The sequence below is a fragment of the Populus nigra genome, chromosome 4 (genome assembly GCF_951802175.1).
Source record: "Populus nigra chromosome 4, ddPopNigr1.1, whole genome shotgun sequence".
Lineage (NCBI taxonomy): Eukaryota > Viridiplantae > Streptophyta > Magnoliopsida > Malpighiales > Salicaceae > Populus > Populus nigra.
Genome location: NC_084855.1, coordinates 12,362,186 through 12,434,274, shown reverse-complemented (window position 1 = coordinate 12,434,274; position 72,089 = coordinate 12,362,186). Strand labels below are relative to the sequence as shown.

Here is a 72,089-nt window from a genome sequence, read left to right as displayed (position 1 = left end):
ATTGATAAAATACAAGAATCCTCATAAAATTTTTGAAATTATTCTTTAGGGTAACTTTGAAATTTTTAGGGTCTTCATATATCATATGCAATTCTTTCTTTCATGAACTAGTTTTTATACACACACAATTTTAAATTGTCTAAAAGTAAAGATATCTTGACATGCGAAGTGGTACCAAATATGATGTTCAAGTTTGATAAATGTTGAGGAAGGTTTGAGGATATAAATTCTTTTTTGTTTGTAGAAATTATTTTAGATCCTTATTACAAGTTACAATATGTAAAGTTTTGTTTAAGTCAAATATACAAGTCTGATGCCATGGTAAAAAGATTGATGAAAAAGATGAATGATACACTTGTGATAGTTTTTTACTACTATTTCAACCAAGATATTAATTTTATGGAAAAACTTCTATTAGAAATAATCATTCTCAAGATTTGAATGGTTGAAGAAAATATATATTAAATATTAGCCTTCCAATTCAAAAAATATTTAATAGAGAAGGATAACGAGAAGAATAAATTTAAATTGAAGAAATATTTGGTGAATAGATGTGAAGATCCAAGTAATGTTTCTTTCCATATTTTAACTTGATGGAAAGCTAACAACTCTAAATACTCAATACTTTCTATGGTTGCAAGAGATATTCTAACTATTCTTATGTCTAAATTTGCCTATAAATCATCATTTAGCTTGGAGGGTCATGAGAAGGTTTTGAATTTTTATTATTAAATAATTGTTATAAACTTAATTTTATACATACGTGGTAGCTTTTTGGCTACTTGAATTAGTTATTGGAGGTGCTGTTTATTGTTGTTTTTGAATAGTTGATATTCTCATAAAAAATTATGGAGTTGTAACAATTGAATTCAAGTTTTTGTTCAGAATTTATTATGTTTTGTTGTAAATAAGTGTTTTTGTTGTTTAAAACTCAATTAGTTGTTAAATGTTTTCTTTTTTTTTTTGGCAATTGAATCTTCTATTTTAGCTAATGAACTCTATTAATATATTAAATATAAATTATTTGTTACAACTTCTAACAGATTTTAATCTAATTTATCGAGCTCAAATTTTAGTTCGAATTAAACTCAACCAACAAAAATTTGCAATATAAACCTTATCCATGAATATTTATAGTATCTAAAAAAAAATTAATCTAACCTGATATATCCTACCTGAACCGTTCAAATCAAACAAAAATTGAATTAGTAACAAAAAAGAAGATTTGACTCATCTCTATTATAAATTGAAAGTGGCAAATTCCTCCTCCGCTGTAAATAAAATTCACATGATAAAATAGAAGCCTTGTTGAGGCTCTATAAATATTTTCCAGGAAAAGCTGCTTTGAAGCCATCAAATGAAAGCACATTATAAGTAATTCTAAACTGTAAGCTCAAAGAGAAACAATTTGAGTACAAATTACAAAGTTTATCAGAACAACGGCTTTCTTCCATTTAACATCCCCAACAAATGATCAAGAACCTGCCCCCCTCCATCTCGCAGACCAGAATGCATGTATTCGTTGGTTATCCATAGCCTAATTCCAGCTACCTGAGAAGCTGTCTCCATTGCCAACTTGAAATTAACATACATATCTTCATAATAAACAGCAGCTGCAACAGGTACCTGCCAGCATTTAAGAAATTAGTAGCCCCCCAAGGAATAAAACTGAAGCTAATTTCCGTTAAAAAAAAAGAGAGGCTAAAAGCAGGAGCTGGAGCTTCAAGATTTCATTCTCATTTTGAGCTCAATAAAACTTGTATGTATTCCAGGCCAACAATAAATCATAATTATATGGAAGATTAACCAGAACATAAAGGCAGGGCACCTTGTTATTATTCAGCACAGCAATGTCATATAGAGGAGGCCAATCTTTCTTCTCAGCCAATAAATGAGCAGCATCTTTAAATTTGCTCAAGGCATGAAATTCTTCGAACATCCATGGGAACACCATCTGCAGAAGCAATCCTTAAAATAATGCAAGCAAAACAACAAAAGATGCTGGATCTAATTAATATCAGTAAACAGGGATATTCCTGTATGTTTTATATAAGGATCAACTTTTAGAACTTATTTCATAGGACAAACAAACATTTGATAGTAAATCGCTACGGAAATTAGGTGCATTTTCAAAAGACAATGTCCCCAAAGTTTTTAATTGCTGAACAACATCCATGAGCCTGGTTGAGAACTCATTGAGTTAGCAGATGAGGACATGTACGAAGAGAGCTCTCAGGAAAAAAATTAATGTAACAGAGGTCAACCAATCCAGTTTTTCAGCCTTGCATGCACTGTCATGACATGAAACTAAAAAAGAACATGATACAAAGCCACATCCATACTAGGTTTGAACTAACATCAATAGGCTTCCTTAAAGGACAACTGCAAGCAAAGCTTTCAATTGGTGAAAGTGAAATCTGTAATCAAGCTTTGCGATGAAACAAAACCTGCAGTTCTGAGGACTTTTGGGGGCACAACCTTGACAATTGAAATGAGGCAATAAAGAATAACATGGAGCATGAAGGAAACAAACTAAAAAGTCTCTCCCACAATGAAGAAGTAGTATTGACTGACATGAATAAGATGCATGCAAATGCAAATATATGTTTCTAAGGGAGAACATCAAAACAAAAGAAACAAGCATGGCCTCTTACGAATATGTAAAAGAGGTTATCATTAAAAAAATGATGAATATGTAAAAGAGCTATTCTATTTATTGTACCCCAAAAGACCATGCACTTAATATGCTAAACAGGATCAATAAGTCATTGTAAATACTGTGGAAGTTTGTTATCTTTAAATCTCAATGTCATAGCTTCTTCCCACCTCTCCTGTGAAAAATACAGGGCGACCTTCTTTGACAGCCCTGATTGCATCAAATATACCATCATCCTCAATCCGTATCCTGTGAGCAGACCACAGCGATGAATCACCCTTGAACCAAAATAAAAGAGAATTTAGAAACTTGATAGAAAATTTTAAATATCAAACTATGCATAGGCGCATCTGTGCACTTTTGAAAGAGAGAATCTACCCAGCAAAGAACCATTAACTATTTGTGCTTTTGACATTGCATGACTGTTCCATCACTGCGACTCTTCTACTATCATCATGCAAAAGTACAGTAAAATTTCCCTACAATGAAAAGTAACTGCAAGAAGAGGATTGAGTAAATCTACCTGACAATATATGGACTCATGCAGGAGAGCGTAGAGTGGGTTTGTATCAAAATCTAGCCAATTCTCAAACTGCAAATAGAAATAACTTGGATCGATTTTTAAATTTTTTTTAAAAAAGTCCTGGACTAGTGATCAACAGAAGTTCAGTAATTTTCTCACGGCTTTCAAGAAGCAATAGCTGATTTGCTTGCGAGATCCTGGAACTATTACAGGATCCCATGCCCTTTCAAACCTGCAGGTTGTGGAGAAAATGAAGGCAAGAGGAGATATGATAAACAAAGGAAGAAGAAAAGGAGAAAGGAAACCTGAAGAATATAAAGTTGCGAGTGCTTGTGGGATTAGATAGTGTTTGCCTGTCCTTCTCAAAAGAAAAAAAAAAAAAAAAAGAAGGTATTTGCCATGCCTTACATGTAGTGCAAACGCTCAAAACCAGAACTGGATCCTAAACCAGAGAGACCAAGAATTTGCAGTCCTCTTGGGGTTAAGAATCCTCCTGATGGAAGAGGCACCTGTACAAATAGGAAAAGAGAAACAAGGGGGGATCACTGCACGATCGACATTTTTTTTTCTTTCCATAAAAAAAAGTTACAAAATTATATCTGCTAGATCATCACCCCGCCTCCTTCAGATTCTGCCAAATGTTTCACAACTTCACGAACAATTTCAACATCCTGAGGAAACCTCTTGTAGTACTTTTCATTCTGGTGAATAACCTGAGGATAGCATGCTCTATAGACAGCATCTGCAGTGGATCCATTTCCTACAGGAGGGATTCCTCCAGTTAGAAGGACCTGTTTTAGCCCTTGTGGTGCAAAGCTCAAATAGGTTACTGAACAAAAGCCACCATAGCTCTACACCAGTAAAATGAACAAGAAGTCAACAATTCAAGCCACTTTGGTTTGTAAATGGAATATGAAAGAAGTAAAAAGATTGAAATCAGTATCGTTCCCGTGAAACAAAAAGGCACAACAAAAGATGATCAAGTCCACAGAAAAAGAAAAAGAAAAAGGAAAACAATACAGACTAATATCCTTCATACCTGACCCAAAACTGTCCACCGTCCAGCTTCAGGAACAAGACGAACTCGGATAAACTCAGCATCATTCACTATATTGTCAGCTCTAAAGTATTTCAAATATTCAGCAATCTCCTCCGCAGAACCCAATTGTGACATGGATGATGGTGTCAAAGGAGTTGATAAGCCTGTTCCTCGCTGCCAGAAAAATACACAGCAGCATCTAAGATAGGATGAAAACAGGAAGTAAAACACCAGTAAAGTACAGGATGTACAAGAATTCATGCCTGGTCCATCAAAATAACACGGAATTCTTCACATGTTTTATGTATCCACCCACTCGCCTCAGTCGGCCTTGGGCACTCGAAACCCGGCCCCCCTTGTAGATATAATAGGTATGGCAGCAGTTGTTCTTCTTTCCCAACTACAGCAAACATTTTGAATGCATAACTGAAAGTAATTTATGGAACATGAAGTAAAAAAGAAAACAAGATGGTACATAATCTAATAAGAACTCGTAAACGATTCAAGAAAGCCACGTTTTCACAATCAGCCCGAAAGTTCACGTATCGAGGTCATCGGACAAAGTTTAAGTGCTGGCATAAACTGATCTCAGATTAAAAGATCAGTTTTGCAGTTGAAACTGACAACAAGGTTGTCTAGATTTTCTAACAAGAAGATGCAAGTCAATTAAAATTAAGCATCTGAACAAGAACAACAACAACAATGCACTTCCATTTTTAAAAAATATCCCATTCCTGTTTTCTTGCAGAGAAAATGCATGCAACATGATTAAATCCTCTAATCCTATAAAAAAGTGTTATATGGTTCGGTTGACTTCAGTGCTTTAGTACTTGTATAAATTATAAATGCATCTCAAATAAATCAAATTCATGATCAACCATCAATCAGTAGTTTTTCTAATTGAGATGAGTCTTAAGTACCGGAAACGACTTCGCGAGCGAAAACGGAGATTTTAGGAGAAGCATTGCGATCGGTGGAATAATCGAGAGGGACAGTGAATCGGTGGTCGCGAAGGCGGAGGTCCGGCACCGAGTACCATGTTCCGGCGACGTGATCCGGCGTAGAGTCGGCGAGGGAGCTAGTTTCATACATGGCGGGGAAAGCACGGAATGAGGTCGGGCTAATTTTAGAGACTGGAAGTGGCGGAATAGCACGAGGAGATAAGGCAAAGGAGGTAAAATGGTTTTATCAAGGAGGTGGCGCGTGAGTTAGCATTTTGCAGGGGGAGGCGATTCGTCTTTTAAGTACACGTGTGATGAGATGCGTCAAAGGAGATATTTTGGATGATCTGAGACGTTGGATAGGGAGACTTTAGTTAAGGTCAAAACTTCATCTGTCTCGGTTGTGCACATGTGTGTAGATTGTAGAAAGCACGCTCGACGATGAGAACTGACAAGGGATGGAATAATATATAATATTTGAAGTTCGGTTACTGCTGTTTTCTTTTTCGCTAAAACATGTAGTGACAGCTCCCTGTTTTGATTTTTTAACGAAACAGATGGCTAACTGTTTTGACTGACACTTACCACTTCTAGATGTCATTGTTCACCGATAAATACCATTGTACTAGCCAACAACATCACAACTTGATGTCAAAAGTCATTTTCAAACTTAAATCAAATGCAAATAGTTGGATTCAAGTTCTTATTACACCTAAAATTTACAGTAACCAGGTCAGAGACCAGTGTGAACTAGTATATAGTCGAACAGCGGGCTCCGGGCTGTATTAATTTTTTAAAATAGAAAAATATTAAAAATACAAAAAAAAAATAAATTGTTTTATTAAACATGATTAAATTTGTTAATTTTAAAATCTTTCAATTCAGTTTTTACTTAACTCAAGTTTTTAATTAAATTATGTGGGAATTAACTTGGTTTAAATCAATCAATTTTATAGGTCCAAATATAACCTATGACTTGACTTTTAAAAAACCTTTAAGAATTTTTTTTTTAAATTAAGACAATAAAAGATTGGATCGATCTCGGTTCCCCCACGACACAGGTCATAGACTCTATTAAGTTTAATAAATTTTTTTATTTAATTATATAATAAAAATAGATACTTCCAAAATTAAATATCAGTCTAAAATAGATATTTTTTTTAGATAATTATCCCTATAGAAAGCAAACAAAAATACATAATACAATCTATTTCTCAACTAATTTAATATTAAAGAAAAAAATTAAAAACAATTAAAATACTAAAAACAAGAAAAATCTTATCAATAGGTAAACTCGTCAAACATGTAAATCGGATAACTCAGACAAGTATGTTAAACCTGTGAATTGAGTTATGAACTTTACTGAAATTATAATTTTTTTTTAAACTATTTTTTATTTAACTATATGATAACAAAAATAAATAATTATGAAATTAAATATCAATTTAATACCGATATATTTTTTTAAATTATAATAACCTCATAAAAAATAAAACAAGACTAATTATAAAATTAAATGTTTAATTAATCTAATATTTAAAAATAAAATAAAAAAATAAACTAGCTAAACTTGCATATCCCGTCATACCTTTGAATATTTCAATGCAACCTGTTTTGATTTTTTTAAAACAAAATAGGTAACAGTTTTGATTGATACTTACCACTTCTAAATGTCATTGTTCACCAATAAATAACATTGTACTAGCCAATATTATAACAATTTAATGTTAAAAGTCATTTTCAAACTTATATTAAATTAGATAAAGATTAAATTTTTACATGATAATTTTTAATATCAATATAAAAAAATAATTTAAAATAAAAATAAAAATAAAAATATTTTTTTTTAAAAAAAAACAGTCGCTTATAACACCTCAATTTATGGTGACCAGGAAAGAGAAGATTAGTGTGGATGGGTCCACGATGACAAAGCCTTCTATTCTTTTTCTATTTGGAGGAGGTCTTGATTACTAGTAGCGATGACATCTTATAGATATGATCCTTTTTTATAATTTATTCATTCATATCTACATAACGAAGCGAAAACTTTGAATGATGAAGGTGATTTTTGAGGGGAAAAAAGAGAAGAAAAAAACAACAGCCTCGCCAATGATAATTCGCCACCTTAACAAGAGAAGATGCCACAAAGGTTCATACGATATGGTAAAAAGCTATTTTAACTACTAGGAGGTGTCATAAGTGCCCCCAGGAGATCATAGGTACCTTCCACTTGCTAAAACTTTTTTATTTAAATAATATTTTTTATTTATCGATAGATCAAATTATTGATTAATCCAATAATAATATGACTAATAAACTATTAAAAAAGATCAAAATACTCCCAACACCAAAGTCATTGTTTTTTCTTAAGGGAAAAAAGTACTAACACTATCGTGGTGCATGCTGAAAAGTGTCTATAACAATACTATTTTTGCCTTTCGTTTTATATATATATATATATATATATATATATATATATATATATATATATATATATATATATATATATATAGTTTTAAATTCCGCTTTACGTTGTGGGTAGGTTCCAAGTTCGTTTTTGACATAGCAAAACAATGTACCATTGTTATGGATGTCTTTTATTGTATCATGCTTTTTAATTAAAAAATGAGAATATGTCTTTTATGTTTAATAAAATAAATTTAAAAATAGTTGAATTGATTAACTATGAAAGAATTGGGAATGCTATTTAGATAAGTATGCTATCATAACTTAAATTTTAACCTATTTGTTTTTCATTTAATTTTCAGAGAGGATAAAAATAAGATATTAAAAGATTAGGGATTAATTTTAATTAAAAATATTATTTGTCTAACTTGTAAAAAAACAAAGATTATAATGTGCTTTTGCCTCCTTTTAATTTTTAAGTTTAAAAAAGATTATCAGTATATTTTTAGTTCTTTTGATTTTTTAAATTTTAAATAAATTAAATTTAAAAATAAAAATAAAGTTTGTATTTGTTTAAGATTTAAAAATTTTTAGTTTTAAGATTTTAAAAAAAAACCTAGCCCCCCATCTTTACAAGAGGGAGCCGCCACACACAAAAGAAAAAAAAAACAGACATTAGCCTTCACCATCTCCTTCTGTTCAAGCAACTCTAAAAAACAAACCCTCTCTTTTCATTCCTCTGGCCAGAACCATAGCTGTCATCCAACAAGATGAGTGTTGCAGGTTTTATGGTATAAGAGATGGTTCTGTGTTGATGGTTCAGTGATGGTCGGTGTTGTGTATTGGCGTTGGTGTGTTTTGCACGTGGGAAAAGGGGAGAACTACGAGTGAGAGAGAGATGGATGTGTGAGGGTTTGGTTTACGGGTTTTGTTGAATTTACGATAGATAATATGGTTGTGTGGTGGTGGTTTAGTGGTGGTCGGTGTTAGCGTGACTGTAGGACGGCTGCTGAATTTGAACAGCGGTTGTGTCGGTGGAAGGGAAGGCTGCAATTTAGATCCATGCCATTAGTATGCTAGGAGTGGGAAATTGTTCATTAAGGGTTTTTTTATCATGGATTTGAAAAAAAAAACAAATGCTGGATGGATAAGATGCAGAAAATGTGGCATGAGGAAAAAGAAGATGCAAAATTAGAATGTCACTTTAGATATTAATCAACTACAGCAATAAACACATAATATTTCATAGTTTTTTAATTAATTAATTTTTTAAATTATTTATTCGATATGTAAAATAAAATTATAAATAATAGTATATTTTTCAAGGTATTAAAAAAAATGTTAACACCCACAAAGCTTAAAATTTTAGATATGAAAAACACAAAAAGGTGAGCCCATTACTGTTGTTCCCGCCGACGACTATCCCTATGTGGTCGCCTAGACACAGCAGGTACCCATGATTACTATGAAGGTTTTTTAAAATATAGTTAGGTAGTTTTTTAAAATATATTTTATTTAAAAATATATTAAAATAATTTTTTTTTATTAAGATATTAAAATAATTTAAAAAAAATTAATTTAAAATAAAAAAAATTCGATTTTTTTTTAAAATAATTTTAAATTAAAAAATAAATATAATATTAGATAGGACTCGGCTTCTATGGTTGTTCAAAGCCATGACACTGTTACAATCCTGAGTTCATTATGGTCTAGATATCAAGGATGGGTAACTGGCATGTGGTCAATACATGAGGAAGAGGTGGGAAGGAATAACAGTTGGATATGGCACGTGGAATTTATAGTCAGTTATTAGTTAGACCGTTATAGTTAGTTATTAGTGTTGGAAACATTTAGAGTTAGTTGGGTTAGTTAGAAAGATCAGTTGAAGTCCATAGGTCCATGTATACAAGAAGCTAGTACATGCAGAACTGGAAGGACAGGCAATGAATGACCATAAGTCCCTTCTTCTTCTTGTTCTGCTTCTTCTTCTCTCTTATTTCTTTATAGACTTAACTTGTTAGGCTGTAGCCTAACAGACACCACCCTAGCTCACTATCTCTCTCGATGAGATGCTTCTTCATTGCCAAGCTGTTGCTCGTGGCGCCGAAAGACCGCTTCTTGTTGGTGACTTGCCTTATGGGACTTACGAGTCTGGTGCTGATCACCAGGTACCCATTAAATTTTCAAGCTAAAAATGTTACTCTCTTGGTATTTATCTTAATAAAGTTTTGATTTTTGATAGTTATGAAATAGTATAATGTTTATGTTTGAAGTTTTATTGGGGTTTAGTGTGTGTGAGAGAGGATGTTGTGTTGGTTTGGATGTGGGTTTGAAGTGAGTGCTTGGCTGGTGATTTTGATGCATTCTGGATTATGAGCAGGCACTTGATACGGCCATTAGGATTTTGAAGAAAGGAGAAGTGGACGCGATTAAATTGGAAGGAGGATCATCGTCGAGAATTGCTGCGGCTAAAACTCACCGTATAAATGTGGGGGTAGTGTGTACAGTTACAGCAAAGAATTAATTTAAAAGGAATTGTATGTGTGTAAAATTCCCACAGCACATGGAATACCTACCCCTTGTGTGGCTTCTCACTATCGAGAAGAGCTTTACCGTTGACTTGAATATACCATACCATCTACAGCTCTTGATATGACCATTTATCAATTTCAAACACCCATGAATACCTAGAAATAGCTCTGTAATTATGTTTCTTTTCAGGAAACTTGCAAGCTTGCGTTCTTAATTTTTTTACTCCAGATTGAATGCTTCTGTCCATGCAGGTGCTAGTTTACCACGACCTGCTGGGAATGATGCGACATCCTCATCATGCCAAGGTTAATCCCATAATTGCCACCCTGGTGTGTTGATCTCCTACGCATAGCTAACGATCTGTATGCTCAAAGAAGGATTGCTTTACTTTTTATGGGTTGCGCAAAAGTTCTGTAAGCAATGTGCACGTGTTGGAGATGTCATCAACAAAGCTCTAGTTGAATACAAGGAAGAAGTGACAAATGGTTCATTCCCTGGTCCTCTCCACAGTCCATATAAAATTGGTGAAATTGAGATCGATGGTTTCATTAGCGAATTGCAAGAGTTAGGTTTGGACAAGGCAGCGGCTTCAACAGCTGCAGCAGGTGAAAAAATTAAAACTGCTGGATCAAGCAATGGTCCAGCAAATGATTGTATACTAAGTCAATCCAGCAGACGTGCTTCTTATTCCCTTTTCCCTGATCAGAAAGAAAAGTAAAATGACCTACATTTTGCTGTTGAAATAATTGTATCTGTCCCCCCCCCCCTCCCCGCCAGAAAAATGAACAGAAATTAAAATATAACTTGAAATTGATCTTGAGCCATGTCTATCAGGAGTGATTTGAGTTTTAGCACAAAGCCAAATCAAAGTAGTTAAAATGCTTTGGTTTTGCAAATGGATTCGCTGGTTTCTTAGATCCGTTTTAGGTAGATAGATGGCGGGAATATGAATTAATCTTCATCACAAGAAGATTATTCACTGGACAGACTCATGACATAAATGACCAAAAACTTCAATAAGATTACAATTGCTTCCATTGTGTGTGTGTTCGTGTCTATTTCCTGTTGTGCAGCAAAACTCAATGGATATTAGCAGTAATGATGGATCCGGATACTGTTTTCGATATTCATCTGCAGTTACCAAAAATGTCAATCCAAGTGAAATTTGCTAGAATCATCTTTGATGTTTGCTGGTTGGTATAGTATTTTTGAGCTAGCTTTTGCATATCAAAACTTCAAATGATTGTACACTAAGTCTTGGACTTGTATCAATGGCAAAAAATTTATTTTCATTTTTTGTGGGCTTTGCTTGAATTCTAACCTAAAATGAGATAACCAAGAAATCAAATCCATTTACCAACAAAGTTTCAACAAATCAAAATTAGCTCTTAATCTGGAAATAGATTAAACCTCTAATTTTTTAAGAAAACTGGAGTCACAAAAAGGAAAACTAGAATTTCATGAATGCAATATTTGTCCGGGTGAATTGGTTGAGGGATTTCTCATTTTCTTCAATAAACTTGACCCATATGTTAAAAACACCAGTGTTCATAATGTTTGGCTTCGTATTTAGATGGGGTTTGGGCGTGTCGAAGATGCATTGAAGGTGTTTGATGAAATGTATGTCAAATGAAGAGTCTAGTTGTTGTCCCCAACGATGCTACAGAAAACATTATATTTTCGTCTTTTGTTGAAGGAGAAAGAAATGGAGGGGTTTTAGGTGACGAGATTGTTAATCTGGTGTTGAAGTTCGGTGAGCATAGAGCTTGGGATCTTTTAAATGAATTGATTAAGTTAGGGACTGTCTTGGAATCTGATACTTGCAATGCATTATTGACAGGATTCGCAAGACAGGACAACTTTAATAGAATGAACGGACTAATGGCGAAGATGGTGGAAATGGATATTCAGCCCAATGTTGTTCCTTTCGGGATTCTTATTTATCACATGTGCAAGCTTAAGAGAGTTCGACGTGCATTGAAGGGTTTTTTTTTTTAATTAATATTATATATATTTAAATTAATTTTATAAACCCTGAAATTAATGATTATGTAAACTTTTAGTGACTTTAAAAAAATTCAAACTTGTAATTATTAAAAAATAAACCCAAAACCTGACTAATTGAACTATTTTTCAAGGTTGTATTAGAGGTTCTTGAAAAGATAAGTGGAGATCATGAGAGTAGTGGCTTAAGCCTTTTTTTGTTATTATTATTAACGTGAGGTGTTCGGCTAGTTTGTACGTATCTCGATTAATCTTACGAGCTTTGAAATTAATGATCAGATAAATCTTCAGTAGCCATTAATATTAACAATTACAGATTTCGAACATGAAATCATAAAAAGAACACATTTCTTAATCCCAATCTCTTACACTCACCGCCTACTAAATGGTTCTGGCTTAAGCGTTTTAGTTGAACTAGTTATTGTCATTTACAATACACTGATTGATGGATTTTGTAAAGTTGGAAGGCAAGCAGAGGGATTGGGTTTGATGGAACGAACGAGATTGCAAAAGGGGTGTTCTCCTGATACAATTACGTACAATTGCTTGATCAATGCGTTTTGTAAAGCGGGCGAGGGACAAAAGGGAAAGTAGCAGTTTGATGAGATGAATGAAGAGTGGGTTGCACCAAACGTTGTCACTATTGATACTTTGGTTGGTGGAATGTGTAGAACTGGGAGAGTCGGTAGGATGGTTGAGTTCTTTGTTGAGGCGCGAAGGAGAGGTTTGAGAGGCAATGCTGTTGCTTACTCTGCTTTGATCAGTGCTTTCTGTAACGTGAACAACTTTGAAAACGCAATGGAATTCTTCAATGAAATGTTGACAAGTGGATGTTCTCCGGATGCAATTGTCTACTATAACATGATCTCTGGTTTTAGCCAAGATGGAAGGATGGATGGTGGCAGTTTTGTCTTGTCAAAGTGGAAAGAGGTTGGCTTCCGCCCTGACACGGTGTGCTATGATGTTTTGATTGGAGGTTTGCTGGAAGAACAAGTTTAACAGAGTTTTTGCGTTGCTCAAGGAAATGGACGAAGCTGGATTGAAACCTGCTATCGCTTATAACACTTTGATTGCTTTATATCAGCAAAACTGGGGATTTAAAGTTCGCCCAGAGAGTCCTGAAAAAGATGATCAAGGAAGGTGTGGAGCCCACTGTTGCTACATACAGCTTTCTGATAAATGCATATTGCTTAAATGGAAATGTGAATGGAGCTATGGAGATTTTCAAAGACATGAAAGCTACATCCAAGGTTCCACCAAACACTGATAAACAACATACTCGTAGACTTTGTTCTAGAACAATGAAGTGAACCTGTTGTTTCCTTGATGGAAGATATGAAAATTAGGAGGGTCAACACCGAATACCACCACATACAACGCTATATTCAAAGGCCTTAGAGAGGAGAAAGATTTGGAAAAGGCGTTTGAATTCATGTATGAAAGAGCATGCTTGTAATCCTGATTATATAACTATGGAGATCCTCACAGAGTGGCTCTCTACAGTTGGTGAAACAGAGAAGTTGAAAATTTTGTTGGGGGATATGACGTTTTTCATTCCGCTGCACGGAAAGTTTCTGCGAGGACGGGAACCTTGCATACATGTAAGTTCGCAGTTTTTGTGAGAGACCAGGAAGCTCTCCAATTTCCTGTCTGTACGGTTTCTCCCTCCAGGTTGTGATATTTGTTGGGGCTTCAAGCAGGGCTTGTTTTAGAGAACCGCATCCAGAGGTGTATCAATATGAGCGTTCTAATCCCACGACTCCATCCGATCAATGATGGATTCCTTCCTCTCATTTTTAGTGTTATTTTATTTTTGATGTACACAATTTGGATCTCCCTGAGAAACCAAGGAGATGTCAAAAACGTTTTATGTCCAAGTTCCTGCGGATGCCGTACACATTGTGGGTGCTTCATTATTGAGTTGAAGAGGCAAATATGCCATGGGAATAAACTTTCTTAATCTCTTGCTGTCATCTTCTCTTCCAAACATGAAATTTACCAGTAATTACCACAAACTTGCAAGAATTCATCTCAACCAAAGTTCTACCCTCGTAAATAGTCAAGACTAATACCTTAAAAGAAGGGGGAGGGGGGGAGTTGGATAGTGAACAACTAATTCTAATTTTACTAACAATCTACAGATCAACAAAAGGAATAAACTCTTTCCTTTTTGCCTACACCATTCACTTCACAGGCACAAGGCATCGATGTCTTCGAGATCCTACTTCTAGTAAAATGATACAAGTGTATACATAACGGGAAAAGAAAGGAAAAGCTCAAGGCCAATGTAGGAGATGCCATTCTTAGCTAATGTCAGATACTTCCGGCTGCCGTGGCAGCATTTTTGTTAGCATGCCAAGGCAGACCAAAACTTGCAGGAAAATGATCAGAGAAAAATCCGGTAGCCGGAACAACAAATTCCTCCAAACCCGCAAAGAAATCATCACTAACAGCTATCTCTGAGAATCCAGCAAGCTCATCTTCATCGTCGTCTTCCGTTATATCTTTCTCTTCTCTGCTTAATTCTGTGTCCGTAGTACTTTGAACTAGTAGCTCATCTTCCAGGGAAGTTGCTGGAGATGAGCAAGTGGGTTGGGGTGGTGATGATGGTTTGTTAGAATCGTTAGATGTACCAGCTTGTGGTGTTGAGGTCTTCTGACGCGTGCTACCTGCTAGAGAGTTTCTGTGTGTAGGGGCAGGGTGGTTGTGCTCTGCTGTGTACGTCACTATGAACATTCCTGGGTCGGATCTGTTTCTCTCCACTTGTTTCCGGGCCAAACACCCTTTTGAGCTGCTGCATCTGTAATAGCCCCTGTTAATCACAGAACAAACGAAAGTTTTAATCAAATAGATATTGAAAATTTACAAGCTTTGACTTGATACGAGACTCAGAAAAAAAGGAGAAAAGCAGGCATAATTATTGAATACCAAGATAAAAGGCAGGCTTTGATTAAATTCAACACGGATACATAATATGTTACCTTGGATATGGAGAGCCTTTGATTGGTTTTTGCCCATATTTACGCCATGCCCACACATCTGAAGATAGAGCCTCTGCTGGTACCTGGCATACTTTCTTTAACTGGTTCTTTCTGTGACAAGACATAAATATACAAATGAACCATATTTTAGCAAAAGAGTCGTCTTTCTTTTATGACTATCTACCAAATCAAATTATTTTGCTCGCTAGAAGTGAAAAGTAAGCAGATTTACCTTCTTTTGGATCGAGGTGTATGAGAATTTCCACTGCTAGTCACAGAACCGGCAAGAGACTGCTTAGGCTGTGACTTTTTTTGCTGTTGTTTTGGCTGGGTTTGAAAATCCTTGTTAAAACTGGCAAACGAAGAAAACGAAGAGATAGGTGTGCAGGCTTGTGGAGAATAAATGAGGGGCTGAGTTTTGGGGAAAAATGGCTTGTAAAGCTCATCCAGTTCTCCAATAACATTTCTTGTTTCAAAGGGATCTGGATGAGAGAAAAGATGGCCAACTTGCTCACTGCCAAAGCCAGAAAAGCAAGAATATTGAGGATAATAATCTGATCTATAACCACTCGTAGTGCCGTTTCTGTTGCTGCTGCTGTTGCTGTTGATGGTGGTTGTAGCCGTGGTGGATGTGGAGGTAGAGGTGGTGCAGCCTCTGACCACAGCATGAAGATCCCAATCAATATCCTCCATGGCTTCAGAGACAAGGTCTGTGAATCTGTACCTTCCTTCTGCGACTGATGTTATAGAGAGAAGACAAAAGAAAGGGCTGACTTTTTGAGAGAGAGAGGGTTAGGGGTTGTGATGAGGAGAGAAGCAATAATATATAGAAAAAGAGAGAGTGGCAAATTGGCATCTCGGTGTTTATCTTGTCATTTGCTTTCGAGAAACAGTGCTGGTTTTGGGGTTGACTTGGGAAAATGTCAAAGGGTTGTGTGGGGTTGGGTTGTGACTTGTGTGGCTCTGCCTTGGATTAGTGTTGGAAAGTCTACACCGCGTCTGTCTGTATGCCTGTAAGTGGAGGCTTGTGAATTACCGACAAAGGAGTAGAGATAAAATAAAGTGGAAGCCAGTTTACTTTTGGGTGTGTCTGGATGAATGGATAGTGCTCCAATTTAAAGTTTTTTTTTTTCTCATCAAGAATTTACAACAAATGTTTTGTTCCTTTATTTTCTTTGCCACTGAAAATTTTAAGGTGATTCTATTTTCTACATTGTTGTTGCGAATATAGAGGTACACTGCAGTCATATGAAAAATCTGTGTGTTATAAGAGAAAATGGTACTTTTAACTAACTTAATCTTATTATATTTATCTTCTCTAATTTAATTTAATAACGGTATAATATTGAAGCACCAGAAATTTAATGAATTCTGGGGTATTTGAAAGTGTGATACCGGTTGTTTTTCAAAGTGTTTTTTCTTTGAAAAAACATCAAAATACTATTTTTTTTAAAAAAATTATTTTTAACATCAGTACATCAAAACAATTTAAAAATATAAAAAATTAATTTTAAATAAAAACATTTAAATTTTAACCAATCTCTATTTAAACATTAATTTCAAACAGGAGCTTCGAGTTTTGGCATCATATGGAAGAGTATGAAAAATTTATCAGTACAGTAAAACCTACAACTCTAAAAATTAAATAAATGAAAGAAGACAAAAAGGAAATCAAATATAAAAGAATTTACTAAATAAATGAAATCAAATTAAAAAATATCCTAATTACTTAGAATATCCTTTAGTCACACTCAATTCCCATAAAAGAAATTTAAAATTCAGCAGTGCAACTCGTGTATGTCAGGATCTTGCAACCTTTGTTTATTTTTTTTAGTTTTATGTTCAAATCATATTTCTCACTGGGTTTAAATTCATCTCTTTCGGTTCATAAAAATCTTATCTTTTATGATTTAACTATTATTTTAACAATTTGCTCCCCTCTCTCGAACTTATGGTATTATTATTATTATTATTATTATTATTATTATTATTATATATAAATTGTTATTTTTCCCAACAAAACCCAATAGCCTTGTTGATAAGGTAATATCATTTTTTTACATGACTCATGGGTTGTTATTAAATTAATTATGACAAATAAGTTTTTTTTAGTACAATAAAATTACTTAAATACCCTTAAAAACAATTAACATTAAACTAGCTTCTTATTGATAGAATTGCCCTTAAAATAAAATAAAAATTATTAAGCTAGCATGCTAGGGAATTTTTGTATTTTTAAGTTGGTTTTTTTTTTTTGTTACAATCAAGTTAAAAGATGAACAATTTAGTATTTTAATATATAATATTATTTTTTAAAAAAAATAATTAGTGCGCGTAACACAGGCATCAACTAGTGGGAGACACTCATGTTGTTTTGGCGGACTTACGATACTTTCAAGGCTGTGTTTAAATCATCTCAGTGACTCCTCGAACCCTGTGGTGATTTGTGTGGATAATAGACCATCAATTTAGTGTCTATTGTTTTTATTTTCTTTTCCCTTCTTTCCTCTCCCTCGATTCTCGTGCCATCCCCTTTAATTTTTCAAATAATTCCTTTTTTTTCTTTAACTTTGGTTCTATTTTTTATTATAATTTTTTTTATTTAAAATAATTTATAAAATTAGAATTTTTTTTTCATCTAACATATTTTATCCCCGTTCTTTTTTATCGCTATTTTTTTGTTTTTCTATCATTTTCTTTATTTATTTTATTTTTTAATTTCATCTCTTATTATTTTATTTTATTTTATTTGTACACCAATTTTTTCCATATTCTTTTTTATTGCTATTTTTATATTATTTTCTTGATTTATTTTTTAATTTTTCCCTCATTTTTTTATTTCATTTAATTATTAGGTTATTAGAAGTTTAGCTTTATGATTTTTACTGCTTTACTTTTTATAGGTTTATCTCAATCTCATATCTCAGGTTGCAAGTTAGTCAAAGTTAACCTGACTGACTTGGTTTTTTTCCTATTGTTTTTAAATTGATTCCTTTTAGTTTAGCATTTTGTTATTTACTTTGCTTGGGAGTTGATCTTCATTTTCTTATTTGATTTGTTTTTATAAAGTTATCTCATACCTCACAATTAGGACTGTGAATTTAGCATGCTCACTTGAGTTAAATTTAAAAAAATGATTTTTTTTCAATTTGTTATTGAGTGTTTGATTTGTTGGTAATTGATTTTCAATTTTTTTTCATCCATTTTATTTTGAAGTTATCTCATTCTCATTTAATTTTTGTTTTATTATCAAATAAGATATTCAATAATATTTAAAAGATATCTTTCATAGAAAAGTTTGTTTTTTTCTATTGATCATTGGCTTTTTTATACTTATATTACTGAATTAACCGATATTATTGAACTAATTCAAATAAATAACCCGAATCCTAAAAAAAACCTGGCAAAAAAACGAAACTCCTAACAAAATCTTGAAATATAATTTATCTTATAATTATTTTTTATAGTATCTCTACCTTGTCACTATAAAATTTCCGGATAGTTTACGAAAAGAAGAACAGCAGATATTATGTAACTTTACTTCTGACACCCATCAGTTTCTTGCGCAGATTCTGCCTTCCCATCTTCAGTGCCTTTCTATCTGTAATAAATCTTAAGCTCGCGTCACCACATTCTGCCCATCACTTCCTTCACACGTGCAAAACCACTGGCTTTGGAAAACAGTTATGATTTCTTCTATTCTCACTCCAAATTTCATTATGTCCACTACGTTATTCTCTTTCTGGGGTCAATTGATAATTGGAAGTAGCCATCAACTGAAAAAGAAAAATAGACGGTGTTAACTTCGCGTGGGTTGCCAGCTAGCAGATTTGGTTTGGCCCACAGCTTTGTCGAGAAAAGTCACTGCCGTTACTGGCGCCTCGTGATTCAAGGCGTACCGAACTTTCCCTCTCTTACGAATCCAATGATACTGGGTCTCGCGCTCAGAATTTGTTTTTAACTAATTTTTATAATTATTTTCTTGGACTGCATTTAAGAAATCTCATGGTATTTTTAGAGAATAATTAGTAATATGTATTTTTTAAATATATTTAAATACAAAAATATATATATAAAAAAATAAGACTCGTAACCCAAGAAAATTATAAAAACATCATATCTATAAGTACAAATATTTTCAAATCATTTTCTTTTTCTTAGAAAAAAAATACACTCCATCCAGAGTTACACTACTAACAATGTATTTTCACTATAGTATAATTAAGTTGGAATAAAATAAGAAAAATAATTGTGTGATTAATTGTTTTTTATAATCACCTTGACGACAAAAATAATTGTGATATATGATGGTTTTGAAAATAATTTTTTATTTAAATATATATATATATATTAAAATCAATACATTGAAATTATAAAAAACATTTTAATATTTTTTTAAAATTAAAAATATTTTAAAAAAACATTAAAAACAAAAATTATAACAAACACCCCATAGCATCGGCATCTATTTTTTTACAAAGTGACGAGAGATGATGCGAGGAGGGGGGGTTAATGACGTAGATGGATGAGACATTTTGAGCCCAAAAGACGTGGGTGGCACGAGGGGCATTGAATTGCAAGCGTGTGGGGACCACGACTTCAAAGTGAGCTGAAGAAGAACCAGCCCGATTTTACCTCACAATAATTCACATGTCTTGACCAAATCATGTTTTTCTAATGAAGTGGATTGATATTTGTTTGTGATTGGTCAAAAGCTTGACAGGTCAATTGAAAAAAATTGTCACATGCTGTGTCATGTATGTATCTTTCCATCTCCCGTGTTCTTTTGCGAGTCCGAACTCTATTTGTGTTTTCGCAGCTGTATTGTGTTTTTGAAAAATTTCAATTTTTTAAAAAAATTTAAATTAATTCATTTTATATTTTTAATTCATTTTAAAATATTTTTGTTAAAAATAAATTTTAAAAACTAAAAATATTATTTTAAATAAAAAATACTTTAAAAAATAATATCTATAACATTATCAAACACACTCCTCATATTCTCTGTCCTTCCACCGAAATTGCAGTATTCATGAACCAAGAATGCAGAAAGAGCATTAAAAGGAGTGGTCATCAACACTTAACACACACACAAACACTAATATATATATATATATATATATATATATATATATATATATATATATATATATATATTTGTGTTTGTGTAAAAATATAAAAAATATATAAATCAACTTAGAAAAATTAAATTTAAAAATATGGATTGAAATAAAGATTAATTCTCTTGTTTTAAAATAGTTTATTGTATGTTCTTTTATGTTAGCAGTGTTTCATGAAAGGGGACGTTTTTTAAAAAGCGAAAGTTGTCTGGATATTCAAAATCTTGACAGAATTGTCTTTATATAAAGAGACAATTTTAACATTAATTATGTTTAAAACCATCTTGACAGGACGCAATTCTAATTTAAAAAGAATTTTAGATCAACATAAATATTATGTAATAAAAGACATAATTTCCCATATTCACTCCCACAAGGGAACTAGTGACAATGAATTTTCTTCTTATTACATTGAGAAAATATGATAGTCAATAATAATCTTAGCCGCACTATTTTTATCTTGATTTATATAGAGATTCCGCAAGTTTTGTTTGCTTAACATAAAAAGTAGAGAGTGTTTGGAAATGCAAGGTCAATTTTTATTTTTTAAAAAAATTAATTTGTTTTTAATTTTTTTTAATATTTTGGATCATTTTGATGCGTTGATTTTAAAAATAATTTTTAAAAAATAAAAAATATCATTTTAATATATTTCAATATAAAAAATATTTTAAAAATTAATCGTAACTACACTTCCAAACATATTACCGTATAAACCTTTCTTTTTCCAAGCTCCTTTGGCTCTTTGAAAGAAAATATAAATGTTGGTGAATTGATTAAGGATGGAAAAGAAAGATGACGATGTTCATCGTTATATATAAAGCTCTTATCAATGCAAGTCTTCTCTCAAACATGTATGTGATCTCTCTCCCTAACGAACTAGTAGTCGCGAAATGCTTCCACAAGGCTTGGGTATATATATATCTAAAAAAACAAAAACCATAGAATCCCAGGCAAATTAAATAATTAAATTACATTACAAAACATCGTGAAAGGAAACAATTCATTGTGCATTGTTCATATGAACGATGCATTTTTTTACAGTTTGGTCATCAGATTGTTTTTGTTTACAATTTCATCATCTCAAGTTTCATTAATATGGTTTTATATGTGGAGATTCTATTTTAATTTGTATTCTTTCATGTATATAAAATATTGAGGAATATTTAGATGATGAATTAAAAAGTGATTTTGCAACAGAGAACTTTAATTCTATTTAAAAAAAGGATCAAATAAAAAAAATTAAACCCCATTTGAAAAAAAAACATGAAAAACTTCAATTTGCTTCCTAAAATTTTAGTTTATCTATTATTCAATCCTTGTTGTTTTAGCATTACACATTTTGACTCCAATTTTTTTTTTTAACATTTCAATCTATGGAGAAACTAGAGAAAGTATTTAGAAACTATTGGGGAAAGAGAAAAGGTGTTCAATGAAGGTGATGTTATTTTTTAACTATATAGAAAAGGTAAATCTGGGTACTTAAAGTTATTTTTTATTCATTTGATTTTCATTTTTTTAGAGAGATTAAAGGTTTTTTTTTGTAGTGAGAAATAAATTTATAGAGTGTTTTTAGATAAAAATAAATTGAAAAATAAATTTTTATATTGAAAAAACTCTTATTTTGATGACAAAAAAATTACGCAGAGGATGACACAACAAACAACTTGTTTATATATATATATATATATATATATTTGCGATGTTAGGTTTTTGGTTCCCTAGCCATGCAAGCAAGCCTGAACTCTCTCTTAAAAAAAAAACAATTGATTGATTTTTTTATTTAAATTTTAGTTAAATAATATTTATATAAAATATTTATATATAAAAAACTTGTTCTTAGCAACCATAATTGACCTCTAATATAAAATAATAAAAAAATTATAAAATAAAAAAAGCATATGACATTAAATATTTCATTATTTAAGAGTGATTCAATTATTTCATTGAAAATTGATTTGTCTCATATCAATATAATAATAATAATAATTAATGAACTCTTGTAAAAAAATTATATTACTCTTAATAACTATCATTTATTTAAAAAAAAAACAAAATAATTATTACACTATTTTAATCCACGATACAATGTATCTTAATGAAAAACCAAGCCCTATTAATTTTTTTAATTTAATATCTCTACAACAAAATAAAAATATATATTTTCGACTTCATGGTTTAGATTGAGGGCGCGACTTCATCGTCAGTTCATCAATAACCCAATTCCAAAACCAGTTTCCACGTGGTGTGAAAAAAGCAAGTCCAGTTCCATCACTTGATGGATCCTTAAAATTTTACTTTTAAAGGGTAAAAAGGGGAAGGAGAATAACTAGAGCAGGAAAAAAAAAGGCACGAGGATACACGAGTGGCGATGGTGGTACTACCGTAAGAGAGGAAGAGTTTTCAGAATTGTCCCGCCACCACTACGCGTAACAAAAACCTATCCCTTTTTCTTATCAACACTTTTCCAACGTATTATGTGCTATTGACAGTGTTGAAGCACTTGCTTCGGCACTTCGGTGGAGGCTGGTGTGCTCGCTAGATATTTCTTTTTTATTTGGTATCCCATCCTATATAGGCAGGCGTTTTGAGGCTTTAGTCGAGTCCCCAGCTGGTTGGTCAAACATTTACACTCAGCTACGCCTCTTGAACCCTACGTATGGGTAGATAGACTTGAAAAGAGTTTCTGGCGGTATAAAATCGATTGACCACGGCGACACACTAGTGATTTGTGGGGTCTCAGCACATCTTTGATTTTGTTTTTTACAGGGAGGAGCAAGGGAAGTGTCAGCTTGTCGTGATATTGGCACAAAGGAGATGTTACTCATAGATGCCTTCGCCATCAAATAGAAACCTAACCATCCACTAAACGTTCTTCAGTAATCAATCTCCTCTATCTTTCTATCCGTTGCTAAGAGATAGACTAGAAGAGGGAGGGAGCACTTTATAGTGGGAGGGATGTGCCACACTAGTAAAAATAGAGGCACCCCACCAAATAATAGATGCAGTAGCAGGTGTCACAATCGCTACCTACACTTTTCTTCCCATTGGTGTGCGATTCATGAACTAGGTGGTGAAGGTAGAAATTGTACTTGCAAACAATTTGGGCCTTCATTTGTGCCGGATCCATCATGATATACGATCGTGTCCTTTCTTTTGCTAGACATTCCATGTGCACAAAACAAGTGCTGAAATTAGCAACTGCTGTAAGCATTTATGGCAGTCGAAACTGAACTTTTTGTATGGAAGCCACCTGGTACTTACAAATGGAGCAAGCCCTCTACGCTCGAAAAACTTGTGAAGTTGGAAACCTGAGATTCTACCATTACAATCACCAGTGGTTGTGTCCTTTGACTTGATGAAATTCATTAATCAAAGCCGAAAGTGAAAATAGAGAGATACGCCATCAAGCTTGAATGGGAGCACATGCAGTAGAATGCAACCTTTTATTTTCATCGATTCTTAGATGTGGCAATGGCGAAACCTGTAGCATAATCCTATCCTCTATCGCCTTCAAAGACTACCTGCTTTTCAAAAACACTATGGTTGAGAGCAAACATTACCTGGTTAATAATTAAACACCTCCGGTTGCCAGGCTTAACAAGATCGAATAACTGCTTTCGGGCATGCTTCCTCCTCTCTTTTTCTTTCCCTTCCCAATCCAACGACCAGTTACAAGGCATTGATGTCCATCCTTCAATCCTCAATTGTTATGACATGAAACCATAATCCTCTCCTTCTCGTTCTTTCTGACCACTCTGTATTTCCCCTTGAAAGCTCAGATACAGAAATCTCAACTTTTAGCACAGAAAACTTTACTGTACCAGATTCCTGGCCAAGCTGAGATGAATAAGTACGAAAAAAGTTAATTTCCAACTAGCTCAAAAACATAGTCTCAGAGTCGTCCCAACAGATCCAATTTGAGGTGACTGTTGCCGACACAGAAAGTTCTCCGTGTGAAGTATCCAACATTTCATGCAAGACATCCAAAAAATATGGAAAATAAAAGATGCTTTATCAACTAGAGCTTGTCCACAAGGGAACCAAGTCTTGATGCAAGTTTAGCACTCTTGTAGTCCTCTCTAAGCTGAATAAACCTGAAATGGCAGCCAGTCAAAGTTGTCATCAGAGAAATCAACAAAACAGATGAAACCACAAAGAGGGGGTGGATCCACCATAAAAAATCCTCAAGTGACAAGGTAAAGAACATTAACCCTACGGTTTCAACTGAAGCAAAAAAGATTACAAGATACCTCTAAACCACATCTATTGTATGGGGAAATGGATTCATAATTCTTAAAAAAACATTTGATATTTCATGCAATCCTAAATACTGCATATGTTTGAGAAAATTCTTTGTTTTACAAAGAACAGAATAGCAAGGGATTGTGTAGCTAAGCCAACTAGTTTAAGATTAAAACCCAGTTCTAGGTGTGTTAAATAATGCATCCACTGTATCAGACTCAGTACTTGTAGCGATTCGAGTGAGTTCTATAAAATAAATAAAAAACACTGATGATACCTTTGTGCATCTTTGCGTATACTGGGGGTACCCTCGAACAAAGTGGAAAGACTTTCAGGAGCAACAATAAAGACATTGGCCATTCTGAGACAAAAAATTCCCTCAGTAAAATGAGATAAGGAATTCTATATCAGTACTCAAATCAGGTCAATGGCTTGCAACTTACATGCCCAACAACTCAAACTTCTCATCAACAGAAGGAGCATTAAAACTTCTCACAAATTCTCCATACTCAGTTATATCACGTTTCAACCGCAATCCTCCACTGCATAGGAGAACCAATAAATAGAACAATTATGTAAAACAACTTGTTGGTGCCATTCCCAACAAATATTAGAACTCGATAAAATAGAAATCACATGATTTGTGCACAGTTTATCCATAAATAAGTTAATTAAACTTTGGAAGAGAATGCCACCGCATGATTAAGTAATTAAACTGGGGATTTCCAACAAGAAAAAATATGCACGTAGAGAGCATCTAGAAGAATCATTTCCAACTTTCAAGGACCCCACTAGAATATGGGCCACTACAAACTCTCAACCACCAAAATATGCTCCCCAAATGCAAGGGAAACCCAATCATGACTTATGCGCAAACTATATGCTAATAAGGAAGCTCCAAAACCAAGCAAAGACAAAACATAGATTTCAGGCTCAGCATTTCCCCTTTTCTGGATGTTCACATGTCATGAAGGTTAAAATGCCTTCTTCAATTCTCAAAATCCCAACATTTCTTTCTTGGATATGAAACTCATAAATTCAGAGTGGACTGAAAGAATTCCAGCCAAAGCTGTCAAATGCAGTCACCAATTGAAACATGCTTCTCTTACAAATAACAGCAACCCTAACTATACATGACAACAAAGGATCACCAAACTACTGAGCATAGATGTTAGGCAATTTAAGGCATGGAGCATCTCAGCAAGGCAAATTACCTGGGATTAAAAGTGAACTTCTGCCAATGATTAAGCAGCCCCTTGTGCAAGCGATTTCCCTGAAATGATAAACATGTCCATGTTAAGTGTAAATGTTCCCTTCAGATAAGTATAAACTGAAGGAAAAAAAAAATGTGCATGCATGTAATTGCTATCCCACGCTACCTCTCTTCCCCATGAATGAGCACAGATTATGAAGGTTTGTCATTGCGCTGAGTGAAATTACAGGTGTCTCAGTCATATTTCTGGAAATCATAATGATCTGCCTCACCAGAGTACATTCTAGGAATGCTTCTATTATGGGAGGGAAGAATTTCAAATTTGACCCGACTGTTGAGAATGACTGTGTATGAGATAAGATTTTCAGTTTTGAGTCATGTTTTAGAAATCTTGGAAATACTGATCAGTCTGATGAAATTATGATTTAGAAAAAGGTCATTGCCAGTTATAGCTTGCCAAAGCAGTGTCCTCAGAGAGCTGAAAGAGGTCATCTAATAGTTTGAATATAAACGCACACCAATTTTCACCTAAAGCTCAGTGGCAATGACTGTTACTTGTACTAGAAAGGGAAAATAAAAAAGAACAGAGAGAACAGAATCACTGAACAATAATAGAAAATGGAATGCTCAAAAGACTTGTTGAAGCAATACCTCCTCCAACGTGCCAAGACACTCGTGTCAGAAATAATAAAAAGATAACAAAGAAGTACACATACCATTCTTCCTTTGGCAGAGAACATAAAAACTCTTTATTTGCAGATGCATGAGCAATCATGACTGGAGGGGCAAACTTGGACAACCAATTGCACACAGATGAGTCAAAAGAATCTCAGAGATAGACCACTTACCAATTCCGTGAGGAATGCTTGTTTGTTAAGACCTTCCAATGCAGTGAATGCAGCCTCAAGCACACGTGAAAGATATGCCACAACTCTAGCCAAGAGAAATAAAGCAGTTACTATCAATAATGACTGAAATATTGAGTTCTTTTATTAAGAGATATGCTATTTGACAAGGATACATGATGGAAAAGAAATGAATTGATCCACTGTCATAGATTCAGATTCATAATATTAGGTGTATGACTGAACTTGGTTAGAGACTTGGGACCTTGGATAATTAAAATAGTGGAAGCTTTGTGTTGTCAAAGAGAAGCTCCCACTCGCCAAGTGTGACCAGCAAACACACAAATTAATACATTTCTAAGAATCATAGAAATAAAATCTTTTGAGCAATGAAAACCCAACAAAGAAATGGATTGACTTCGTATCACTTGTTTTTCAGACAAACCAGCAAATATGCTTTTAGTTCAAAACACAATTTGTGAGTTTATCAAGCTGAAAATACTTTGTGCAAGCATTTGTTGGACGATGGTCAGGAGCCATTCCATCATCAGGTGACCTATAATCTGTTGCCTTTTGTTCAGCTGGTAGCAATCGCTCTACCTGTGTGGGAATTTCCCAAAGAAAACTATAAGAACAAGAACTTAAAAAATAAGCAGAGAACAGATCAGCCAGACATGGAGGATGGTAGCATAATTTTCAATAGATAAAATATGAAGATATGACTAGAAAAAATATAAATGAAGTGTTGTACTAAATATGATGCCACATAAATACGAATGGTGAAGAATCAAGGACCAGCAAGTGTCCACTTGAATCCATGCAATGTTAAAATAAAACACTACGAGGCAAGAACAAACCTCAGCCATAACAGTTTCAATGCACTGTTGAAGCCCTTTATATGCTGCAGCCTCTGCAGTGGACATAGCTGTTGCCATTTCTTCACATGAAGCAGCATGTGCACCATCCACAGGTAGTAAAAGGCGAGATATAGAATTTGCAAAACACTGAAGATGAAAGTTGAAGCCATTTTAAGTTCTCTATATATCACAGGATTTTCCTTGTTGCTAATTTCACAAAAATTTAAACAGTGTCAGTACAAGCCAACATACTTGCTGTACTATAGCCACACTACTTCCACACCGTTGTACAGCAACCATGAAAGATCTGAAACTGCTCTCACCAGCAGCAGCAGCAGCCTCTGCCTGCATCTCAACATCAATCTCACTTAAGCACTATGTTCTGAGTAAATGCACATCACCTTTATAAGGAACTCCATTATAGGTACAACTCATAAAGATGGAGCAATGATAAAGCAAGGAAAGGCATTTGATCAAGTAATTACAGCAGAAGCAGCTGCAGCAGCCACCCTTCTACTAACACTCGTTCCCAGCACAAACCGTTCTCTTAAAGTTGCAGCTTCAGTGAGACCATCTCTAGCTCGTTCAAGACCTTCTGTTATATATTGCCCTACCTACATTTTTTTTTTTGAAAAATAAAAATGTGAGCTAACCATGACATAAATTAACAAAGTAATATATTTAGTATGCAACTTACTTGGTCTAGCAAGCAAGTGAACACTGCTTTCACATTGGCTGCAAGGGTAGCAGGCTGCAGAAAAGCATGTTTGGATTCAATAAAAAAAACTACCGGTGAAATATTTGAACCTCTTATAAATAAAGAAAAATAACATATTCATATTTAAGCCCTCTTTTACTGCATATTATCGCAGTTTAGCTTTCTTTTTCGAGAAACAAATAGAAATAAAAGACCAATCAGACTCATAAGGCTCAAAAACCACAACAAAGTAAAGGCCTTAATCCACAACTGTAGGTAATTAAGACAATTCCAGAACACCCAAATGAGACATTATATCAGATGTCACCTCCAAATGTACATTTTAACCCGTCATTATCACATATCCATTACAAGATAAAATTTGACAAAAGCATGAGTTTGACTTGTAATGCTTAGCAGACAAGTTAACATTCTTAATCTATGTACCAGGCCAAACAATCAAGGTAGCCTTATATGAATCTATACATGTGCTAATATAGCTGCCAATTTCATGAATGCACGTTAACCTTACTTTACCTAAGAAAAAGAAATAAAGAAAAGGTTATTTATACGGAAAGAGCATTTCAGACAAGGGCGCAGGATTCTTAGACAACTTGACAAAAGAGGAACATTCAAAACAAAAGATAGTTACTGCTTAATTACCTTTTTGATAACTGGAAAAGAGTACTCAAGCATTGTGCAGTAAATCCAACGGTATATGGTGCAACTATACAAGAACTCTCAGAACAGACTGATTGCAGAATTAAAAATTACCAGAGATGAAAACAAAGTGCATCTTGATATTGCTTCCTCATTCCATCGCACAAATTCTGTCACAACAGTAACAGATATCTGCTGGTGGGAAGATGCTGCAGAAGCCCCTTTTGAGCGCCCAATAGTCCCAGTTGATTCAGAAGGCTGCTGGCTCTCAGCACGCAGTTCTTCCATCTGCAAATCATGGTACAGTCTACTATCGCCAGAGAAAAAAGTGCTCTGTAGAATTGACAGGGGGGGAATAAAACATAAACACACAAACCTTAGCGTGGTATAGTTGTCTAAGAGAGGCCTGCTCATGTTCAGGATATTCATCCTTGTGAGAAGAGAAAAGAGACTCTGTGAGGCCTGTATCAAAAGAGTCAATATGCACCGAAATAAACGAGGAAAATTGTGCAAGAAGCTGGACAAATGTGACTAACATTAGTTGATATACACATCCATCAAGTCATGCTAACACTGTTATTCAGGAAATCAGTCTCATTGTCAAATATGATTTGCAGTAACATATTTAAATATATCAAACATCAGTGGCAATCTCTGCTACCAAGTAAATTGAAATTTTCTTAATTGAAGAAATCCACAGGTCATTTATTAAACTACGCACAAACTTTTCATAGAAGCTCACCAATTAAGTATAGTTCATTTATACACCATTCAAACTCATATTCTACAACCAGAGGCAAAAGAGGCCAAAATTTAAAATTTCCAGGATTTGACTTGCATTGCTTAAAAAAGCTAATACTATAGACATTGACTAACTATAATCATAAAAGGTAATTCTATTTGAATATATTATAGAATGTCCATATCTTTATAGTATTCAGGACCAGAATCAACAATTAAGCACCAAACAACTGAACTTAAGTCACCAGTCACCATCCAAATGACCATCTCTGTTTTTTCCTTTTTCTTTTTTCATTTTGGTTAAATAGGAAAGGGTGGAAGATGGAGTGATGGGAATGATCCCCCAACCCTGCAGCCTTGGTATTAGCTGGGACCACATAGAGCAAAGGTTACCCGTTGCAACATGAAGTCATTAGCAAAATTGTTTCCACAATAATTAACAGGGAAAACATATGTTAACAAGAAAGACAAACCCAGCTCATATTTCTTCATCGATTAATGATGCTCTACACTTGCACTGAATATTGCAGATGATAACACATCTAAAATTCACAAAATAAAGTTAGTTAAATACCCTCAACATCCAAGTCACCACATCCAACAGCTCGCAGGTCTCTTGCAAGTTCCTGAGTCTTCTCATATGCCACTGCTAGCATTCTGAGATACTGAAGCCTCAAGTCAAACACAAAAAATGTCAATATCTGATTGTCACTTCAAACTGAAACACCTAGAAACAGTGGACCAAGCAATTCTACATACTAATAAAAGTCCGCCTTCTTCCATGGGAGGTAAATTCACAAGAGATGGTTTCACTAACAATTTATCTAAAAGAGCTGTAACTCGTTGCTCTAAAACTCTCTGCACATACATAGAAAACATCATAAATATGAATTCACACAAAAAAAGGAATGCAGTTTGCAATTTGAACAAGATGATGTAAAACATATGAAGTATAATAAAAACATTCCTGCCTAGATACCTGGACCAAAATGGACATGACATCATTAGGAGATGGGAATACTGCCATAATTGTAGCTGCTTCTTTACGGACAGTGTCTGCAGGAGAGAAGCGTAGATTTTTAAAAATCCTCTGAAGAATGCAACCCTTGCTTGAGATAAATGGCTATTTTCCAAACCTGTGATTTCTTTGAACAAGGAAGAGAGTCCACGAGCAACATTGCTAGGACTAGCTTGAGAACCCTGATCACCAAGAACCAATCTAGAGTCTGCATTCATGACTTCCACATCAATGAACATTGGACGTGTTGCCACATAATGTTGCATGGCGCTAGTGCCCCTGTTGAACTGCATGCAAAAGGAAACCCATGAGATAAAAAGAAAAAAAAAGTAAAGGAAAAAACAGAAAAGGAAACCTTTCAATGAATTTGCAAGATCCCTTTATAAATGGAAGATCCATATTACTTCAGAGAGCGATGAAAAGGAATCAAAAGAAAACAAAAAAATAACTAAAATTTATGGCTTAAACAATCTCCCTCCCATTTTTTCACCAAAAAGTGCGGAAAGGAATAGCAAATCTGTGGGCATTTTGGACCAGGTCATGCAAGTCTGGAGGACTTTTCTTATTATTTTCCAATAATCATTATTCTGTTGTAAGTTGGACATGAAGATTTTAGTTCAAAGATGAAACTAGGAAAGCTTATATTCAATTAATCAGTTCAACCCTAGACAGTAAACAATATGACTCCCCCAGGCCAGTATAATCTAGCCATGTTCAGGTGACCCCAAGTCGAGGAGTTAGGCATAAAAGTATCCTGTCCAATCACATGACAAAAGAATCACCTGAGATAAAAATTTTGCACATTCTGCCATGGTAGATAATTCTCGTTTCTGTGATGCTGCATCAAACCGAGCCAACAATCTATTCTCCAGTTCTGCGTGACAAGTAATAAGAGGAAAAATGTCACCCTCTACAATGTTACGGTAAGCAAAAGAGACAAATCCACCAATCATAAACATCTTTATCACTTCTTCTTGTTCTCTTTTTTTTGTTTTTTTTTTTTTTTGGGGGGGGGGGGGGGGGGCGCTTCCATGGCTGCAAGGCACAGCAGGATCACAAAAATTCTCAAATAACCTTGAATTGGTCCTTGTAGAGATTCTGAACAAGGGACTCTCAAGACAATGAGTGTATGGTGATAATTATTTTATCAAAATACCCATCAAACATTGAAAATAACAAAGGTAATTTCTGATTCCAAGGAGATGCATAAAAGCCAGTAATGATATTCCTTTTAAGCATCACAATCTGCATAGCTTTCTTCCTCCTTTGCCAATATGGAACTGACTTTTTTGTTGTTTAGGATAAAAGGAGAAGGGGTAATTAGAAGTAAGGAATTCCACGGTACAGAATTGTAAATGAGACATCCTATGTAAAGGAGGACAGAACAACCATCTAAATCAAAATAACAAAGCAACACAATCCTTTTCTTGAGAACTGCCCCTAAAGACATCTGCTGACATGACAATGCTCAAAGTCAAGAAGACTATCCTATTCCACAACAACTGACTTAGTGTGAAGTAGTGAGTGAAAATCACTGCACCTCCTCTCCATCAAAATGCACATACAGCACATCTCCATAAAGAACTAAAATCTTTCTCCCATTAAAAACCACAGAAGAATCCAACACTAGTTCTTCTAAGTATCACCCACTCACAGCTGAATTGCAAACACATAGCCCCCCACATATCCCAAGCTACAGGGCTATGTGGAAATAAATCACTCCAAGATTCTTCATTATGATGGCACATAACACAAATATTCAGAGACTGGACCATATGGAAATGGGTATCCGAAAACTCTTTCTCATCACAAGCTAGCCCTTTTCTTCTAACCTGATGATGATGTTCGACCATATATGGTATAACCATTAATAGTTATTAAACTACACAGTTTGTCATTTAGACATAATTTTTCACTATTTTCATTTAACACTAAATCATTGTATTGTTTTCATGCACACCATGTATGGACTTCCTGTGGCAGTACTATCAAATCCAAAAAGAACAATATGCAGAACACATACCATTGCAGTAGTCCTGAAGATTAGTGACTGCAACTTCTAATCCTCGGCTTGCAGTTGCATTTCCCATGACTGATGTTACAGTTAAGTCTTGTCTTCCAATATCTTCCTCAGCAAATGACCCTATAGAAAAGCGATTAGGTTAGTGCAAAGAGATCATGCAGCATGACAAGAGCTTGAGGTTGAAGAATTATGAAATTTCAGAGCTTTGTGAAATTCCAGAGCAAAGAGATCATCTTACGTAACTTCTGCGCAATTGAAGCCGCCTCAGCAACACGGCTGTCATCTGAAAACAGAGGTGAAAGTTCCATTAAGTCACCTGGGCTGCCATTGAATTCCATCATGTACTGCAAAAATTAAGTAAACAAGGTGTTAATGCATTCTTAGGCCAGGCTAAGGAAAGCATAAAAAATAAGTTGATGGGCAGTACCTTTATGAGCTCTATTGTTTGACTAGCTGTTTCCCTCTGAGCATCTGCACTCTGACAAGATCATAATAAAAAGGGTATAATAACTATTTAACTGAATGCATAGCAAAATTATAACCGGGTATAAGAAAAGTTTTACCTGCAAATGGTCTCCTATTTTGGCAGCAGTCTGTCCAACACTTGAAATACGTGTGTCAAGCCTTGCAAAGCTATCAAACAAGCCATCTACACCTTTTTCCAGCTGAAAGACAAAATCCATAGAAAATGAAATCAAGATTTTTACTAAACTAGATGGATTTCATAAACCGAGCAAAGAGAAACAAAATGTTCTTGTCTTAAAGGAGCCAAACCAACCGAATGCCCCTGAAGACCTAAAAACCACTTGCCAAAAATGGAGAACGAAACCCAATCAATTTTATTCTTTCATTTTCTTTTTATTTAAAAAGGATTATATCTTTTTCATTGCCTAACTTCAGTTCTTCATTACTTTTAAGCCAATCAATTACATCAAACTAAATTTGTAGCCTGCGCTCCGCTGCGGGTTGGGCAAATATTTTTTGCAACGTAAAAATGAATGCTGAGGAAAAAAGATTTGAGACCTGAGTCATGGGTTCAATTGATAATTTAAATAATATAATTAAAAAAATATATTAATAAAAAAAAATATCAATGAAAAAAAGGTTAAAAAAACTCAATCTAATCCAACCCAAATTATCAAACAACTTAATGATCAAGAGCAAAATTGAAAAAAACAAAAAAAAACAATTTAACTAGTTTAACTCACAAACTTTGTGACAATGAATACTAGATTGGAATAATCTCATAGAAAAAAATACAGGAAAAGGAGTTTAAATATCAATTCTTAATAAATCAAATAAGAACATGACAACTCCACAAAAAGAAAAATGAATAGGATAAAGATTTAGCTCGATCTCTAGCAGATAAAATGTTAAAGGATAAAAGTCAAGGAAGAAATATAATTTAAAAAGGTTAAAAAAACTTCCAAGCCCAACCGAATCAAGATGCAAAATCTCTAACCCGGTCACTAAGGTGAATGCGTTTGAATGCAAATTGAATAATATCATGAAGCTTAATTATCGAACAACATAATGCTGAAGGACAAAAATAAAAAAATAAAAAATAAAAATCAATGAAAAAAAAATGAGTCAACCCGGGCTAACCAGCAAATCCCGTAATCATTGAAATCGTGAAATCCTTGAACCGAACTCAATCAAGAAACTTAATTCCTAACTAATTTAATTTTAAAAAATGAAATTGTAAGAAAAATATCAATATAGAAAACTTGCTAAAAGAAAAAAGATAGCAAAAAAAAGGTGAATCAAGTTTGATAGGAATAAAAACCCATAGATGATGAAATTGTAAAAAAAACGATCAGAATAATCCAATAAAAAGAAAATGAAAAACAAAATACGAAAACCAATTTCCAATAAATCAAATGTTAAAGGATGGAATTGAAATAATTTAATTTTAAAAAAGATCCCAAAAAAATCAATCCGCTTTAACCTTTAAAACCGGTAATCCTAGTCCTGAACCCGGGATTAACCTCGTATCAACGGGAAAAAAACTTAGTTATCCCGCAAACCCTGTGATCATGAGCACATGATCGATATAGCCCAATACAAAGAAAAGGAAAAAAAAGAGAAAGATCAATTTCAAATAAATTAAATGTTGAATGAATAAATTGAAATAAATCAATTAAAAAAAAAAGACCCAAAAAAACAAAATTCAACTTAATTTACCTTGAAATCGGGGACTTTGGTCATGAACCCAAAATTAATTCCATAAAAAACAAAACGTAAAAAATAATAAAGAAAATCTCTATAAAAAAAAGGGTAAAAAAAATTAGCTTTTAAAGAGGAGAAAAAAAGTCAACTCGGGCAAGCCTCTTAAACACGATCTAACCTAAAAAGTTAGGAAGATCAATTTGAAATAAATTAAATGTTGAGGGATGGAATTAAAATAAATCAATTTAAAAAAGGACCCAACAAAACAAAATTCAACCTACATTAACCTTTGAAACGGTGACTCTGATCATGAATCCAAGACTAATCCCATAGAAGGCAAACCGTAAAAAATAATAAAGAAAATCTCTGAAAAAAAAGGGTCAAATTTTTTTTAAAAATAATACATTAGCTTTAAAAAAGAGGAAAAAAAAACAAATCAACCCGGGCAAACTTCTTAAACCCGGTCTAATCTCTAAAACGTATAACCCGTGAAATCCTTGAATCGGGTTCAATCAAGAAGTTTAATTCCTAGCTAATTTAATTTTGAAAAATGAAATCGCGAAAAAAAATCGATTTAAAAAACTTATCAAAGAAAAAAAAGATAGCAATAAAAAAAATACATATCACATTTGAAAGAAAAATAACTCATGGAGGATGAAATTGAAAAAAAAAAAACCTAAAAAATAATTCCAAACAAAATAAATAGCAATAAAAAAATAGAAACCAAATTTGAAAGATAAAAAATAAAAGGAGGTGAGATTTAAAAACAATTGTAATTTTATAGCTTATAAAAAATAAAAAAAAATAGTAATCAAAATAACAGATACCAAATCTGAAAGATTAAAAATTAAAAGGGAATGAAATTGAAAAACATTTGTAATTTCATGGCTTATTCGAAGTAAAAAACAAAATAGCAATCAAAAGAACAAAGATTAAATATAAAAGAGGAATAAATTGCAGGGCTAATCTGGTTTTATAAAGGGGCTTACACGGAATTCAAGGGTGGAGAGAGAGAGAGAGAGAGAGAGAGAGAGCGATCATCAACACCAAAACCGATGCGCATTTGGGGCATGTGCTCCCCCATTGCGTCAACAGCGCCGAGACTTTTCAAATGTCACCCTCCAAGGAGGCATTTGGTGGTCAGACAGCCTTTCACGCACCGCCAGAACAATGCAAGGGTCATCCACACGCTGACGCGTGCTACCAGTAGGTTTATTTTATAATTATATGTAATAAATTTAATTTACAACAATGCTCATGTGTACCCTTGGAATTACAATAAAACCAATATCAAATGATAAAAAAACATTTAGGTGATAATTTTGTTGATTTTGTCTTTAAAGGCATCAAAATAATTATATTATTCTAAAAAATTTGAAAATACTAAAATATCCCTGAGTAGTAGGCATTAGATTATTTTATTTCAAGGTTAAATTAATAATTTTATTGTACAGAAAAAGAAAGATGAAATTATCAATCTAACCCAATATAATTTATAAAGGATAATTATGTTACGATGAAAAGACCATTTTGCCTCCGATAACTAGTTCAAAGGTGTTTTTGCTCCAGGTCAATTTCATAATCACACTATTACAATGAATAGTAATATGAGTTTTGGTGAACAGTAACTTTCCTAGGAGAATTTTTTTTTTTTTTTAATTTAATCAGCCACTAAAAATTAAAATGCAAGAAATTAATTTATAATATCACCGAACTAAAGGAAATGGAATTAGCTTGCGCATACATTTACGGATGTGTGTGTTGTGTCTGGTCACTACTAGTTGATGCACTGTGACATAATGTAGTCATCATCATTGTGCCTGTTATAGAGGTCCAATCAGCAAGTAAAAGATAAAGAAGCTTTTGCAGTTTACTTCAGAAAAAAAATATATCGTAACAGTTTTTAAAATGATTCAAAAACATGCACACAGACACCCATAAACTCACCTCAGCAAGTGTTTTACGGTGCTTGGAATCTTGGATAGAAACCTCCTTCTTGAGATTGTAGAGCCTTCCATCAATCTTCAATCCAAAAAAAAATGTCACCAGAGAAATTTTTTACAGCCTCGTATATTTCATCAAATACTCTTGACAACCTACCTGTTTTCGGAGGTCTATCAACTCCCTACAAGAATCCCGAAACAAAGACAAAAGACTATCCACTTCAGGAAATAAGGGAGAAGACAAGCCTTGCGCCAATTTTGCTGCATCAGAAGGGGCTCTTGCATGTCCAGTTGCTATAACATCACTCCCACCGACACCATCAGCTGAATCTGCCTCTTCATCTTGGAAAGATGGGAGTAGATCATTTACCAAGTTCCCAAATAATGCATCAAACGAAAAATCACCCTACAAATTGAATTCATGCTGTAAGTTTTAACATAAAACAAAGCAAAAGGTATGATACCAAGTTTTCCTCATGAAGATTAAGCTGTCCGCTATCTACTCCTTACCTTGAAATCATCTATATCCAGAATGAGTGGAAGAGAGGCAACTGACGAAGATTTTGAATTTCTATTGCTCCTGATTCCATCTATACTATCCTTCATCTGCTTCGCATTATGCATATTACGGTAAATCATCACCAGAAATTAAAATTTCAAGCACTGATAATAACGCTGATAATATTTCAGAAACCCTAGCTAAAAGACTTGATCACCATCACATGGGCACCAAAATAATAAGTGTGCCAGAGAGATTTACCTTATGTAAGCTGATTTTCTCTCAGTAAATTCTAAGCTGGAAATTTCATTACAATGAACCAAAAAAACACAGAACACAAAATTTAATCCAACTTTATCTCCTGCTTTCTCCAATTTTCTCATCAACCAAACAAAAAGGAAAAGGAAAAACCAATTCAGCTTCCCATCTAGTAGCAAGTGCTAGAACCAGTACACAATACTCAGTCGATCACAAAATGACCATAAAGCCCTCCATTAAATCTGAGAAAATTTAAAATAAACTAAAGCGCGTGCAGTTTATAGATCATGAAGCAGAATTGATAAGAATGTTACCTCGTCAGTGATTGAATGAGAAGAGCAGGGCGCGGAGACGATGGCCAGAGAGAGGCTTTGGCTCTTAATTTCTACGATTTGGTAGGGTAGATCGAGCTTTTGCTGAGAGAGAGACAAGAAAACAGACTCTTCATCAACGAAAACTACAATGAATGATTTTTGTATTTTACAAAGTTACGGTTTTGGCCTTAATTTGGTAGAAGGAAGGGTCATGCTGGGTAGCGTCAAATTGGGGAATTACGATGCAAGGTAAGTTGTGGTGAAATATATTATTTTACTTGAATATATATTGAAATAGTTTTTTTATTTTTAATATTAATATATTAAAATTATTTTAAAAAATTAATTTAATAATTTTTCAAGTTAAATATATATAAAAACAGAAATTATTATATTATCGAGCAAGTACTAAAAAAAATGCCTTAGAGGTTCAGATTCCCCTGCAAACCATTTTTCAAAGTCATTTTCTCGTCTAATTGTATTAATTAACATTTTTCAACAACTCTTTTCAACTTGCAGTGAGCATTTTCAATTTAGTTTGATTTTCATTTAAAAAACAATCTAAATAAAATTTATTTATTTTTAATTTAAATTAAAATCAGTTCAAATCGAACAATTTTAATTTGTTTCTATTCAATTTATGTTGTTAAAAAACCAAAAAACCTTTTTTATATTTTTTGAGCTATTTTTGTGACTTTTTATGAGCAATTAAAATAATCAATATAAAAAGCCTATTCTGATTGTCCAATTTTTTATGTTTTTTTTTATGGGTTTTGAAAAACCTTTTGATTAATGTAAAAATCCTTTTCCAATTTATCAAATTTTTTTGTGTTTTTTAATTGGGTTTTTTATTTTTTATTTTAAGAGAAGCTACTCATTATTAAATATCAATCAAGCCAACTCAATTTCATCATTTGTCAAAAGCAGGATGGTACGCGACTACCATAAACAAAGCAATAGCAGAAGCAGTTAGCAACAAAAATAAACAAATAAAAATACCCAAACATTAAAATCATTACAATAACTTAAAAACTTAAGTTGCATTTTAACCATACAAGAGAAGTTAATTCCTTCACTTAGAACTAAATCAACTATTCAAATATCTGCATTTAATTAACTCAATTGCAACATCATATTGTCATTATCATATATTCACATGTTTATGGTAAAAAATTCACATCAACTCAAAACTAGAAAGATGAGTTTGAACCACTAAAAGTGTGGCATAAAGCACTCGTTAGTTTTATTTATTTTTGTGTTTTAAAAGTGTTTTTGAAAAAATATAAAATTTTTTATTTTTTTATTTACTTCAAATTGATATTTTTTAGTGTTTTTAGATTATTTTAATGTGCTGATATCAAAAATAATTTTTTAAAAAATAAAAAATATATATGATTTTAATATATTTATAAGTAAAAAATATTTTAAAAAGCAACCACAATCACACTCCCAAATAAACTTAAAAAATGAAAACATGTCACTTAAACCATGCAAATCCATTGCAATTAAGAAAGAAATTCAATCATCATGATGCTTAAAAGAATGATCAGGCATCCAGACATCATAATTCAAGAGAGAGAGAGTAAATATAAATACCTTGTTTGTATAGTTTTCACGTGTTTTAATAAAATTTAATTTTTTTATTTAAAATTATTTTTTATATTTTTTAGTTATTTTGATGTATCTAATGTTAATATAATTTTTATTAATTAAAAAATAATATTATTTTAATTAAAAAATATTTAAAAATTATTATTATCACACTTCTAAACATCTCTGAAACCATTAGCACCATTACACATGCAATTACTGGGAGCAAAAATAATCTAGTTACAGTAATAAGAAAAACCAACTAAACTTAAAATTCAACATAGTGATAGCCCCAGTCTAGTCAAGATTGTCTACACGTGTCCTCTAAAGTGAGCATGAACTCAATTTCTATATAATATGTAAAACCTTACTTGTTTTGAACGTCAAGAAAATCTCCAACATTAAATTTGGAACAACTTTAGCTTACGTGAGGTAAATTATATTTAATCTTGAGAGAAATTAAAAGAAATTTTCAAGAATTTGCTTTACCATGTATAACTTTTATTCACTTTCAGATACAACAAATGATTGAATAGAATTTCTTACTTAACATGAAATCATAGTAGCTTAAGTTGACCTGTAAAATGTAAAATTTGCCTGATCATACTTAATTCATTTCATAGCTATATACCGCTTCTTATTTTCACTGTGCATTAATTATTTTTCACAATCTCATGGATTATTATGGATTAAAACAATGTTTTTTTATTTTTTCATTTAGATAATCAAATTTTTACTTTGCAACCCAATAGATAAGGGAGAGTTGAATTAAAAAAAAAATTAAGTGAGAAACGAAGATAAAATAGGTGGAGGATTTGAATTTTATATGAAAAGTTCATTTTAACTCCTTATCTTTTTTAGATTTTACATAATTGGTCTTTTTAATTTTTAAAAATTTAATTTTGATACCAAACTTTATTTTCTTCATTTCTAGTCTTTTTTTTATAGGAAAAGAGAGAGGGTCTAACTGAAAGTTGTTGTTGAAGACTATTTCAACAACTAAACTGATTGATTTTTGAGTTAAATGGTCATAAATGGTAAGAGAAGTTCAAATTTAATGTTTTTTCACCTTGAAAGTGCAAATAAAAATAGACAAGATTTTGGGAAGATTTTTGGTTTGGGGTTGGTTTTGTGTTTTGAGGCATTTTTTCGTGTTTGGAGGCAATTGATTGGTTTAACAAGATTCGGATGTTTTTAGGTGTTTTGAGTCAAAATTTGGTTTAAAATAGATTTTTTGGAGAGAAAAAAACATGAACCATGTTTTTTCGGTCACCATAATGGCTGGAAATTAGAGAATTCAAACAACATGTCATCTATTTTTTTCCAAATAAATTGGGACGACTCCGCCCTATTAACTTAAAAAATAAAAAATAAAGGCCCGTGCGTGAGCCCTTTCTTAATGGGTCAGGCATTTGGTCTGACTTACCAGACCCAGCAACACTCGATCTCGTTATTTTTTTTTTTTTTAATTTTGATTTGTTTTAATTGATACCTTTTTTATATTTTTTTTAAATAGTTTTAATTTTATATTTTAACCAATACCCCTTCTATGTGATTTTTTTTGCTTCTTTAGTTTTTTTTAATAGTGATTATTATTTAATTATATTAGGTGTATTTAATTTTTGAAGAGGCTAGTATGATTCATCTGTAATTATTTTTTTATTTTATATAGATTAAATTTATTTTTTAGAATTAAAATGTTTATTTTCTTATAATATTTTTAATACATGCAGTATTGCAAGGTATTTTTTTTAATAAATTTTATGTATTTGTCAATTTCTATTACACCTTGATTGTAATAAACAATTCTATTAAACACGACTAGGTAAATGACCCGTGTCGCGATATTAGTATCTCAATTTATATTTGTCTCTTATTTTTTTAGATTTCATTTTTATTTATCATCAATTTTTTTCTATCAAATTATCTTATTACCTATAACGCACGATAGATAAGTGATCTGGACATATCTTATGTTCAAATCATGAGTTTCACGTGCTAGCCCAACTTTGTTTAAAACAATATATTTTATTTATTTGTTTGTTGTTGTTATCTCAAATTTTTATGGTATTATTAAATTAATCAAGATTTAACCTGATTATTAAATTTCTTATAATTCTTTAAAAACATAATTATCTTTTTTTTCCATGCTAAAAATAATTTGCCGGGCTGGTGGCAACACACAAATCACCAATATAGTACCCTTTAATTAGCCACATAACAAAAGGAAATCCACTTCGATTTTCTTGAAAAGGAGGGCGTAACTTGTAGTGTTACACCAAACAAACACAAAAATACCATCTTTGTCTCTCAAATAGGTATCTCTTTAACATAAAATTAAAGCAAAAAAAAAAAAGTAACCATAAAATACTTAAAACTCATTATTTCTTGATATTTCCCTGCTCTTCTACCTTGTTATCAACACCTTTATTAACAAGTTCACCGTTCAAACCCTCATTAGAAGTTGATGAAATAAATTATGAGTTGGATGTATCAAGTTGATTCAGGACCTCTAATGGTGACTCCACCACCTCTGCATCCTCGAGAGATTGAGAGAGGTAGAAGGACGATTGAGACAAAGAGATTGAGAGAATGTGAGAGACAAAGAGAGCTTCGATGTGGTGGGGCTGAGTTTGATTACGGTTAGCAAAAGTAAATTTTTTTGACAGATTGAGAGAAAACACAACAAAGAAAACAGAGAAATCTATGTTGGCTTAAAAAACACATGTGGTGACAAAGTTTCCTTGTCATGTAAGGAGAATAGTTCAGAAATTTAATTGTGTTTTTTAGTATTTAAAGGATACCAAGAGATTGCAAAGATGAGCATTAAAGGTAACATCATTTTTTTTTTCTAAAAAAATGATAAATATAAAGTTGAGATCATAATCCATTATAACTTAGAAACCAAAAGGACAACAACTTTTCTTTTAGTTCATGGGATTATTAGGAAACATTATAGGCTATAAATAACTATTGTATTAGACTTGCAATGTTTTCTTTTCTTCTTTTCTTCTCATGGCATAACAGGACTTGAACTTATGAGGTCTATTTTTATTTTGTTAGCTACAATGCGGGGCTTGTTTGAACTTAATTAATTCTTTATTTTTTGTTAGGATCTAAAGCTTGTTTGGATCAAAGTTTGAGCTTACTAGTAAAGGTTTTAAGTCGGTTTTTGTAATTAAATCAATTCAGTCCACAAGGATACATCAATTAATGTTAATTTCTCAAACCTATTTAAACACATGTTGGCCTAAATTTCAGGATATTTGATGAATAATATTTCTGAACCTTTTGAGATTCTTGTATTTTTTTTTGTTTCTGAACGAATTGAATCTGACTTGTCAAAGATTAGTTGATGTCATGGTACTATTCGATTTTATTCAAATAGTGTTGGTACTCTAAGGCAACTTTTAATCGTGTCACGCTCCTACCAGACCTCCTTTAGCTTTTTGGTATAGATATTATTAAATTGATCATAAGTTACATAACCACGTAATCACGAGATTCACATTAAAAAAAAAAGCAAAAAAATCATTATGTATTAAGTTAATGATATGGCTAAAATCAAACGTGATTATTGAGTTGAACCTGAGAGTGCAAGTATAAGTAATAATTCATTGATATATTCGCGCGTTAGCAGAATTCGTTTCACCGTGAAATTAGTACAACTAAAAGAGAACCCTCCTATACCTATTGATTTGGATCATTGTAGAACCCAAAATCAATCTTGAAAAGTAACCCCAATATTTCTTGGATATTTGATCGGTTAGTGTGAGGGGTGATAAAGAAATAGATTTTCTTGTCGGACTTTCTTTTTCACTGTTTGGGCTTGTATGAATTCTTTTTGGTTTGGGTTCCTTTCTTATATGTTTGGGCTAACCTTTGTGATTACATGGGCTGATGTTTTTATTGGGCCGGATTTGCTTGTAGGCTGTGTCATTTATTTTCTACGGGCTGTGTTAATTGATGGCAATAGATGGGTGTGCGTGTGTTTGTTTACATGAGTTGTGCATTTTATTTGTTCTTGAATTTTGATTTTATTAAAAAATATAGAAAATAAATTTTTTCAAAAATATGTATATTTATGATTTAAATTGTATAGGGCGATGTTAGTCCAAAAAACCCATGTTTGCATTTTTATACAAAAACAAAAGGAAAAAAAATAAAAAAATGTTTTTGTATGATTTAGTATTTTTAAAAAATACTAAAATTTTTTATATATTTTATATGCATCTTGGACTTGATAGCATGTTTATTGAGCTTACTGAGACTTGACCTTAATTTAAAAAGCATAAAAAAATTTATTTATTTTTAATATAAAAAATTATAAATGTAAGATGTATTTCTATAATATATATATTATTTTAAAATAGTTATGTTTTACCTAAAAACTCATAGTTCATATCTTATTAAGGTGAACCCGCCTTGATCAACAAACAAACCAGTAATTGAAAAAACACAGCAAAAACTTTAGTAATAACTAGATAAAATAACAATGCAAATTACTTTACATGAGATGTATTAGTTGTAATGCTGTATTATATATACACAATTAATTTTTTTATGTAGATACTGGAGATCAATTAGGATTGTTTGTTATCAAAATGTTAAATGATAATTCCAAACTTTTTTAAACCATAAAAGAATAATATTTTTTATTTTCTCCACATTCTATTAAATCATAATTTGAAAAGATAATTGTCAAAACATTGTATACGTGTGATAATAGTTATAACATGAACATGAACAAATAAGATTTCATAACAAATTCAAGATATAGTTTTTAAACAAGAACATGCCATTGAATAAACAGAATATACACTAATTTTTGAAAAATTAGCTAAAATAATAGATAAATTTCCATCTCATTTTATTATCCAAGATCCAAATTTCAAAAAAAAAGAGGCGATGAAATATTAATTTATTTTAAAAATATTTTTGAAAACATCCAAGATATGGTTTGGGTAGACCTTTAGAGCCTGTTTGGCTCTGCGGCTGCGGCTGCGTTTTATTTAAAACATAGTTGCAGCCGTTTGGTTAAAGAAAAAGGAGGCATACTGTTCACTGGATCTTACTTTTTTTTCGCGCTGGAAACACAATATTTGAAAAGCAAGAATTCCTTACTTGTTTTGCATTGTTCACGTTAATTGCACTGTTCAATGAACAATGCAATTAACATGAACAGTGCAAAGCAAGCAAAGAATGCACTGTTCACTTAAAAAATAGTGAACAGTGCAAAAGAATTGCAGTGTTCACTTGCACTGTGAATATTTTTTTATGTGTTAATTTTTTTAACATTTTTTTAAAAACTAGTTTATAGTGAATTTTATACATGATAATATTTTATTTAATTTTATTATACGCTAAAAAATTATGAAAACTGTAGTTCTTGTCAGATGTATTTCATACATGATGGAATTATAGATGGTTTCATGGAATGATAAAAAATATTTTATATAAAGTATGATTTATTTCATGATATAATAGCAATATTAAATTCATAATATTTAAATTAAAAATCATCAATATTAATATATATATTTTTAAATTATTTTATAACCTCAATTTTAAAAGAATTCTTAACCAAACACATTAAACTACTTTTTATTCAATGTTAATTTCAACCACAGTTTTAACCAAACACCTATTTTTTCAAATCAATCTCAACTAAAAATACTTTTTATAAAATAATTTTTTTCAAATCATAACCATAATAGCTACCGTGATACCGAACACACTTTTAATTTTATTTTTGCTCTCTAGCTAATTCACACAAGTATCACGTGATATGCACGCGGCACCTGAACACACGACTCCGGCGCCATGTCTTATTTGCGAAAACTCTTCTCCGTTCTCCCCTCACCATTTAAAATTTCAACGAGAGTCAAAAAGAAAGAAGAAAAATGAAAACACCATAACGACAACAACGAAACCCAAAAAACGGACGCACAGTGACTGAGCGATGATTACAAACCCTAACGACTCTTTCGCGAAGACAATCTGCTATGAAGATCTCAAGCCCATTATCGAAGATCTCCAATCAATCTCCATCTGCGGCCACGTCTTTAACGAAATCTGATACGGAAAAAATCTCGCACCTGCATAAATCTTCTGAGTTTTTGTACCTTTGGAAATTAATTTTGTTAAGGTTTTGGTGTTTATGTTCGAAACCCTAACTTGCAGCAGTGGTTTGAATACTGTTCGAGTGAAAAGAAGTGTAGCTGTCCAGTTTGCAAGCAGAATTGCTCGGCTCAGGATGGCGGTCGCCTTTATTCTCATTCTGTTGGGGATCAGACAGAACCGTTAGGGGATCGGAAGCCGGGGGATGAGGAGGATTCGGAGTTGTTGCGTGGAGAAGTGGAGAGATTGGAAGGAATATTTTTGGTTCTCAATACGATTTTGGAGCGTCAAGTGAAGGAAATCAAGCAGCTCAATGAGGAAGTAAGTTTGATTGCTTCTCGTGATTCGTTTGGTTATTTTTTGTCTGTGTCAAAAATCTGTACATAACATAGTTTACTGTTATTTATGTGGCTGTAATTGACCGAATCTATGGTTATATCAATGAAGTCTTTGAAGCGAACCGACCGTGTTTGTTCTTTTCTGGGTCTTATGAAGCGATTCTCTGTTTCAGTTATATCTTTGTAAAGATGAGTTGAAGAGACAAGTTAAATCGATGATTGATTCAATGGAACAAAAAGCATCGATTCTACACCTGATTCGATTGAAATCTGAGGTGCATTGTCTGTCTTCACAGTTTGTTCTAGATCTTTGTCTTCCTTCTCTTTTTTTGACATCGCTGGTGTCAATTAATTGGAATTTTCAAAGAGGTTTGGTCAATTACGTTGTAGGAGCTTGATGCACTGAAGTTGGAGAGTATTAGGCTGCATGATAGGAACGTGGCACTCACCAAAGAGCTTGTAGCACTCAAGCTGTTAGCACACTTGTGTTAGGTCCAAGTAGATTTTTATTGTTTGTATTCTTGTGTTGAACTCTCATACTTGTATGGTTTGCAATTTAGGGTATCAGATGTGAATTTGGAGGAAGACGAGGTTTTAAAGCCTGCATCTTTTGGTATTGAAGCCAATAACAAAGATACCGTGGACATTATAAGGAAGTCTGTGGTCATTCTAATAAGTAAGTTATCCACTTTTCCAGTTATAATTAAATGCATTTATGATGGAGAATGTTACTTTGAGTTTTGGCCTTCGATTGAATTTATTATTCATGACTGAATTCCAAAATGGTTAGAGCTGTTGATTCATCATCAAGGGTTGCACTATGCCAGTAGAAAGCTTTTTTACTTGATACCTATCTGTAAATGATCAGTGTTTCATGCACCTACGTTCATCTTGTAGGTGCTTTTGTTAATGCTGCTAGATTTTACCTTGATTTTTTCCACCGAAGAATAATCTATGTTGATAACTTTATCTGATTTGCCCTCACTGCATTATTATTTAGCTAATCTTCTGCAAATATTATCAACTTTTTCTTCTTATATTTATGTGCATCTCTTATTCATTCAGGGTTTGGATATCTAACATAATTCATTGCCGCACATTGCTTTTAAGAGGAGTTACAAAGAATTGATGGATAAGTGTAACGATCTTTGAAGGGGCGAGGCTTGTTCTTGTAAAAGACTCGAGAAGGCAAAAGATCAATAAATTGAAGGTAAGTCTGTGAGGGCTTGTTTGAAAATTATCGAAGTAAAGCTCATTTGGAGTATAGCTTTTGTTTTCTGGTATGTACTGGTCTGTGGTTTGGCACAAATGATTGTTTTGTTGCCATCATCAGACAAGGGTCCAAGAACTAAAGATTGTTGTTGAAGTAAAAGATAATGAAACTTTGAGGGCTTTAAAAGCGCCAAAGAAGACAAAATGCAAAGGGATCGTCACAGAGGGTATTAAGGATAATTCTAATGCTTTGTCCACCAGTGTTTCATCAATTGGTATAAAGGAACAGCAGACCCACCTGTGGATCTGACAGGAAGCTCGACCAATGATCAAGAAATTTTCAATTTCATCAGCGACAAGGGTGCAAATTCTTCCGAAGAATATACTAGAATGGCAGCTCTTAATAGACAGGGAAATGCTTATTATGCCATAGATGAAGCTCTTTGAATCTTTTGACAGCTGTGCATGTAATTTTAGACTCTGATTCAAAACATCAGACCAGAGAGGCCGTGACTCTACTCTTGCAAAGTCAGAAACAGTTTCTTATATTCATAGTGAAGCCAAAGTGCATAAAACAGTGAACTCAGCTGGACTGTTTGTATAAGAACTGCAATCAACAATGATAACTGCAATACTCTTGATTCTGCTACAGACCAGGAAGTTACTGCATCTCATGATGACATCAGAGAAGTTTGGCCCATCCTCAACATTAGAAAAGACTCTCTGTCACCAGCTCCTCTTTCCAGACCAGTTAATTTACTATCGGTGCCATTTGAGTTTGATGTAACTGGTTTCAAGGAGTGGCTTGAACCAAACTTTGTGGTATAACTAACATGTGGTGGAGATTTTCCCTCTATATAAATACTTATTTTGGAAGATTACTTGCTCAGAATTTAAAGTTAGCTATTTGAAATGACATAGACCTCCATGAGATTTATGTTTCTCCTGTTGATTGATGGGTCCTGATGTAACAAATTGGTACTTGGGGAGATGGTGTAAGCACAAGCAAAGCAAGGGATCAGTGGTCATGCAAGGTACAAGTGCAAATAGTGGGGATTTAATTGCCGCTGGATCTGATGGGAGAGGTGGAAGAGTTAAAGTGCTGAGATCTATGAATCAATCCTCATTGGTGGGTAATACAAGTGCACGATCATTTAATTACTAGTTTGACAAGTATTGGTTTGAAACTCTTTGCAACTTGTAGCTGCCTGCGTTAGTTGCTACTCCAGTACTGGTCACACACAATCTTGCTTATAGTTATATTTTGTTCTTTTATGGAGTATCAATTAGTTTTCTGTTCATTTGAAAATAGAGAGCATTGAGATTGTCACAACTGCACATCCATTCAACTTAGCTATGTGGTTTTCGTGCTACTATTTTTCTGTCATCTGCTTTGTATCTAGAATCACAACGTTTCCAAGAAACAATTTCGTCTTGAAATTGATTTCTTGACTTCTAACTACGACCCTTTTATGCAGGATGCTAAGGGAAATAGTTTATCTGCCAAGAAGTGCAAGTATGAAGCTAAAACAAGCAGTTTGCAATCCCAAGGCTCTTTGTAGGTAGAACACTTTGGAGGGCCAGTCAGTAATCAAAGGTGTGCCCTTTACTACGTGTAATATCTCAGTCATGTTAATGTGTCTAAGAAATAGTAAGATACTTTCGGCATGTTTTGAAGGAAATGGAATGGGACATTCTTATTTCTTTCCACTCAATTATACTTGAATGATTTTCTTCCTCTCATCTCTTCATAATTCATAATTTAACCAAGGCCATGTTTGTTTCTTGGAAAGTGGTTTTCGGGAAACCACTTTCCAGACTTCCCTGTGTTTGTTTGCCATTAGAAAAGTTGGTCAACGGAAAACACTTTCCAGTTAAAGGAAAATTTGGCTTGGTTTCTAGGAAAGTGTTTTCCTGAAAAATTTGGGCGGAAAACACTTTCCGGAAGTTGTGAAAAATTTAGAAATGTCATTATTTGCTGATTATATCAAATTTGGTCCTCAAACTTTTGATTGTTATATATATATATTTATATTTTGTTTTGAGTATTTATTTTTCAATTTCATCTCTTAAAATTTAATTTTTATATTAATTTTGGTCCTCATTTTTATAATTATTATTTGCTTTTCCCTTATCATATTTTTATTAAAATTTTTTATCTATCAAATTTGATCTTTATTTTTTTTATTGTTACTTATTTTATTTGAAATAATTTATGAAATGTTAATTATTATTATTTTAATTTTTTCATCTTTTATTTTTTTATTTTTTAGATTTGATCTCTATTATTTTGATTATTATTTATTTTATTTGAGATAATTTATGAAATTATTATTTTTTTCAATTTCATTCTTATTCAACTTTTTAATTTGTAAGATTTGTTTCTCATTAACAAAGTGGTTGCTGCACATTTTAGTCTTGCATTTCATAGACTAATCAGACAAATTACTTCTGTTTAGATGGCTTTCATTTGGAAAACTGGTGGTACTAGGCATAAACATTATGAGGTAAAGTATTTATGAGTTCTGAATTGAATGGGTAGAACACATGTTTGTTTGGATGGCTGTTAAAAGATATATATATATATATATATATATATATATATATATATATTAATTTTATTTTCTTGGTTATGCAAGTGCTGTGTTGAGGAAAAAGATTCTTTTGCGTGGAAGGCTTTGGGTTATTCTTCTCAGTTCACATTTCAACTGGGAGATAAAAAAGCTCCAAAATCCAAATCATCTGTTTTATATGTTTGCCCTTTGTTAAATTGAAACGATAGTAAATACAGTTACATGTTTTTTTCTTTTTCAGAGCCCCTTCCAAAAGTGAAGAAAAAGTAAATCTCTTTTTGCGCTAATAAAAAAATAAGTCACATTACTAAAGGTGTATTGGTGGCAGAGAGACGGTTCTAATTCCATTGTCTTTTTTACATTTTACATTATCGTTTATGCTTGCATGTCTTTCCGAGCTGGAATATTACATGATCACAGTAACAATCGTTTTTATGAATATTATCATGCAGGTACATGTGGTTAATTTTATCTAGTAAGTTGAACGTGGGTGGCCATTTATTCGAACAAATTGAATACTGCATTCTCTTCTAAATTCCTGGCTAGCCATTGTAGGAAAGTCGTGCATGAAGCTATAGCAACTCACCTGGATTCTGTGAATCTTGAACTTGGACCAGTAATGAATCATTTTTGGTTCAGCGAGATTAATATATCACCCTTAATGGTGCAAAAAATATGCATATCCTTTATTGTGCAGACATGTCCTGACCAGCAGAGCACCAGATGCGACCCCTTTTGGTGCAGAAAAGATTATTACAGTTATCATATACATCTGTCAAACCAGGGGCATATAATGCCTCACAAATACATGCATGGTTCTACCGTTGGCCTGTTGATTTCCAAAGTTCATGGTTTGCTGAAGTTTCTTTGGTTTCAGCCTATTGGTTCCATGCGTACTGTATTAATTAAAACCTTGAGGTATTGCTGAATCCTACCTAATGTCCGGGATACAGAAACATAGGAAGCTTCATTCTCGGGGAAAAAAAATACAAGCAAGGGAAGCTTAGACTAAGATTGTTAGTTGAATGAATACTAAGCATAGACTAAGGATTTAGCAGTTGATTGACTAAATTATCTATGTGGAAAGAGTAAAAACAAAACGTGCATTGATTTGCTATTGAATTAATCACTGTCGTAGCTGTGGTTTGAGTACTGACATGGATTTTTTCAAGTGTTGAATTCGAAAAGCAACGTGCTGTAGACTATTGAAACTTGTCTTGGAACAGGTTGCTGTGCACCTAGTTTTGCAAGAATAATCTTGTCGCAGTCCAAATCCTGATGCTATCGATGGTCCATCGGAATCCTATGAGAGGAATGGTGAGTATTTTTTTAGTTTATGAGAATCAGTGGAGTCTACTATTTCCATGGCAGTAATAGGTTGGACATAGAGGGTACAGGTTTCGGGAAAAAAGTTTATTTCTTCTTTTCTTTACCTGCTCAATTGGACAATTCAATTTTTCGATGCAAGAAGGGCCCCCTTTTTTTTTTTTTTTTTTTTTATCGAAGTCTGCAATGACCCTTCTGTCACAATTGAAAGCTCCTCGGAATTGAAATGTAAAACTCGGTTTTTATGCACGTTTCATAACCACCCAATGCCCTTCTTGTACCTTTCTTGTGTAGTCTAAGCTCCTTTTATTTTTTAATTATTATTATTACTTTTAGAAATGCCGTGAAAGAACTTTAGAGCATCGAGTGAAGAAAGTGGGACTTTTCCTATGGGCTTTTTATGCACGATTAACCTGCTTTGTGGATTGTTGGGTTTCTAGATTAACCTGATTTCAATTACTCAAAAAAAAAAAAAACTTAAGACTGCTAGAAAAGATTTGAGAGTGGTTTATTGAACAATCTAAATTTCCTTTAATTTGATTTAATCCAGCTTTCGTTTATGTTAAGAGTTCAAATTTCTGATTTATTGGCTGTGATTGCGCATGTTAGTTTAAAGTTCAAACTCTTAATGGTATAGAAGAATTGAACTGGCATCGTCTGCAATGCTTTTGTAGTTAAAATCAAAGTCATTACCATTAGAAAGAAAACGTAGCAAATTTATTTGAAAATGGCCAACCCAAATATGCAAGGATCCAAATTTAGTCGAGAACCACGTTTGGTTCAATCGCGGATGCTTGCAAAATCAGGTCAAGAATCAATTTTTTGCTGGGTGGAGTCGCCAAGCGGCCCATGCTTCAGCCATCATGTCTTTGGGATATGGTGGAAGCCATCATATCCTAATTTACATGAGAAGGGCGATGACGAGTCAAAAGATTTTTTTCATGATAGACTATGGTAGAAAAAAAGAAATTAAAACAGTACGACAAAATGAGCACGTCATGAAAAAGATCTCCCTTTATCTGTTGTTTGACTTCACCATGTCTGCTGGTTCCAGTTTTGAATAGTGCGGGGAATTAATTTTCTTCTTGAACATGACACTTGAGGCCACACTCTCTATTGATATGATATATATATTTTTTAAATGAGCAATATTATTCCGAATGAACGTAGCAATTTCTATGTTTCCTTTCAGAGCTCTGGTCATGGGTCAAAATTAGATTACATTATAAATTAGCATTTGTAGTCTTGAAAATGAATAAATTAGTACTTTTTTATTAGTACTTCTAAAAATATGCAATGACGCATTCAAATTGATTTCTCGATTGTTTGTATCACTCTCTATCAGTTCATTCAAGTTAATCCGTTTCTGTTCCTCTCATCTCAATTTCTCATTCTCTTGCTGTAGGTTTCGTGGCCTGAATAACCGTGGAAAAAAAAACATTTTTAGAGAAGAAAATAAATGATGTAACTTAATTCTTAGTTAATTAAATACAGAAAAAAATTAGGTAAAAAAACAAAAAACCTGGCTCGAGTCAATCTGAATTAGCATAATAAACTTGTAACTCGAGGAATAAAGGGTGTGCCAACCCGAGTTAGCGCGTCAAACCCGTGGTTCAGGTAATGCGATTGTGATAACTTGATAGAAAAAAAAATATAAAAAATCACAAAATAGAAAAAGAAAATAAGTTAAAAAAATTAAAAAAATAATGTCAATCTGTGTTAATTTTTCAAACTCGTGACCTGGGGCATTAGATCGGAAGCACACACCCTATATGGAAAAACCAAAAAGCTCAATTCCCAACCAATTAAATATTGAAGGATTAACTTAAAAAAAGAATAGCAATTACAAAAAAGGATCCAAAGCAAAAAATGACAAATAAAAAAATAAGGATCAAAATTGAAATACAAAATAATTTTTTTTATCGAAGGTTGAAATTGAAAAGAAAGATTAATTGTACAAAAGTACCAAAAAATTAAAAGAATGAAGATTAAAATTGAAATTAAAAATAAAAATAATTTTTTGATTAAAGGGTGAAATTGAAAAGAAAAATTAATCCAACAAAAGGTTTAAAAAATAATCAAAAGAATGAGGACCAAATTGAAAAACATAATACATGGCAAATTGAGATTGAAGGATAAAATTGAAAACATACAAAACTTCTACAAAAAGATCAAGAATAAAAAATAGAAATAAAAAAAACATACACTGAAGTTGAAATACCAAAAACAAAAAGGGTTAAGTTGTAAAAAAGACCCGCCGATGACAAAACATACAAGTACTGCTGACACGCGCCGCACTACCAGGAAGAGGACGCGGTGAAGCTTGCAATGACAAAGTAGAATGGAATTTTTGGATGTCGAGAGGCGCCACACGCGATGCCCGAAAAGAGGAGGCCCCTCCCACTTGTCGGATAGTGCACTACACACACCTTAATCTTTTTGTTATTTTTTTTTATAATTGGTCAAATACCAAATTTTTCCTAAGCTAACTTGATAATAATGAAAAAATCATGGTGAAAATATAAAAAAGCTCATTGACACTAATTTAATTTTTTTTTTTAAGGTTATTTTGATTATTTCACTGTACTTTTTGTTTTTTTACATCTAATATTTGGTCGAATACTAAATTGTCATCAACTGAATTGATAATAATAATAAAATCACCGTGAAAATATAAAATTAACCATTGATGCTAGTTTTTTTTGGCTTCTAAGGTTATTTTAATCTTTTTATTATATATTTGTAATGAAAAAAGATATATTTATTCATAATCAATTTAATAATAACTAATAAATCTTATAAAAAGATCAAAATATTTTTGGAATGCAATGTTAAGTCTTTTTTGGTAGAAAAGCAAAATCATTATTATATTATCAAAGTGAAGAGTGCAAATGGACATGGATGAAGAATGTTTTTGAGAGGGGATTTAATTTTTGTTAATTTATCAAAAAATATACATTATAATTTACTCCTCAAAACTGTACTTTGAAATTGGAAAACATTCCATTGATCCTTGAAGCATAAGGTATTGATTTTAAGGTCCTGTTTGTTTGCTGGAAAGCAGTTTTTTTTTGGAAAGTGAATTCCGGAAAAGTGAATTTCAAGAAAGTGAATTATTTTCTGATATTTGGTAGTGTAATGAAAAATAAGTTGGAAAACAGTTTTCAGTGTTTGGTTATGTCATGGAAAATGAGCTAGAAAATAACTTATTAATATTTTATTTTCTCAAGTTTATTAAAATAATGAGAAACAAATCTTACAAATTAAAAAATTGAATGAGAATGAAATTGAAAAAAAATATAATTTCATAAATTATCTCAAATAAAATAAATAATAATCAAAATAATAGAAAGTAAATCTAAAAAATAAAAAAAAATAAAAGATGAAAAAATTAAAATAATAATAATTAACATTTCATAAATTATTTCAAATAAAATAAGTAACAATCAAAAGAATAAGGACCAAATTTGATTGATAAGAAATTTCAATGAAAAAATAATAAGGGAAAAGCAAATAACAATTATAAAAATGAAGACCAAAGTTAATATAAAAATTAAATTTTAAGAGATGAAATTAAAAAATAAATATTCAAAACAAAATATATATAGTAATTAAAAGTTTGAGGACCAAATTTGATATAATCAGCAAATAATATGACATTTCTAAATTTTTCACAACTTTTAGAAAGTGTTTTCCACCTAAATTTTTTAGGAAAACACTTTTTTGAAAATCAAGCCAAATTTTTCTTTGATTGGAAAGTGTTTTCTATTGATCAACTTTTCTAATAGCAAACAAACAAATAAAAATTTTAAAAATAATTTTAAAAAAATTACTTTTCAAAGAATAAACATAGCCCAAGTATAAATACGTGTTCAAACAGGAGCAGAAAAAAAACACTTTCCTGAAAACCAAGCTAAATTTTTTTAACTGAAAAATGTTTTTTATTGATCAAATTTTTTAATAATAAACAAACAAATAAAAATTTAAAAAATAAATTTTAAAAATTTACTTTTTAAAAAACAAATATAGCCCAAGTATAAATACGTGTACAAACAGTAGCAGAAGTGTTTGAACGGTTGACAATCATCTTTAATAATGGAAGACAGCCAAACAAGCGGGTCTAAAACGGATTTTAATAAGGCGACCACCGACTCAAATAGCCACCGCTAAGATTGACACATGTCTTAAAATGGGATTTTAATCCTAAAATTCACAAACTGTCAAGTCCATAATTACATACGACATGAGAGTATTATTAGTTGACTAATGATGATAGTCTCGTGCGTGTGGTCGAAGACTGGTTTCTCTTGAAACTTGAAAGATTACTGGTCGGGAAGCAATGTTTTGAATACTTAGTCGATAGCTGACTCAGGGGTGTTTTTTTTCTTTTTAATTTTTTTTAAAATATTTTTTATTTTTCAAAATTTATTTTTAACATGAAGATATAAAAAAACAATACAAAAATATATAAAAAATTAATTTAAAATAACAAAAAATCAATTCTTTTTTAAAAATGATTGGATCGCCCTCCAAAATAAACAATATTTATTTGAATCAAACTCTTGAAAGTAGATGGTTTTTTTGTTTGAAGGTTTTTCTAAAAGTAGCTCTTGTTTCGTGCAATTGTATTATTTGTTGGTTTGTTAAAGCTTGATATATATACAGAAGGGATAAAAAAGAAGATAGAACAAGGACGTTTTTTCTTTAGGAGATAGGGATTTGGCACCAACATCTTCTAAGGAGTTTCCGGTGAGAAAATCTTTGCTGATCTTCAAGAGCGTGCTTTTCCATTTCATTAGCGTGCTCTAACAAACACTAATATAAATAATTATAATATACAAAATATACAAAAAAAAAAGAAATAAATAACATCATAAAAGACACTTACCATCATTAATTAAAGATAAAGGAATAGAATATTTCAAATATAAATAATAAGATAAAAGTACATCAAGAGGGAGAAAAAAAAAGAAAAAAAGAAAATGATCTCAACACTCACTATAAGATTTAACAGTTTTTTTCCGACGAAATTTTTCCGTCGATATAAAACACATATTCCATCGGTAATTATATTACCGACAGAATCACAGACGGAAATGATCCGTCGGTAAATCGTTCGTCGGTAATGTTTTGTCCGTCGGTAAATCCGTTGGTAATAGAATCACAGATGGATGTACTGACGGAACAGACGCGTCGGTAATAATTTTTTTATTACCAACGGAATTACCGAGGGATGTACTGACGGAATTATCGAGGGATATACCGATGGAATTATCGACGGTTCGGTAATTATATAAAAACGTTTTAAAAAAATTCATTTTATAAAATTATAAAATAATTAAATTAACATAAATCAACACTGTATATTATATACTCAAAATGCTTGGAAAAAAAATCAACTCAAACAAATTTGCAACAAATAAATAAAATGAAAAAAATAAATTCAACTAAAAAAATTCATATGAAAAAAATGAAGTTGCAATTGCTAAAAAATTAAAAATCTCTATAAATAAATCAACTAAAAATTGGTCTCATATGAAAAAAAATCTCACAACAAAATTTATACAATTATTAAGATAAAAAACAATTAAAAATAAAATAAAAAAAAATATAGTGAAAAAAAGCATGAAAAAAGAAGAAAAAAACAAAAAATTACCTTAATGTAGTTGCAAGTGAAGTTAAGGAGAGAAATTTTTTTTCGTAAAGCATATTAATTAAAAAAAAACTAAGAGGATAAAAGAAGAAAGAAGAAGAAGACATACCCGAGCATGGAGGAAAAGAGAAGAAGATGAGGAGAGAAAAGAAGAGAAAGAAATAGATATTGATGTTTTTTACATATAGTGAAGAAGAAGAAGAAGAAGAATTATAAGAAATGAGTCTGTCTCTTGTGAAATAAAGGGATCCAGACTTTTTATTGGGGCGCGTTAGTGACGGATTTACCGACGGATAATTGAATATTAATATTTTTTAATTATTTCGTCAGTAATTCCATCGGTAATATCTAATTTAAATTTTCAATTTTGTAAAAAGTTTTCAGAAACCACCAACAATTACCAACGATTTTTCAATCCGTTGGTGATTCCGTCTATAATATTTAAATAAAAATTTTAAATTAATTGATTTTTTTCAAAAAACCGCCAAATAACACCGACGACTTTTCAATCCGTCGGTGATTTTGTCCGTAAAGAACAACAATGAACAGTGTAATTGGAAAGTGAATAGTTCTGGAGTTCTCTGGAAAATACCGACAGAAATTTCCGTCGGTGATTCCCTTTGTAATTGACATGACGAATAAATTCCGTCGGTAATTCCGTCGGTAAAAATGACACGTCATCATTTTTTTACTTTGTTTTAATTTTTTTTCCCACGGTAATTCCCTCGGTATATACCGAGGGAATATTTCTGTCGGTAAAATTCTTTAAAAATTTACCGATGAAAATATTCCCTCGATATTTTTATTTGTATTTATTAATTTTCTGGTAATGATTTGGTATCGTTTGTGGGTCTCTAATGAAAAGCCATAATGCGTATGACAATTATTAGTAATGCAACTGCAGCGACGGCGATGGTCATCACCTTCATGCATTACCATACATTATTGTAAAGGGAGATGGTAGAGCACGAGGGAGAGGAAAATATTATGGAAGAAGAGCATATATGTGCTTATATAGAATCCAGGACCATAAGGTTCCTCATAACGTTCCTAGCTAGCTCGGCCATAACGTTAGTTAATTAGGCTACGTTAATGTAGATATTGTAACATGCAATCAAGCTGATCATGATGAGAGACCTCAGCAGGAACACAATGGACAAAGTGGGGGAAGTTCTATGGTGGGTGAATCATCGTTCTCTAATGAAATTCTTGATGCAGAGCCCTCTGCACAAAGACTTCTACATTCAAAATCCTCTGATAGTTTTAATAACAATATCAAATTTGACATTTCCAATAGTTTTAATAACTATATAGGTCTGTGAGTGATTTGGTGCATGACGCTAATGGCGGACTTATTTTCTCATGGTAATGAGATCGTTGGCATCAAGGGCGGAGGTATGTTAAGGACTGGGATAGATTGCAGCTCAGGTTAAGATTTTATCAATATTTTTGACTAGTTTTATGTAAAAAATAATTTGTAATTTTCGATTGAGTTATCAAAAAATTCTGAAAATTTACGTGAAGCCTTCTAATATGATGTTTTAGCTTGGATTAAAATTTCAGAATCTTTTGAGAAATTCAGAAATTTGATGAAAAATCACAATTTGACTAGTTTTATATACGCTATTAGGCGTATTTTTCAATCTGACCATCAGATTGAGCTGAAATTTTATGAGAGATCTTAAAATATATTGAATAAAATTTAGTTAAAATTTTAGGATGAACGGAGTTTGGTAGTGCTAAAAAAAAACCGTCAAATAAAAGCAAAACTACCCATTAAGAGTAAAATGGTTATTTGCTTTTAAAAAATAAAACAAATAAACTATTCCTTCCTTTTATATGTTGCCGACTAGGCAGAAGCAGAATAGAAAAAAAAAGAAAAGAAAAGGTTAGAGAGAAATAGAGAAAAGTAAGGGAAAAACATAAAAAAAATCTAAGGAAAAAAAATAAAAAAAGTAAGAGAATAACTTTGTAAACTTCCAAAATCCAATTTATAAAACACTAATCTAAGAAAGAATCAAGTGAAGGAAGGAGGAATTGAGAGAGGGAAAAAAAATTAATTACTTTGTTTTCCAGTTGACATGAGATTGTTATTTTATCCCGGTTGAAGGGTTGTTACAATATCGATTCAGATTCGATTATAGATGAATTATATTCCACAAAACATCGAAGGATAGAACTTTAATAGTGAGTTTATTTTTACTTTTACTTTAATTTTATGTACTTTTTTTTTAAATATTTTAAGTAGTATATTTGAATTAAAACTTTATTGTTAAATTTAAAATTTCATGTATATGAATTAATAATTAATTTTTAAAAATATTTTTATATTTATTTAATAGCTCAGGGCAGGAAAAATTCCTGGCTCCACCATTGGTTGACATAGAATTTTATCCTTGGATCGATGGCTTGACGCTTTAAAGTGGAAGTTTTCACCTATCACTGGATGGTCAAGCTCACTGCTAGCTTGAGAATTGGTTTGATGAAAGGGTGGCTTGCGAATATTGTTATATGATGCCAGCCCTATTAAATTAATATCCAGGATCGATGTAAGGAGTGAGTAAAGAAAGGATAAAAAGGCACAGTCCTATCGAGGATTTACGAAAAGTAATGTTAGCTAGTCAAGGAGTATATATCTTAACTTGGATTTGATCAAGATGGAACCTAATATACGAGAAAAAGTGTCATATTTCACAATATGGTCTCCAACATGCATGTTAGGAATTGACAAAGAGCTAATCTCGCATCGATTAAGCATTGTATCGAGGAATTTTCCTAAGATTTGGAAGAAACGATGGTTGTTGAGGAAAAGAGTAAAAGCTTTATATAGGAAAATAGAGGCCAGGGCAGGTTTACCAAGAAGCTTTAATATCTAGAGTGGTTCATTAGAAAATGTAGTAGTACTTGTGAAGCAAGCAAATGAAAAATGGAAGATAATGGATAGAAAATACATGTTAATTGCTTGATCAGTACGTTAAAACAAATTTGGATAAAAGAGAAACTATTATGGGTTAGGTAGAGGAAAACAATTCCAGCAATCCTGATAATTTTCCAGAATGATAATTTTGGATTATGTAGATTAATAGGAAGATTTTTCGGCTTCTTATTGATTTTTTTTTAAAAATCACATGCATCAATTTTGAAATGTATAGATTTATATGAAGATTTTTCTTTCCTGGAATTAAAGCGATGGAGGCAAATTTTTTTTTTTATCAAAATGAGAGAGGTATATATTCATGAAACATGTATGATTTAATTATATAAATTATATAGATTAATAGGAAGATAATATAAATTATAATACACATTAAAGAATAATATAAAATTTTATTTAACTATTTAAAATTTTAAATTACACTACATCATTAAACAGTTTTACCGACGGACTAATTCTGTTGGCGACAAGAATGAACTCCGTAGGTAAAATAGTTATTGACGGTCTCCTTGATGGACATGGTCTGTCGATATAACAGTCGTTGGTAACTTCCCTTTTCATCGCTAATTCTATCGCCAATAAAAAAAACCACCCACCGACGGAATACCGACGGTCTTACAGACGGATATGAGCGTGCCAAAAAAATAATTTTTCCCGCGGGAACTTTACCGATGGACTAAATCCTTCTGAATTTTCAACAGTATTTACCGACGGATAATCCGTCGGTAATTATGGCATCGGTGGTAATTGTGTGGCAACTCTCTGTGAAATACCGACGAAAATTATCCGTCGGTAAAGCCAATCTGTATGTAATCACCGACGGAATATGTCCGTCAGTAATTACGACATGGCTGGTAATTGTTTGGCAACTCTCTGTGAAATACCAACAAAAATTATCCGTCGGTATGTATTTAAAATATATATAAAAAATAATTTATTAATAGTAAAAAAGCTTAATAAACAAATAAAATTGGATCAAGTATTAAAAATATAAAAATAATGTTAAATAATATTCATCCAAATATTCATTACAAATTTAATGTGTTTAAAAAACAAAATTAAACTAGAATAGCGGCGAAGCTGGAGGAGGAAGAGGAGGAGGTTGGTTGTTCCCGAGACCGTACGGCCAAAAAGGAGATGCACAAGCATCATCACCCATCTTTGATCTTATCTCCCTGACTATTTGACGGAGCTCATCATAATTCGTTGAGAGTTGTTGATATTGTTGTTTCAAGGCAATGAACTCCTCAAACTGGGTGCTCGATACTGATGGAGAGCTCCCAATGATTGAGACACTACGAGCCGAACGCAAGTTTTCAGCCGTGGTGTTGGAGAGCACGCAAACCCGATTTTTATCGGGTCCACCAGACGATCCCACCTCCATCCACATATCTGGATCGAAATCTAGATGGGTCAAAGGATTGTCCCCATATCTCTCCCTCAACCGGCTGTTATAGGTCTCCTGATTTTTTTTTTTTAAAAATTATCATATGCAATTCAAGAAAATAATAACTTACAAAATAAAATGAATGAACGAACATACCACGAAGTGCTGAGCACGGTTATCCACAAACTACTGCACCCCCTTTTGGTGGTCTTGACTCTGCATATGCGTCTCTACAAACAACTCCATTGGACTCGGCTCATGTCCAAGAGACGCAGCCTGTAAAGAAAAAATAGGTTGAAAGTTAAATATATTATAAGGAATGACAAATTAATTAACGATATATTTTATTAAAATTAATCTTACCATCCGCTTTGCATGTGCGCTGAATGGGACGGATCCGCCAGTGTGCGTGGTCACCTAACCATGAATTTACCGGTTCCGGTTGTCGACACTGAACTGTGAGCGCCGCGAGAACCGCTCTGAAGTCACGTGCTCAATATATGCCGTCCATATTTCCCCTGAGATGAATGGCGGTTTGAATTCCCGCCAAACTGCCACCTCATTCCATCCTTCAAGACAGTTATCCCTCGCATGTCTTTTTGATTTTTTTGGGTGTCATTCTAAAAATCACGCAACCTACTTCCATAGTAACATATTAGAATTTAAAACATAAAATTATAAAACATAAATAAATATTATTTTCGATGTTACCTAGTTGCCGCATGATTCTCCTATACGCTCCATCACAACATTGTTGTTCGCCCTATCCCACACAAATTTGTTCTGTGTATATAAATAATTCATACAAAATACAAATAGTACAATATATAAAATTATAATAATAATTTATTAAAAATAAGCTGGAAATTAAAAATTAACACCGACCTGAAATCGCTTAAACCATGCATCGATATTAGGTTTCCACTCAGGATGTCTAGAAACCTGGCTCCATTGAAACAATAGAATCTCCATCGACGATTTAAACGTCAATGTTATAGCCCTTGTTTGTGAACTTGAAATTAAATAAAAGTAATAATATTAATTAGTTTATAAATTATGTTATAAGTATATATATAAAAAAACTTAAACCTAAACAAACTTACATTGAGAGGTCATCCTTCCATTGTGCCTGGTATTTGTGGGTGAATTGACCCCGCTGTGAAGGTACACTGCTTCTGCGCTATGAAACCGCGCTAGAAGAGGCAACATCACAAGTTGACGTAGATTCCTCGCCGTGATCAGCACCTAAGGATACGTCCTCCTCGCTGCTAGAAGAACTAGCTGCAACCGTCTTCTAATGACGTGCTGTAAATTTCATTCTATGCATCTACACAAATTTATACGAATAATTACATAATTAACCTCGATTATTTAAAAAAAATTCAACAAAGTCTCCCCTATATTGGGGGGTCCCAAGTTATCAACAAAATCATATTACACTTCCAATTTTATTTCACATCCCGATCCAATCATCCTGGATCTCAACCCAACTCATCATCATCAACACAAAACATCTTATTCAATAATATCATATAATGAAATTCAAGTAAAAGAATCAATTTCAATTATGAACATTCATTGTTAAATTGGTACTTAGAGTTACAAATATTAGATTAAAGTCATACATTTAAATTTACGGATTAATATTACATTTCAAGTTTTAGGAGACAAGGCTCTTAATTTATAAAAAAATACATGGTCAAAAGCGAAAGGTAACTAAATCAATATCATTCCTAACACGACCCTAATGGACCTCAAAATAGAAATTAACGTGTACACATAAATATAAAAATGTAATAACAAGCAATAACAATGACAGGTAAACAATAATATCCTAAAATTAAGATAAACTAATTAAATTTAATTCTATATTTCAATTAACATTTAAAACATAAATTTAACTATAACATTTATAGCAATACAAACAATAATATCCTAAATTAAGATAAACTAATTAAATGTAATTCTATATATAAATTAACATTTTTAACATAAATTCATCAATAACAATTATAGCAATACAAACAATAATTTTATAAAATTAATAAATCAAATGAAAAAACTAAAAAACATTACAAAACAACCTAAACACAAACCAAACAATACACAAAACTAAAAAACACTATATCAATTCAAAATAAATTTGGAAATAAAAAATGCTTACCTTAATAATGTGTTGAATTTAAGATTTTATCTACACACAATACACAAAATAAAGAACATAAAAAAAAATCATAATTAAAATAAAAAAATTCAAATATAAAGAAAAAAGAATACATACCTTTTAAAGCTACCACCAAAACAATAAAATCTCTTCCAAAAGCCAAATAAAAACGGAGAGGAGAAGAGAAACGGAGAAGAAGAGAAACGGAGTCAAGAGAAAAAAATGAACCAAATGGGGGGAGGGGGGGTTTTATATAGCAATTTTTCCGATGGCATTACCAACGAAAATTAATTGTTGTCGGTGGCATTAAATTCCGTCAGAAATTATTTGATATGTGCAAAAAAAAAGTTCAAAAATCCCGCCAGACTTTTCGAGCCGTCGGAAAATCCGTCGGGATGTGTGTTGACTGACACGTCTGACATGCATGCGCTTCAGGATGTGCGTAATCTGTCGGTGATACCATTGGTTATTCCATCAGTGATTGTGGCACAATTCCGTAATTGTTTTTCAACTCTCTGTGAAATACTGACAGGTTATAGTCCGTTGATGACTCCATCGGTGATTGTGGCACAATTAGGGCTGAGCATTTTCGGTTCGGTCCGGTTTTGGACCAAAATAAACAACCAAACCGTTTTTTTATATAGTTTTTGAACCGAACCGAAAACCGGTTCAAATCGATTAATTTCGGTTTGGTTTTTTTCCCTTCCAAACCAGTTCAAACCGAACTGCAATGGCAAGATGCCATCCTCTAAGAATCAACAACGTTGTTCTCGTTGTTACAACTTCTTGCAAAGGAAAAAATAATTGCAAAAAAACAGTATCAATTCTTAGCAATCACTGTTTTGATTTTTCTGGACACTCTTCAGCTTCTAGACCCGAAATAATCCTTCTTTGGCAATCAAGGTGGGATCTGTTAAAAGCCATGACCCGTGAAGGAGAATCAAGTAAATCAATAGAAGAATCATCAGCAATTCATCTCTGACATGACAAGTTTGAGAGATGAGAGATGAGAGACAAAAAGCATAGAAGATTAGAAGAGAAGAAGACAAATTTTACTCAAATGTTGAAAGGAAATATTAAAGCTTTACCTGTAATCTTTACTTTTCCTTCACGTTGAGAGATGAGAGACAAAGAGAGCATTGGGGCTGTGAATGAAGGGACCCTTCAATGTGAAAGCATTCAAAGACTTAAACAGGGGAGAGGGCTGCTGTGTGCAAGGAAAAGAAATGATAAAGGTTTGCTAGGGTTGGCTAATGGAAGGGAGGGGTGGCCCGTGCATGTTTATTACTTTATTTTATTTTTTTCATTTTTAAACCGAACCGGTTCGGTTCGGTTCGGGTTGGCCGGTTCTAGCACACCAAAACCAGAAACCGAACCGAACCAGACATTTTCCTAAATATTTTAACCTGTTCAATTGGTTTTTTGTACCAGTTTGGTTTTTTCGGTTAATTTTTTTTTCCGTTTTCTCGGTTAAATCGGTTTTTCGGTTTTTTTGCTCACCCCTAGGCACAATCCTGTAAATGTTTTTCAACTCTCTGTAAAATACCGATGGGTTATAGTTCATCGGTGTACCCGTCAATGAAACCGTAAATTTTTCTTATTTTTTTGTGTAATCCCGTCATAAAATCTTGAATTGCAATCTTATAGCACACACAACACAATAACAAAAGCTGACCATTAAAGAAGAATAAATATTTCATGTTCCAAATTATTACATTATAAAAATAAGGCTTTAAAACATGTTTAGTTAGTCAGAATTTTCATCTTTGTCCTCAATTGAATTGTTATCATCAGCTTCATCGCACTCTTCATTTTCGTTATCATCTTCTTTAACAACATTTTTTTTTCCACTAGTAGAGCTCAGAACAACATTCAACTCCTCTGCGTCAACATCAACAAGACTATCGTTGAAAACATGAAAATTCAAATTTTTTTCTAAGTCAATTGAAGGAGCAACTCGGTATGGTTCAACCAACTCACTAGCTTGAAAGACTTCATCTATCACACTTGTGTCTTCGTTCTCATCTTGAACAACCTCGACATGACCCTTGGGTTTTGTTTTTAAAATGGATAACCAATCAACTCTTGATCGGTCCTTTCTAAAGGAAGGGGTGTATGTGTAATAAACTTGTTGACATTGCTTTGCAAAAACAATGACGTCATTTACATTGCAGTGTCTAGCTTTTGAGTTGATTTCAACGAGACCATAGTAAGGATCAATTATGATTCCTCTGTCAGTTGTGTCATACCAATAACATTTGAATAAAAACACTTTATTTTACTCGCTATGATATTGCAGTTCGATGACCTCTTCCAATCTACCGTAGTAGTCAACTTCAAACTCAGTAGAAGTCGATCCCTTAATACAAACACCGTTGTTGTATGTCTTTCTTCCATGCCTGTATTCTTCAGTATGAAAGACATATTCATTGACAAAATACCCGTTATAAGACTTGACTTTTCTTTCAGGGCCCAGGCATAGTAAAGACAGTGAAATAGCAGCACTACCTCCCATTTGATAAACCTAACTTGTAAATTAAAAACAATAATAATTAATAAACGGATATTATGTAATATTGACTATAATTAATTACATTGCAAGAGATAATGAGTTTGTGATAGGACTTACATGTGTTCTAAACCACATGGCAAATTGTTCATCTTGTAATTGAAAGATCTGGGATTCGGTCAGCTGTGAGTTATTGGACAGTAAGTATCATCGATGTTGCCTGCAAGGTTGTTCCAAATTATATGAGTGTATGGTATCACAAAACATAAATAGTACACTCTTGACAAAGTTTAAGTCGAACATCAACTTACTTAATAAAAGGTCTCAGCTTATCACAGTTAAATAGAACATAATTGTGTGCTTGTCTGAACTCTATTTCAGACAAATATCTTCCCCTCATAGCATTTTTAGGTGTGGGTCGTCCAGGATTGGATAATATTGACAAGTTTCCACTTAAAAGCACTTCACCATCATCATCATGCCGTGGAACACGGTTGATCCTCGTTCTCAAATGAGGTTCGAAATAGTTTGAGATAAATGTTGAGATCTCCTTAACAATATAGGCCTCACATATTGACGCCTCAACATGCGTCTTGTTCTTAACCTTTTTTTTAAGATTAAACAAGTACCTGCATATATATATAATAAAAAAATTATCAATTAAAAAAATAAAAATAAAAACATTTAATTATGAATTACATAGCTCTTGTAATATCTAACCTCTTGAATGGATACATCCATATGTACTGGACCGGTCCTTTAACTTTTACCTCAAACGGTAAATGTACGGGTAGATGCTCCATTGAGTCAAAAAATAATAGAGGGAATATCATCTCAAGTTTGCATATTGTCTCGACGGTATTTTTTTCAAGCCTTTCAATGTGATCAACTTTCAACTTGCTGGGACATATATCTCTGAAGAAATGACTGATCTTCGTTAGTGCATCCCATATCCCCTTTGACAACAAATCATGAAAAGCTAATGGGATGAGTATTTGCATAAACACATGGCAGTCATGACTCTTCATTCCATATAATCTGCATTCCTCCGTATTAACCAGCCTTGATATGTTCGAGTCATGTCCATCGGGGAAACGCAGACTCTAAAGCCAATTATAGACTAGTAGTTGTGTGTTTTTCTCTAGCACAAAGCTTGCTCTTGGTTTTGTGACCCGTGACCCATCACAAACCAACTCCATATTTTTACGGTTACAGAATAGCGCTACATCCAATGTAGCCTTGATGTTGTCCTTTGTCTTCCCTTTCACATCCATGACAGTGTTTCAAACACGTTCTTTTCAATGTGCATGACGTCAAGGTTATGACAGAGAAGATTGGTCTTCGAATAAGAAAGCTCTCAAAAGATACTTCGCTTCACCCAATTATGGGTCAAACCAAAACCAGAAAACTTCTGCTTACCTGATTGGAGATCAAACACAATGTCATCGTACTCTGACACAACATCAAATAATTCTTCACCAGAAAAACACGGGGGTGCAACATCCTTTTCAACTCTGCCAACAAAGAAATCCTTTCTGTTCTTTCTGTACCTGTGGTTATGTGACAAGGAACAATGGTGACAGTCAAAAAAAGAAGCTTTACCCCTGTTTGTTAGCGTGAATGCCTTTTTGTTCTCCATACAGTATGGACATGCTAGCTTTCCATGCGTGCTCCAACCAGAAACCATTTCATAAGCTGGAAATCATTGATAGTCCACATCAAAGCCGCTCTCATAACAAAATTCTGTTTCCTCGAGATGTCATAAATCAAAGCTCTAAAGGACCACAACTGCGTCAACTCATCAATCAACGGACGAAGACAAACATCTTTATTCCGCCCCGGACTTGGTATAACCATATATAAAAACATGAACTCCGGCCTCATACACATCCCCGGTGGCAAGTTATAAATCATCAGTATGACCGGCCAACAAGAATAAGGAGCAACAAATGACCTGAATGGATTGAATCTGTCTGTAAACAACCCAAGACGCACGTTACTTGATTTAGCTGAAAAGTGAGGATGCACACTGTTAAGGTGTTTTTAGGCTTCACCGTCAGAAGGATGAACTATCACTCCATCAACCACATGGTGTGATTGGTGACATGAATAACCTCTGCAGTGTAAGTGTGATTGAGAAGTATATAAGTTTTTTATATGCCACGAGAGTCTTCCCTCTACCAGTTTTGGGTTTGTAACGGGAATGCCTGCATGTCATGCACTCGGTCATTTCAGCATTTTCAAGGTAGTATAACAAAAGTTAGGGCATATATCAATTTTCTGGTATCCTAAACCGAGAGGTTTCATCATGGACTTGGCAGCATAGAAGTTCTCTTTCAGCTTGTTCCCTTCAGGTAAAATGCTTCTCGTCTATTCAATAATCTTGTCATAACTGACCTCACTCAACCCATGATCTGACTTGATGGTGAACACCTGTGCTACGACTGATAATTTACTGTGGTTCGTGCAACCATCCCATAATGGTTCGTCAGAATCTTTCAACAGATCAAAAAACCTTGTTGTATCTACATTAGGTTCTTCTTCTACGATTGGACATTCCCTGACATTACCTTCACTCATTCTCATTGCATCCATAACCATATTCCTGTAATGATTACTGTTCTCATTTCCAACTTCATGCATGTTGCTATCACTAGAAGTTGACTCAACCACCTGTTCTTCCATGCTCTCATCAGGAACAAATAGTTTTCCTTGTGCATACCAACACACGTAATCCTCCATGAATCATTTGGTTAGAAGATGCATCGTTACAACATCTTGATGCAGAAACTTTAAATTTTTACACTTCTTGCATGGACACCTAATACCGCCATCAGTAAAATTCCTTGGAATAGATGTTGCGAAATTAATAAAACCCTGGACACCGTTTCAATAATCCATCCTCCGCAATCCTTGGGGTGAGTCCCGATACATCCATGAACGATCATCCATGACTTCTATTGAACATCTATAAAACATAACAAAAATATTGGTTTTCCCCGACATTATCCAACAAATTAAAACAACATTTATGTTAAATATTCATTATCAATTATCAACTATCAACGTTCATACATACAAATTTATACATATATAAATTTACAGAAATCACAACTTCGAAATAGAATTAATAACAATTAAAAAAGACTCGTTAAACAAGCTATTAATTATTTATTTCATCACAACACATTTAATTCGGTGTAATTCAAACAAAATTTCAATAATTTACAAACAAATATAATTTGACAAAATCTAAAACAAACTATAACAACTACAAAATTATATATTCATAATACAAGTTTCTTTGACAAATAACAATCAAACAAGTACATACGTTAACAAAATACATATACTAAAAAAACAACAAAATTCACATTTAAATGTTAAAACTAAAAAGGATAGATTTACTTTCAAAAAAATGATAAAATCCACAAGAAACGGATATTGTGATCACGTACAAGGTATAAGAAACTTGAGTGCTTGTGTTGAAAATAGTGGAGAGTTGGGATGGGTGGCTGGCTGCAGTTTGGGATGGGAGAGGTGGGATGGGAAAGAAAAAGAAGGAGAAACAGAGGAAGAGAGTGTCGGTAGAGGGGGCGTATATAATGGTTTTTATTGATAGAATCACCGACGAAATGCATCCATCGATGACAGCGCCATGTCACTGTACGACTATCTCAGTTTGAATCCCTTGGTCATTCTGTCGGTAAAATCGTCTGAAAAAACTCCACGTCACCACGTCGTTGCATCTTTCCAAACAAATTATATAGTCCGTCGGAGATACAGTTGGTATATACTGACAGATTTGAAGACAGAATTATTTCCGTTGATTTTTGTCGGTTTTCTGGTAGTGTTATTATAGTTTTTTTTATAGGTATGAGTGTTTAATAACATAAGGATTACAAGTTTTAATTAAAAAATAATAACATAAAACAATGTGAATATATGCAAATTTAAAAGATTTTCCTTTAAAAAAATATTAAAAAATAACATAAATTATATCTTTATATAAGTAAACTTTTACTTGATGTGTTTCTTTGAAAACATTACACGTTTTTCATGTAATTTGTTTTTTTTCTCAAAAACCAACACTAAAAACAACACGGAGAAGAGACACGATTCATTCTAAATTTAGGTGAAAATTGACGGCTCATTTGATATTCTCTAGCTAATTCCCTACAAAAGAACACGTGGAAATGATATCAAAACAAAGATGATTAAGTATTTTTCCACAATTAATTACGTGGAAAGACAATGAGGAATTAATGTGTAGCCCCCAAGAAAGCAGGAATGTGGGGACCGTATAAATCCTACTCACACCTGAAAGGGCGATGCTGAAGTGCCTCGTGGGAGCACTGCTCTCCGAATTTTTATTTTTAAAAAAGCTCTTAGATCAGATATATATATATATATATATATATATATATATATATATATATATATATATATATAAAATTAAAAAAAAAACCAGAGCACGTCCAAAATTCATTAAACTCTTTCAGTGAAAAGTTGAAACAACTCGCGCGCGATATTTTCAGCTGTGTTTATCTTTTCTCTGTTTCTCCACCTCCTCTCGTAGTCTTCTTCTCTCTCTTCTTCTTTTTCCTCTTCCTTTGATAATCATGAGGCTGTCAATCTCCTCCTTGTTCTCTCCACGTAAAACACCTTCAGCTGATCTCTTGCTTATTTAGCTTAATTGACGCACGATCCCTATCCATAACAGATTGAAAGGCTTCATGAGGGCATCACTTGAGTTTGTTCAAGAGCCATGCTAAGGTGTCTCATCTTGTTGTTGTTCCATCATCAACAGAAGCAGCAGCAGCCACAGTTCTTCACTCTTTTGACAAAACGAATATCTATGATGATGAGTCGCGACAAGGAGAAAACCCAGGCGGTGGCACATTGCTGATAAACCATCAAATCAGAGCACCCACATTGAAAAATCTCCTCTGCCGCTTGTGCGACTGTTGATAAAGCAAACGCTGCCACAAATGCCATGGCTTTCAATCTTAGATACGGAGAGAGAAACATTAAATAACAGGAATGGCACACGAAGGACACATGCTGTTAGGACAGCATCGGCTGTTGAATATGGACGAAAATTGTCGTGTTTAGATTTTCCGATTTTTTATAGTGATGTAGAGTTTTTTTTATTAGTTATTTAATGTATAACTAATTTTTTAAGTTAATTTAGTATTCTATGTATATATATTGTTTTTTGCACGTAAAATTAGCAATTTAACCCAAAAGTTTAAGTTTAAACTGTTAGGTGAGATCTCAGTATATAATTTATATTATTTTCTAACACATCTTTAAGTGAAAGTCTTGTGGGATTAAAATTTACATAAACTCACACTACCTTATACTTAATTTTTATCAAATAAATGAGGATAATAAGATTCAAATCCGTGATTATTTGGTCATCAAAACTCTTATATCATGTCAAAGAACCAATTCAATTTAAAAATTTAAGTATAAACTCTTAGGTGATAACTCAATATATGATTTATATTATTCTTCAATATTTTTTTATTTTTTAGATAAAAAATAAAAACATAATATATCATGAAATTGATGAAGTAATAAAAAGAGTAGTTTGGAAAAGATAGAAAAGTAAACAAAACAACTAAAGTATAATAAATAAAAACTACACAATTTATTTTGTATTTTATATAGAATAATAAAAGAGAGGGTAAGTTTAAAGAGAAAATGTAGTTACATTTTTTTTCTCTATTTTATAGCTTTTCTAAAAAAATATATAAGAATAACTATTTATTTTCAATAAAAAAATATTTTAACGTCTTATGTAGCTATTCTTTTAAAGACTCAAAATCAATAAATAAAAAGCAATTTTGGTAATGGAAACGCGGGGGGGATGAGGGATGATATTTTGCTGGTGTTTTAAAATCGCTTTATATGAGTTATTTGTTACATTCAAATTCTCATGGCTTTTTTTTTGGCTTGATCAAGAGCTTATGGTTTTTTCTTTGATCCAAGGGCTGTCAAATTTTTAATTTTATGAGAGGACTGTAGCATTTACCTTTAAAAAAGTAATTTATAATATTTTATTAGTTATTAGTTATTTTTTATTTTTTAAAATAAAGATATATAATTAAGAGAGAAAAGTAGTATATAAAAATATTTTTATTATTTTTGTTAGGTCATTAATTTTTTTTTCAAAATAAAATTTTAAAAATAATTAATAAAATATTACTAATTACTACGTCGCTAGCGCGAGCACCACTGCGTCAGCTTAAATTATATCCACGCCTGCTCACCAGCCACAGCAATGTGAGTTTTGTGTGACATGCATTAGAAGTATGAGTAAGTCAACCGGCAGGAAAGAGACTCCAACACCAACACCAACACCAACACCAACACCTCTCATGTGTGGTTCCTACGAAGATTCTTCACAGTACTTATTTGAATTGAAATCAGCTACATTTCTACTTAAAGTGAGGTTAGGTGGATATGGACTTTTTTTTTTAACCAAATAATTTAAAATCATAAAAAAAAATTATGGTTAAACTCAAAACAAATTAAAATTTATTATATATTTATTCTTACAACAGATAAATAATATACAATCTGCTGCCTT

The 72,089-nt window shown here is 32.7% G+C and overlaps 4 protein-coding genes and 1 pseudogene across 5 annotated transcripts; 2 read left to right on the top strand and 3 right to left on the bottom strand.

Annotated features, from left to right (window-relative positions):
- Positions 1-1,205: 1,205 nt before the first annotated feature.
- LOC133690773 (uncharacterized) lies at positions 1,206-5,640 on the bottom strand. Its single transcript, XM_062111038.1, has 10 exons — positions 5,139-5,640; positions 4,482-4,618; positions 4,219-4,392; positions 3,794-4,030; positions 3,588-3,688; positions 3,339-3,411; positions 3,180-3,248; positions 2,827-2,934; positions 1,829-1,954; positions 1,206-1,626 (listed from the first exon to the last, which is right to left on the bottom strand). Exons 1-10 carry the CDS (start codon positions 5,308-5,310, stop codon positions 1,432-1,434), a joined length of 1,392 nt encoding a protein of 463 aa, XP_061967022.1. The 5' UTR covers positions 5,311-5,640; the 3' UTR covers positions 1,206-1,431.
- Positions 5,641-11,557: 5,917 nt separating this feature from the next.
- On the top strand, positions 11,558-14,074 carry LOC133690807 (pentatricopeptide repeat-containing protein At3g61520, mitochondrial-like; annotated as a pseudogene).
- Positions 14,075-14,203: 129 nt separating this feature from the next.
- Positions 14,204-15,898, bottom strand: LOC133691450 (WRKY transcription factor 22-like). The gene is made up of 3 exons (XM_062111964.1): positions 15,315-15,898; positions 15,083-15,193; positions 14,204-14,913 (listed from the first exon to the last, which is right to left on the bottom strand). Exons 1-3 carry the CDS (start codon positions 15,773-15,775, stop codon positions 14,415-14,417), a joined length of 1,071 nt encoding a protein of 356 aa, XP_061967948.1. The 5' UTR covers positions 15,776-15,898; the 3' UTR covers positions 14,204-14,414.
- Positions 15,899-24,052: 8,154 nt separating this feature from the next.
- Positions 24,053-37,848, bottom strand: LOC133691974 (exocyst complex component SEC10b-like). 2 transcript variants are annotated; one of them, XM_062112607.1, is made up of 26 exons: positions 37,685-37,848; positions 37,374-37,612; positions 37,124-37,219; positions 36,771-37,019; positions 36,618-36,692; positions 33,065-33,166; positions 32,929-32,979; positions 32,740-32,845; positions 32,502-32,621; positions 31,261-31,352; positions 30,597-30,765; positions 30,440-30,516; positions 30,220-30,318; positions 30,035-30,125; positions 29,096-29,181; positions 28,834-29,007; positions 28,060-28,113; positions 27,848-27,976; positions 27,615-27,707; positions 27,363-27,509; positions 27,008-27,105; positions 26,509-26,593; positions 25,662-25,720; positions 24,891-24,989; positions 24,725-24,808; positions 24,053-24,299 (listed from the first exon to the last, which is right to left on the bottom strand). In XM_062112607.1, the coding sequence occupies exons 3-26, from the start codon at positions 37,217-37,219 to the stop codon at positions 24,224-24,226; spliced, it is 2,511 nt and encodes an 836-aa protein (XP_061968591.1). In that variant the 5' UTR covers positions 37,374-37,612; positions 37,685-37,848; the 3' UTR covers positions 24,053-24,223. The 2 variants fall into 2 exon arrangements, with proteins under 2 accessions (XP_061968591.1, XP_061968590.1); XM_062112606.1 differs by lacking the exon at positions 37,374-37,612.
- A 3,941-nt stretch (positions 37,849-41,789) lies between these two features.
- On the top strand, positions 41,790-50,673 carry LOC133690803 (uncharacterized). The gene is made up of 8 exons (XM_062111067.1): positions 41,790-41,916; positions 45,423-45,715; positions 45,906-46,007; positions 46,123-46,205; positions 46,293-46,408; positions 46,798-48,073; positions 48,423-48,541; positions 49,970-50,673. The coding sequence occupies exons 1-6, from the start codon at positions 41,790-41,792 to the stop codon at positions 46,815-46,817; spliced, it is 741 nt and encodes a 246-aa protein (XP_061967051.1). The 3' UTR covers positions 46,818-48,073; positions 48,423-48,541; positions 49,970-50,673.
- Positions 50,674-72,089: the final 21,416 nt, after the last annotated feature.

Coding starts and splice junctions, on each gene's coding strand:
- LOC133690773 (XM_062111038.1), bottom strand. CDS start 5,310: ATGTATGAAACTAGCTCCCTCGCCGACTCTACGCCGGATCACGTCGCC. Junction 3,412..3,587: donor TTTGAGCGTTTGCACTACAT/GTAAGGCATGGC, acceptor CACAACCTGCAG/GTTTGAAAGGGCATGGGATC. Junction 2,935..3,179: donor ATGAGTCCATATATTGTCAG/GTAGATTTACTC, acceptor TTTTGGTTCAAG/GGTGATTCATCGCTGTGGTC.
- LOC133691450 (XM_062111964.1), bottom strand. CDS start 15,775: ATGGAGGATATTGATTGGGATCTTCATGCTGTGGTCAGAGGCTGCACC. Junction 15,194..15,314: donor ACACCTCGATCCAAAAGAAG/GTAAATCTGCTT, acceptor GTCTTGTCACAG/AAAGAACCAGTTAAAGAAAG. Junction 14,914..15,082: donor AAAGGCTCTCCATATCCAAG/GTAACATATTAT, acceptor TGTGATTAACAG/GGGCTATTACAGATGCAGCA.
- LOC133691974 (XM_062112607.1), bottom strand. CDS start 37,219: ATGAAGGATAGTATAGATGGAATCAGGAGCAATAGAAATTCAAAATCT. Junction 33,167..36,617: donor ACCGTAAAACACTTGCTGAG/GTGAGTTTATGG, acceptor TTTGTCTTTCAG/CTGGAAAAAGGTGTAGATGG. Junction 28,114..28,833: donor GCACTTTGTTTTCATCTCTG/GTAATTTTTAAT, acceptor GCTTTTCTGCAG/CCTGCTACCCTTGCAGCCAA.
- LOC133690803 (XM_062111067.1), top strand. CDS start 41,790: ATGGTGACTCCACCACCTCTGCATCCTCGAGAGATTGAGAGAGGTAGA. Junction 46,206..46,292: donor GAGCTTGTAGCACTCAAGCT/GTTAGCACACTT, acceptor TTTGCAATTTAG/GGTATCAGATGTGAATTTGG. Junction 46,409..46,797: donor GTCTGTGGTCATTCTAATAA/GTAAGTTATCCA, acceptor TTATTCATTCAG/GGTTTGGATATCTAACATAA.